Source organism: Salvelinus alpinus, chromosome 7 (genome assembly GCF_045679555.1).
Source record: "Salvelinus alpinus chromosome 7, SLU_Salpinus.1, whole genome shotgun sequence".
NCBI lineage: Eukaryota > Metazoa > Chordata > Actinopteri > Salmoniformes > Salmonidae > Salvelinus > Salvelinus alpinus.
Genome location: NC_092092.1, coordinates 19,883,532 through 19,944,479, shown reverse-complemented (window position 1 = coordinate 19,944,479; position 60,948 = coordinate 19,883,532). Strand labels below are relative to the sequence as shown.

At 42.6% G+C, this 60,948-nt stretch overlaps 1 protein-coding gene across 1 annotated transcript; it reads right to left on the bottom strand.

The window, feature by feature from the left end:
- Positions 1 to 4,783: 4,783 nt before the first annotated feature.
- LOC139580542 (lutropin-choriogonadotropic hormone receptor-like) lies at positions 4,784 to 48,940 on the bottom strand. The gene is made up of 14 exons (XM_071409349.1): positions 48,213 to 48,940; positions 47,144 to 47,215; positions 33,614 to 33,688; positions 33,101 to 33,175; positions 32,839 to 32,919; positions 26,833 to 26,910; positions 26,391 to 26,459; positions 24,594 to 24,668; positions 16,701 to 16,889; positions 14,501 to 14,566; positions 14,120 to 14,344; positions 13,680 to 13,791; positions 10,822 to 11,079; positions 4,784 to 9,318 (listed from the first exon to the last, which is right to left on the bottom strand). The coding sequence occupies exons 1-14, from the start codon at positions 48,416 to 48,418 to the stop codon at positions 8,755 to 8,757; spliced, it is 2,145 nt and encodes a 714-aa protein (XP_071265450.1). The 5' UTR covers positions 48,419 to 48,940; the 3' UTR covers positions 4,784 to 8,754.
- Between the last annotated feature and the right edge of the window lie 12,008 nt (positions 48,941 to 60,948).

Genomic DNA, 60,948 nt, shown 5'->3' with positions numbered 1-60,948 from the left:
GATGGTGGATAAATGAAGATGTCCCTCTCAGGCCATTTACCATTGAAAATGGCCAATTCTGGTCTGAACAGGGTGGCTCTCACTTAGGCAACAATGCATTAGCAGCTGGTTCTGGTCTGCTTAGATCATCGACTCTATATGAACCAGAAAAGATGAGGGGGTGGGATGTCTCACTTCCTCTTCCGTCTGTGTTTACAGGTGCAATGGAAGAGAATGAGTTTCTAGGTATGATCACTGCGGAGGTTCTGCAGGCCCTACAGGAGGCGAAGGGCAGCAGTGATGATGGCAACTCCAGCTCCAGTGGTGACGGTGTCTGGATGGATGAAATCCCAGTGGAAGAGGTAAGAAATGGGTATTGAGGAAAAGAAGGGCGTCCTGTCCTCTTTGTTTTTCAAAATAAGTATTTGGGTCTGGTTTGCCGGACACAGATCAAGCCTAGTCCGGGACAAACAGGCACTTTAAATGGGGAATCTCCTTTGACAAGTCCCCATGCTGATGAACCTGTACAAAAATCAGTAGATGTTGCTATTTCATTGTTTGACAGTAATCACCTAACACAGTATTTGGGGCCTAGTATGCCTTGTTGGCATGAACAAAACCAGAGTGATTAACGCAAAACCAGAGCGTTTAACCCTAACACAAATTATAGTATTTTTCTTGTCTATATTGAATAGATCATTTAAACATTCAAAGTGTAGGTTGGAAAAAGTTTGTGAACCCCTAGGCTAATGACTTCTCCAAAAGCTAATTGGTGTCAGGAGTCAGTTAACCTGGAGTCCAATCAATGAGACGAGATTGGAGATGTTGGTTAGAGCTGCCTTGCCCTATAAAAAACACTCACAAGAAGCATTGCCTGATGTGAACCATGCCTCGAACAAAAGAGATCTCCGAAGACCTAAGAATTGTTGACTTGCATAAAACTGGAAAGGGTTACAAAAGTATCTCTGAAAGCCTTGATGTTGATCAGTCCACGGTAAGACAAATTGTCTATAAATTGAGAAAGTTCAGCATTGTTGCTACTCTCCCTAGGAGTGGCCATCCTGCAAAGATGACTGCAAGAGCACAGCGCAGAATGCTCAATGAGGTTAAGAAGAATCCTAGAGTGTCAGTCTACGATACGTAAAACACTAAACAAGAATGGTGTTCATGAGATGACACCACGGAAGAAGCCATTGCTATCCAAAAAAAAACATTGCTGCAAGTATGAAGTGCACCTGGATGTTCCACAGCGCTACTGGCAAAATAGTCTGTGGACAGATGAAACTACAGTTGAGTTGTTTGGAAGGAACACACAATACTATGTGTGGAGAAAAAAAGGTACAGCACACCAACATCAAAACCTCATCCCAACTGTAACGTATGATGGAGGGAGCATCATGGTTTGGGGCTACTTTTCTGCCTCAGGGCCTGGACAGCTTGCTATCATCGATTGGAAAAAATGAATTCCCAAGTTTATCAAGACATTTTGCAGGAGAATGTTAGCCTATCTGTCCGCCAATTGAAGCTCAACAGAAGTTGGGTGACGCAACAAGACAACGACCCAAAACACCGGAGTAAATCAACAACAGAATGGCTTCAACAGAAGAAAATACGCTTCTGGAGTGGCCCAGTCATAGTCCTGACCTCAACCCGATTGAGATGCTGTGGCATGACCTCGAGAGCAGTTCACACCAGACATCCCAAGAATATTGCTGACCTGAAACAGTTTTGTAAAGAAGAATGGTCCAAAATTCTTCCTGACCGTTGTGCAGGTCTGATCCGCGACTACAGAAAACGTTTGGTTGAGGTTATTGCTGCAAAAGGAGGGTCAACCTGTTATTAAATCCAAGGGTTCACATACTTTTCCCACCCTGCACTGTGAATGTTTACACGGTGTGTTCAATAAAGACATGAAAACGTATAATTGTTTGAGTTATTAGTTTAAGCGGACTGTTTGTCTATTGTTGTGACTTAGATGAAGATCAGATCAAATTGTATGACCAATTTATGTAGAAATCCAAGTATTTCCAAGGGTTCACTTACTTTTTCTTGCCACTGTGTGTGTTATATCGATAAGTCACTTATTAATCATTACCTCATCAGTCTCATTCTGAACTTTGCAGACTTCTTGAATCCGCAAGAACCCCAGCCTTTTCTGATTATTCAGTACTACACACATTTATTTACTAACTAGCTAAATAATAACACAGAATACACACACACTTACATGAGACAAAAGTCCCTAGTGGACTGACAAGATATGACGGCTTGTTACACATGGAGAAGGGGGTGGGGAAAAGAGAGGGAGAAAGGGACATTTATCGTACATTTGGAAACTATGCTCACTGTAACCATATACCTTACCGCCCGTTTGGGTAAGAAACTTTTGAACGGTAGTGTGTGTATATATACCTTTTTAGAGTTGAATTTGGGAGATGGTAACTCTATAAACAACTTATTCCGTGGTGCCCCAAATTCCTAATAAGTTAATTGTTACATGATTAATTTAATCGGGTAACAATTAAACATGATTTGATAAATAAGTCATCACATGAATGAAAGTCACATCACGACAGCTGGGAATTGCCAGGGACCTCACGATACGATATTATCATGATACTTACATGCTGACCACACCGCTCGCGTTGCATATACATTTACACATACATGTTATTCAATCATTGCACCCACACTGCTCACGCGCCCCAACGAGTGTCTGCGTTGCCAAGCGCTAAAATAGAAGTCAGTTCTATTTGTGTCGCTAAACGCGGTGCAACTCTTGCCTCTCCCATCTCCTCATTGGTTTATAGAAGCAGATACCCACGTGCCATCTCCTCATTGGTTATACCCACGTGGGTGATTGAAAGATGAACTGAGGTTGGTCGGTCGTGGTAATACACCTATGAAATATAAAGTTCAAAGAAGAAAAAGCCTGTAAGGAGAAGAGATGACTAGAAACGATTCGGTTGACCGTTTTTGTGTGGATTAATTATCGGAGTAGAGGACATTGTGTATTTCAGGTAAAATACCAACTCAACATTTATATCCCAGGACAAATTAGCTAGCAACTGCAAGCTAGCTAGCTAAATTGCCATACATGTTTAATGCTTTTTGACCTGCCTCCAAATTAATATAATTGGTTCAGAGTTTGTTTTGATATTACAACCTGCTTGTCGTGATTGCGTTTGGTGTGGGAGGACAAAATCTATTTGCACACGATGGCGCACGCAGTCGTCCGGTTTGGGTATGGTGTTAGGTGCCAATACGATATGTATTGCGATTCAATACTGTGATTTTTATTGTGATTGGATGTTCCGAACATATTACTTCACCGCATTAAGAACCGGTGGAAGTTCTATCTGAAGGATGGGGTGATGTGTTACGGAGGGGAGGACTGTCTTCTCGAAGGCTGTTGAGGAGGCAAGAGTGGTAACTGGATTCATGTTATGTTCCACTGCAATGGCAATACAGATCCTAAGTAGCATGCTAGTGTGAATATCAGAACAGAACCTTGGTCTGTATTTCAATCATGTGGATACAGCCTTGACTTAGTCTTAAATGTGTCCAACGAGGTGTATAATACAAGTGTGTAAAACAATAATATTATAATTTTGAAGTTATTGGGGAAAACCAGTTCAGTGAGCTAGAAAAAACAATTTGGAATCTATACAGACTTCTGTGAAGGAAATGTCTGGATGAGAAGTAATGAGTCTGGCCCAAATCACACCCTATATAGTGCACTACTTTTGATCAGGCTCCATAGGGCTCTGGTCAAAAGTAGTGCACTATATGGTGCATAGGGTACCATTTGGGATGCTCGCAATATCTAATTCAGCCACCACAGTGCAGTAAGGGTTTTCTGAATTGTTGATTTCATCCTTTATTTAACTATTTAAAATTATTCTCTTATTTATGTTATGTAATGCCATTAATGAGCACATTTGCCAAGTAGGTCCAAACGGAGCTTAGTAATTTTTAATGATGCTCTGTTTGTTTATATGTATCAAATTCATTCATGTTAAGAGATACATCATGTGATTTTCTGTTCTGAGCAATGTTACAAAACAATGTATACAGTATGCCACAATGTTTTTTTTTTGCCATGGTGGTCTTTTCTGATTCTTTGGTAGTGACTGAAATGTGAATTCAAATACCTCTTCTGTTTTCAGTGCCAATCAAATGTAAGCATTAATATGAACCCTGCTGATATTTTGTCATAAATTATGAATGTACATACTGAACACAGAATCTAAATGGAAAAGGACATGTTATGTAGTTAGGGCAAATGGATGCTTTACACCAGGGTTTCCCAACCCACATTTTAGTTTTATCCCTGAACTGGCACACCAGATTCAATTAGTCGACTAATCATCCACCCTTTGACTAATTGAATCCGGTTAGCAAGGAGAGGGTTGGGAAACCCTGGTGTATACGACCATGGGTGTCTCCCAAATGGCACTATATAGTGCACTACTTTTACCAGAGCCTTATATGGAATAGGTTGCCATTTGGGATGTAGCCCATGTCTTTGCAAACAGGTTCATGTGATCAAAAATGCATTAGCTTGATTGTGTTCTCAAACAGTCAGAAAATGTAGCTAATGGCAGAAAGTCAATTTCCATTATGTACAGTATTGTATGACTCCCAATAAAGTAAATAATTGAAATTGAGTTAATTCTGGTTAAATACTGTATGTAACAGACTCTTGGGATACTGGAGACGGAGACTTCAACTGGGTACAAAGTCAAGGAAACATCACAAAATTACAAATATTTAGCTTATTACTAGTTTCAATGAAACAAAGGGAATAATAAAGGTTTTATTGGTTAATGTAACAGTTCAGTTACACACAAGTTAACTTATCACAATGTTTTCTAAATAGAATATCACACCAAATGTTCAAATTGGAGATATAAATCACAGCACTCAGGTTAGGTGATAGTGAAGCACAGCACACTTGAGGAAGCCACACAAGCTACTAGCTACCAATGAATCAGGCTAAAGACAAATACAAAATGGCGTTCCCCTTTTAAAATGTACACAAGCAAAAATACAATACAAACAATGCACTTTAATCAACTCACCAATACACTCAACAATACTTTAAAACACTTTGGCAGCAGCTAACTCACTCTGATCTGGCTTGTATGCCAAGATAACGCCATGTGCTTATCTTGTATTTAACTAGGCAAGTCAGTTAGGAACAAATTCTTATTTACAATGACAGCCTACTGGGGAACAGTGGATTAACTGCCTTGTTCAGAGGCAGAACAATTATTATTATTTTTCTTTCTTGTCAGCTCAGGGATTTGATCCAGCAATCTTTCGGGTTACTGGCCCAACACTACCTGTGGCGCCAGGTAGCCTAGTGGTTAAAGGGATGGGCACAGGCGCTCAATCACCTTCTTACAGCTGAGATTAAAGGTACGGCCTCAGAGGCGCATAAAGCCTGTCGCATGCTTCCTAGTCAAAACAGTTTGCGCATATGTTATGACAATTTTGGGACGTTTTTGTTCGTTTTGGTGTTCGGGAGTTTTTTTCCCGGCTGTTCATACACACATTTTTCTTCAGGCAAGTTGATTTTTTTAAATGTTAAAATGTTAATTTAACTAGGCAAGTCTGTTAACAAATTCTTATTTACTATGGATGGGATCCTTCAATAAAGTAATTGTCGTCATCGAGAGATGACTAGTTTTCATGCAAATGTTTTCACTTGAGAAATATTACACCAAACATCTTATTTAGAAGTAAAGTTGCACAACTAAGACCTAAGCAATTAAAAAAAAATCTTAAATCAAGAAATCTAATACATTTTTATCCTAATTCAGACTATTTTGGGGAAGTGTATAATGGCTGTTGCTACGGCGTCCCAAGAGGGACAAACCGTAATATTGCTGCTTTTTTCAAATGCTTCAAGTCTTTTAAGGGAGCAGCTATGTGAAGCACAGACATTCACTTTGCCTAGCCGAGTTCTGCTAGGAGCAAACCGAACCTAGTAGGGATGTTTCGATTCACCGATAGGGGTCCCTGGTTCAACTATTCTTGATAGTTCTGCTTTAAAAGGTCAGTGCAGTCAGTCATTTTTTTGCGTAAATAGTGTAAATGTGTAATTTCATAAGGACAAGTTTTACGAGCCGCACTGGTCTGAACAGGAGAAGATCAGCTCTCCTCAGTAAAGTTCAAAACAGTCAAAACTATTCGCTTTTAGAGAGTGAAATTCAATCTACAGTATCTTATATTAATTGGCTATGTATGTCATAGCTAATTTCTAAAGAGACATATTACTAGCTCAATTTTTCATCTGCTATATGACAAGTGACAAAAGTGGGGACAAAAATATAAAATGCCCCTAATCTGATAGTGGTAGATGCTCAGTCTGCCCTCAGTCTGCCCTATGGCTATATAGTCAGAAGTCAGAAGTTTACATACACCTTAGCCAAATACATTTAAACTCAGTTTTTCACAATTCCTGACAAAATTCCCTGTCTTAGGTCAGTTAGGATCACCACTTTATTTTAAGAATGTGAAATGTCAGAATAATAGTAGAAAGAATGATTTATTTCGTCACATTCCCAGTGGGTCAGAAGTTTACATACACTCAATTAATATTTGGTAGCATTGCCTTTTAAATTGTTTAACTTGGGTAAAACGCTTTGGGTAGCCTTCCACAAGCTTCCCACAATAAGTTGCGTGAATTTTGGCCCATTCCTCCTGACAGAGCTGGTGTAACTGAGTCAGGTTTGTAGGCCTCCTTGCTCGCACACGCTTTTTCAGTTCTGCCCACAAATGTTCTACAGGATTGAAGTCAGGGCTTTGTGATGGCCACTCCAATACCTTGACTTTGTTGTCCTTAAGCCATTTTGCTACAACTTTGGAAGTTTGCTTGCTCATATCCAATCAATAGAATTTACCACAGGTAGATTACAATCAACTTGTAGAAACATCTCAAGGATGATCAATGGAAACAGAATGCACCTGAGCTCAATTTTGAGTCTCATAACAAAGGGTCTGAATACTTATGTAAATAAGGTATTTCTGTTTTATAAATTTGCAAAAATGTCTTAACATGTTATCACTTTGTAATTATGGGGTATTGTGTATAGATTGCTGAGGATTTATATTTTATAAAAATTTTACAAAATTTGGAAAAAGTCAAGGGGTCTGAATACTTTCCAGTACCAGTCAAAAGTAGGGGTTTTCTTTATTTTTACTATTTTCTACATTGTATAATAATAGTGACTACCTCAACTATGAAATAACATATGGATGTAGTAACCAAAAAAGTGTTAAACAAATCAAAATATATTTGAGATTCTTCAAAGTAGCCACCCTTTGCCTTTGACAGCTTTGCACACGCTTGGCATTCTCTCAACCAGCTTCATGAGGTAGTCACTTGGAATGCATTTCAATTAACAGGTGTTAGGTTCATTTGTGGAATTTCTTTCCTTAATTGCGTTTGAGCCAATCAGTTGTGTTGTGACAATGTAAGATTGGTACACAGAATATAACCCTATTTGGTAATAGACTAGAGTCTATATTATGTCAAGAACAGCTCAAATAAGCAAAGAGAAATGACAGTCCATTACATGAAGACATAAAGGTCAGTCAATACGGAAAATTTCAAGAACTTTGAAAGTTTCTTCAAGTGCAGTCGTAAAAACCATCAAGCGCCATGATGACATTTGCTCTCATGAGGACCGCCACAGGAAAGGAAGACCCAGAGTTATCTCTGCTGCAGAGGATAAGTTCATTAGAGTTTACCAGCCTCAGAAATTACAGCCCAGTTAAATGCTTCAGAGTTCAAGTAACAGACACATCTCAACATCAACTGTTCAGAGGAGACTGTGTGAATCAGGCCTTCATGGTCGAATTGCTGAAAAGAAACCACTACTAAAGGACACCAATAAGAAGAAGAGACATGCTTGGGCCAAGAAACACGAGCAATGGACATTAGACCGGTGGAAATCTGTCCTTTGGTCTGATCAGTCCAAATTTGAGATTTTTAGTTCCAACCGCCGTGTCTTTGTGAGACGCAGAATAGGTGAAAGGATTATCTCTGTATGTGTGGTTCCCACCATGAAGCAGTGCGGAGGGGGTGTGATGGTGTGGAGGTGCTTTGCTGCTGACACTGTCAGTGATTTATTTAGAATTCAAGGCACACTTAACCAGCATAGTTACCACAGCATTCTGCAGCGATACGCCATCCTATCTGGTTTGCGCTTAGTGGGACTATCATTTGTTTTTCAACAGGACAATGACCCAAAACACACCTCCAGGCTGTGTAAGGACTATTTGACCAAGACGGAGAGTGGTGGAGTGCTGAATCAGATGACTTGACCTCAACCCAATTGAGATGGTTGGGGATAAGTTGGACCGCAAAAGGAAAAGTAGCCAACAAGTGCTCAGCATATATGGGAACTCCTTCAAGACTGTTGGAAAAGCATTCCAGGTGACTACCTCATGAAGCTGGTTGAGAGAATGCCAAGAGTGTTCAAAGCTGTCATCAAGGCAAAGGGTGGCTACTTTGAAGAATCAAAAATATGTTTTGGGTTACTACGTGATTCCATAAGTGTTATTTCATTGTTTTGATGTCTTCAATATTATTCTACAATGTGGAAAATAGAAAAAATAAAGAAAAACCCTTGAATGAGTAGGTTTGTCCAAACTTTTGACTGGTTCTGTATATATTTTTTTTTACAGACAATTGTTTTCGTTGTCATTCAACCATTGGCTTAAAATGTGATTTTACCCACAGTTCTGATTTACTGAGACTAGTCATGTTGCTCCTCCTCCCTTGCAGAGAGAGCATCCTTGCATCTTGATGTGGTAGGTGTAGAACCTGAAAGAGTGATGTTTTCTGGGGGACGTAGTACTACCCTTAGGCGGTATAGTGTGTGCTTCCAGGTTCTGTGCCCTGTAGAACTCCGCTCTGGCATGGCAAAAACTACAGCGACTCAACAACAAACGTATATCCTTCCGAAACGATCGAGTAAATATGGTGTAGAGGAAGGGGTTACAGAGGGAGTTGATTGGGTAGAAGAGGACGAGCAGGATCTTGGAGTGGGAGACGGTGATGAGGGGCATGCGGAGAGCCGCCGAGATGCCGAAGAAGGAGATGGGTGCCATGCAGATAAAGTCGGTGAAGATTAGGACGGCCATGCGCTTGGCGATCTTGGAGTCACCGTGACGGATTGCTAGGTCGGGGTTGTGGATGGACAGGTAGATGCGTACGTAGCAGTAGCAGATGATGAAAAAGGCAGTGACGTTGAGGAGGAGGAGTGCTACAACATACACCTGGGAGGCTAGGGACTCGATGTCCATGGGCAGGCAGATTGACACCTGGAGGATAAAATATCAAAGAAAGTCAATCAAGTAAATGTATAAAGCCCGTTTTACATCAGCAATTGTCATGAAGTTATTTTACAGCAGAAATAAAAAGGCTGTGAATGTTCATCTACTACAGTATATGTTCTGTGTAAAGTGAATGTTTGAATACGGGCCTAGGTTTACAAAAAGCATCACAGATTAAGCCTTGTCCTGGTCTAAAAAGCATGTTCAATGGAGACTGAAAGTGCTGTATAGTCTAGGACTAGGCTTAATCTGTTTCTGGTAAACCGGCCCTTTGTTAATACAGGCCCTAAATTTATATATATATATATATATATATATATATATATATTGAACATAAACGCAACATAATATAAAAATATAAACGCAGCATGCAACAATTTCAAAGATTTTACTGAGTTGCAGTTCATATAAGGAAATCAGTTAGTTGAAATGAATTCATTACTCCCTAATCTATGGATTCCACATGACTGGGAATACAAATATGCATCTGTTGGTCACAGATACCTTAAAAAAAAGTTAGGGGTGTGGATCAGAAAACCAGTCAGTATCTGGTGTGAACACCATTTGCCTCATGCAGCGCGACACATGTCCTTTGCATAGAGTTGATCAGGCTGTTGATTGTGGCCTGTGCAATGTTGTCCCACTCCTCTTCAATGGCTGTGCAAAGTTGCTGGATATTGGCGGAACTGGAAGACGCTGTCGTAGACGTTGAACTAGAGCATCCCAAACATGCTCAATGGGTGACGGGTCTGGTGAGTATGCAAGCCATGGAAAAACTAGGCCATTTTCAGATTCCATGTTATATGTACAGATCCATGCGACATTGGGCCAGGCATTATCATGCTGAAACATGAGGTAATGGCAGGACAATGGGCCTCAGGATCTCGTCACAGTATCTCTGTGCATTCAAATTGCCATTGATAAAACACAATTGTGTTTGTTGTCCGTAGCTTATGCCTTCCCATACCATAACCCCACCGCCAACAGCAAACTTCTTGCCCACACGATGCAATACGCGTGGTCTGCGGTTGTGAGCCCGGTTGGAAGTGGTAGAGAAAATGGAGGCGGCTTATGGTAGAGAAATGAACATAAAATTCTCTGGAAACAGCTCTGGTGGACATTCCTGCAGTCAGCATGCCAATTGCATGCTCCCTCAAAACTTGACACATCTGTGGCATTGTGTTGTATGACAAAACTGCACAGTTTAGAGTGGCCTTTTATTGTCCCCAGCACAAAGTGTGTAATGATCGTGCTATTTAATCAGCTTCTTGATATGCCACACATGTCAGGTGGATGGATTATCTTGGCAAAGGAGAAATGCGAAGTAACAGTGATGTAAACAGATTTGTGCACACATTTTGAGAGAAATAAGCTTCTTGTGCATATGGAAAATGTATGGGATCTTTTATTTCAGCTCATGAAACATGGGACCAACACTTTACATGTTGAGTTTATATTTTTGTTCAACGTATATTTACAAATTTTGCTGACCTTAGTGTAGCTGCTGACCCCGAGGACAGGAAGCAGAGCGGCCAATAGGGAGAAGCCCCACCCCCCAGCCATCATGGCTACCACATGCCTCAGCCGCAGCCTCTTGTTCTTGTGCATGGCGTTGGTGATGGTGTGCCACCGCTCTAACGTTATCATGGTCAGTGTGTAGACGGACAGCTCGCTGGCGAACACCGTCAGGAACCCCGCCACGCCACAGCCCGCACCCGTCTGCCAGAACGTGGCGTGGTTGTAGTATTCCTACAATATAATAGAACTTTATTATTAGATATGGACTAGAATTCCTACAATATAATAGAACTTTATTATTAGATATGGACTAGAACTCCTACAATACAACTTTATTATTGGATATGGACTAGAATTCCTACAATACAACTTTATTATTAGATATGGACTAGAACTCCTACAATACAACTTTATTATTGGATATGGATTAGAACTCCTACAATACAACTTTATTATTGGATATGGACTAGAACTCTTACAATACAACTTTATTATTGGATATGGACTAGAACTCCTACAAAACAACTTTATTGGATATGGACTAGAACTCCTACAATACAACTTTATTATTGGATATGGATTAGAACTCTTACAATACAACTTTATTATTGGATATGGACTAGAACTCCTACAATACAACTTTATTATTGGATATGGACTAGAACTCCTACAATAAAATACAACTTTATTATTAGATATGGACTAGAACTCCTACAATACAACTTTATTATTGGATATGGACTACAACTCAAACAATACAACTTTATTATTGGATATGGACTAGAACTCCTACAATACAACTTTATTATTGGATATGGACTAGAACTCCAACAATACAACTTTATTATTGGATATGGACTAGAACTCCTACAATACAACTTTATTATTGGATATGGACTAGAACTCTTACAATACAACTTTATTATTGGATATGGACTAGAACTCCTACAAAACAACTTTATTATTGGATATGGACTAGAACTCCTACAATACAACTTTATTATTGGATATGGACTAGAACTCTTACAATACAACTTTATTATTGGATATGGACTAGAACTCCTACAATACAACTTTATTATTGGATATGGATTAGAACTCCTACAATACAACTTTATGATTATAGATATGGACAAGAAGTCTTACAATACAATAACTTTATTATTGGATATGGACTAGAACTCCTACAATACAACTTTATTATTGGATATGGACTAGAACTCCTACAATACAACTTTATTATTGGATATGGACTAGAACTCCTACAATACAACTTTATTTTTGGATATGGACTAGAACTCCTACAACACAACTTTATTATTGGATATGGATTAGAACTCCTACAATAAAAATAAAACTTTACTATTGGATATGGACTAGAACTCCTACAATACAACTTTATTATTGGATATGGACTAGAACTCCTACAATATAACTTTATTATTGGAAATGGACTAGAACTCTTACAATACAACTTTATTATTGGATATGGACTAGAACTCCTACAATACAACTTTATTATTGGATATGGACTAGAACTCTTACAATACAACTTTATTATTGGATATGGACTAGAACTCCTACAATACAACTTTATTATTGGATATGGATTAGAACTCTAACAATACAACTTTATTATTGGATATGGACTAGAACTCTTACAATACAACTTTATTATTGGATATGGACTAGAACTCCTACAATACAACTTTATTATTGGATATGGATTAGAACTCCAACAATACAACTTTATTATTGGATATGGACTAGAACTCCTACAATAAAAATAAAACTTTACTATTGGATATGGACTAGAACTCCTACAATACAACTTTATTATTGGATATGGACTAGAACTCCTACAATATAACTTTATTATTGGAAATGGACTAGAACTCCTACAATAAAATACAACTTATTGGATATGGACTAGAACTCCTACAATACAACTTTATTATTGGATATGGACTAGAACTCCTACAATACAACTTTATTATTGGATATGGACTAGAACTCTTACAATACAACTTTATTATTGGATATGGACTAGAACTCCTACAATACAACTTTATTATTGGATATGGATTAGAACTCTAACAATACAACTTTATTATTGGATATGGACTAGAACTCTTACAATACAACTTTATTATTGGATATGGACTAGAACTCCTACAATACAACTTTATTATTGGATATGGATTAGAACTCCAACAATACAACTTTATTATTGGATATGGACTAGAACTCCTACAATAAAATACAACTTTATTATTGGATATGGACTAGAACTCCAACAATACAACTTTATTATTGGATATGGATTAGAACTCCTACAATACAACTTTATTATTGGATATGGATTAGAACTCCTACAATACAACTTTATTATTGGATATGGACTAGAACTTCTACAACACAACTTTATTATTGGATATGGATTAGAACTCCTACAAACAATACAACTTTATTATTGGATATGGACTAGAACTTCTACAATAAAATGCAACTTTATTATTGGATATAGACTAGAACTCCTACAATAAAATACAATACAACTTTAGTGTCCAAATAGGAAAGGGTCATTACAGAAATAAAAACATTGGAAAGCAAGCATTACAGGGTCAGTCGCAGTGCAGCCCCCCTGGAGAAGTTTAGGGGTTAAGTCGTGCCTTGCTCAAGGGTTCATTGGTAGGTCGTTTGCAGTAATGTACTGAACTGAAAAGAGCAGCCCTACAGAAGCCAGTTCAGTCCCCACCTTTTCATAGCCCAACTTGAGACTTGAACCAGTGACCTTCTGATATACCTCTCTAAGCCTTTGGGCTACGTACCTTGCGTGAGTGGTAGTCCATGGCTGCAATGAGGAGGAGGTAGATCCCCATGCAGAGGTCTGCGAAGGCCAGGTTACAGATCAGGAACCGAGAGACATTGAGCTTCTGGTGGCTGGTGAGCAGAATGATCAAAAATGTAAAAAAGATATTCAATTACTTGAATATAAGTTGCAATTAAAGCATTGTTTTAATTATATTTTTCTTATTCAAGCAACATTTCTTAGTAGACCACACACTGTCAGTTTAAGCAAGACGATAAGAGTTGAGCACATTCTTTCCTATAGAATTAAATCGATTACTATCCATTCATTCCAATTCAATTGTTTTGGAATCTATCCCTGACAAAGATGGTTGGCATTATCAGCACACTTGTCCAGAGACATGCAAGTCTATGACATTGACCACTCTAGTTAATCCTAAATCTCTTTCTCTCCCTTCACCTGATGATCAGTACGACCAGCACGGCCATGTTCCCGGCCACAGCAAATACAGTGATGAGCCAGGTGACTGAGCGGAGGAAGGAGTACCCCAGCAGGTCCTCACAGGGGTTGAAAGCGTCGGACTCCGGGGTGCACTGGAAGGGTCCAGGACACAGGCTCAGCTGCAGGTCTGGGTATTGGAGGTTGATGTCGTACAGGTCTGTCACAATGTCTGCTGAGTGGTCCCTGTAGAAAAGGGGAAGACAACATGGATTTGCTCAACGTTAGGTGTAGAGGTAGAGACCGCCCCCCCCAAAAAGAAAATGGGCAATCAAGGGAAAAACATTTCGAAAGCCTGATGACAGAACTTTCCCCTGATACATAGTGGAAATATTGTCTTACATGATTTCATCATCGTCATCGCACAGCCTTCTGAGGTTCGGAGAGAGTGCATGGACAACTTTTTCCCTTTGGATGGATAAAGAGAAAAGGTTAGAGTAGACCCTTGAGTGTCAACCTTTGTGTGTACCTGTGATGAGCACCTATGTGTATTTGTATTTATTAAGGATCAGCATTAGCTACTGCCACGGCAGCAGCTACTCTTCCTGGGGTCCAGCAACATTAAGGCAGCTATATACAATTTAAAATATTACATGACATTACATTTCCTAACACTTTACCCAATACATTTAGTGTGTTCCCTCAGGCCACTACTCCACTATCACATACAGTTGAAATCGGAAGTTTACATACACTTACGTTGGAGTCATTAAAACTCGTTTTTCAACCACTCCACACATTTCTTGTTAACAAACTATAGTTTTGGCAAGTCGGTTAGGATATCTACTTTGTGCATGACACAGGTACTTTTTCCAACAATTGTTAACAGACAGATTATTTCAGTTATCATTCACTGTATCACAATTCCAGTGGGTCAGAAGTTTACATACACTAAGTTGACTGTGCCTTTAAACATCTTGGAAAATTCCAGAAAATTATGTCATGGCTTTAGAAGCTTCTGATAGGCTAATTGACATAATTTGGGTCAATTGGAGGTGTACCTGTGGATGTATTTCAAGGCCAACCTTCAAACTCAGTGCCTCTTTGCTTGACATCATGGGAAAATCAAAAGAAATCAGCCAAGACCTCAGAAAAAAAATGTAGACCTCCACAAGTCTGGTTCATCCTTGGGAGCAATTTCCAAACGCCTGAAGGTACCACGTTCACCTGTACAAACAATAGTACGCAAGTATAAACACCATGGGACCACGCAGCCGTCATACCGCTCAGGTAGGAGACGCGTTCTGTCTCCTAGAGATTAACCTACTTTGGTGCAAAAAGTGCAAATCAATCCTAGAACAACAGCAAAGGACCTTGTGAAGATGCTGGAGGAAACGGGTACAAAAGTATCTATATCCACAGTAAAACGAGTCCTATATTGACATAACCTGAAAGGCCGCTCAGAAAGGAAGAAGCCACTGCTCCAAAACCGCCATAAAAAAGCCAGACTACGGTTTGCAACTGCACATGGGGACAAAGATTGTACTTTTTGGAGAAATGTCCTCTGGTCTGATGAAACAAAAATAGAACTGTTTAGCCATAATGACCATCGTTATGTTTGGAGGAAAAAGGGGGAGGCTTGCAAGCCGAAGAACACCATCCCAACCGTGAAGCATTCTTTCTACTATTATTATGACATTTCACATTCTTAAAAAAAAAGTGGTAATCCTAACTGACCTAAGACAGGGAATGTTTACTAGGATTAAATGTCAGGAATTGTGAGGTGTACGTAAACTTCCGACTTCACTGTAATTACAATACAACATCCATGTGTACGTGCGTGTCTTATCATGTGTATGTGTGTCTGTGCCTGTGTGTGTCTCTTCAGTCCCCACTGTTCCATAAGGTGTTTTTTTAAATGTTTTTAAAAATCTGATTCTACTGCTTGCATCAGTTAGCTGATGTGGAAAAGAGTTCCATGTAACCATGGCTCTATGTAGTACTGTGCACCTCCCATAGTCTGTTCTTGACTTGGGGATTGTGAAGAGGCCTTTGGTGGCATGTCTTGTGGGGTATGCATGGGTGTCTGAGCTGTGTGCTAGTAGTTTAGACAGACACCTCGGTGCATTCAGCATGTCAACACTTCTTACAATAACTGGTAGTGATTAACTCAATTCATCCTCCACTTTGAGCCATGAGAGATTTACATGTTTATTATTAATGCTAGCTCTCCGTGTACATTTAAGGGCCAGCCGTGCTGCCCAGTTCTGAACCAATTGTAATTTTTCGAGGTCTCTCTTTGTGGCACCTGACCACACGACTGAAGAGTAGTGCAGGTGCGACAAAACTAGGGCCTGTAGGACCTGCCTTGTTGATGGTGTTGTTAAAAAGGCTTTATAAATGGACAGACTTCTCCCCATTTTAGCTACTGGTGTATCAACATGTTTTGACCATGACAGTTTACACTCCAAGCAGTTTGGTCACCCCAACTAAATTTTCACATGATTTATTACAATATTTAGTTGAGGTTTAGGGTTTAGTGAATGATTTGTCCCAAATACAATGCTTTTAGTTTTAGAAATATTTATGCATGTGTACCTACTTGTCTTTGCGTCGCCAGGTGTGGAAGGCACAGCAATGGCTGGGGTAAGTGATCTCTGCCACCTCCAGCTCTAGGAGGCTTTCTAGAGGAGGTAGAGTCTTCAGGTACGGGGTAGAACGGGCAATCAGGACCTTTAAATGTTCCAAGCCTCGACGGGGGAGTGTGTCGAGAGCTGTGGAGGAGACATCACTGGGCAACACACACAACAAGATACAGGAAACACCTAAGTCAAATGTTGAAACGTTTTTTCCTACCTGTTACAATATAACTTTATTGTCCATAGTTACAGCGAACAACGGGAAATTATCTTCTGCTCTCTTCATTTCTCAACCCCTCCCACACATCACACAGACACACAGTTGAGAGTAGCACAGGGTAAAGCTGCAGTGCAGCACCCCTGGATGGAGAGCATGTTGTGTGGTTAAAGGCCTTGCTCAAGAGCCCAATGGTAGGGGATTATTATTAGGATATGAACCCAGCAGCTCTCCAGTTGCCAGATCAATTTCTCCCTTTTTTCCCAAGCGCCTAGCCCGGGAATCCAGAAGGCGACCTTTCGGCTACAGGCCCAACTCCTTAGCCGCTCGGGCTACCTACCCCCGAGACCTAACCCTGAACTTTCACCTTAACAAACTTTTACACTCTTTTGTTTTTAACAATGTCAAGCAGGATGCAAACAAACAATACAACAAGACTAGACAACATACCATTACAATCTAACAAATACAGAAGGAGACCTGGCCGCCAAATTGTGTATATACACTGAACAAAAATATAAACGCAACATGCAACGATTTCAAAGAGTTATAGTTCATATAAGAAAATCTGTCAATTGAAATAAATGTATTAGGCCCCAACCTATGAATTTCACATAACTGGGAATACAGATATGCATCTGTTGGTCACAGTGACCATTTGCCCACTGAAGTCGGTTACGACGCAGAACTGCAGTCAGGTCAAGATCCTGGTGAGGATGATGAGCATGCAGATGAGCTTCCCTGAGACGGTTTGTGCAGAAATTCTTTGGTTCTGCAAACCCATAGTTTCATCAGCTGTCTGGATGGCTGGCCTCAGACGATCCCCACAGGTGAAGAAGCAGGATGTGGAGGTCCTGGGCTGGCGTGGTTACACGTGGTCTGCGGTTGTGAGGCCGGTTGGACGTACTGCAACACGATGTTAGAGGCGGCTTATGGTAGAGAAATGAACATTCAATTCTCTGGCAACAGCTCTGGCGGACATTCCTGCAGTCAGTATGCCAATTGCACACTCCCTCAACTTGAGACATCTGTGGCATTGTGTTGTGTGCCAAAACTGCACATTTTAGTGACCTTTTATTGACCCCAGCACAAGGTGCACCTGTGTAATGATCATGCTGTTGAATCAGCTTCTTGATATGCCACACCTGTCAGGTGGATGGATTATCTTGTCAAAGAAGAAATGCTCACTAACAGGGATGTAAACTAATTTGTGTAGAAAAGTTTTTTGTGGATATGGAAAATATTCGGGGATCATTTATTTCAGCTCATGAAACATGGGACCAACACTTTACATGTTGCATTTATATTTGTGTTCAGTATATCTGCAATATTAAAGCTGATCTGTTCAGGAGTTTGAGTGGTTACATTTCCCCAGCGCCAGCTGTGTTCCCTTTGTTATCATTCAAATCAAAGTTTATTTGTCACGTGCGCCAAATACAACCGGTGTAGACCTTAGTGAAATGCTTACTTACAGGCTCTAACCAATAGTGCAAAAAAGGTATTAGGTGAACAATAGGTAGGTAAAGAAATAAAATAACAGTAAAAAGACAGGCTATAAAAGTAGCGAGGCTACATACAGACATCGGTTAGTCAGGCTGATTGAGGTAGTATGTACATGTAGATATGGTTAAAGTGACTATGCAAATATGATGAACAGAGAGTAGCAGTAGTGTAAAAGAGGGGTTGGCAGTGGTGGGTGGGACACAATGCAGATAGCCCGGTTAGCCAATGTGCGGGAGCACTGGTTGGTTGGCCCAATTGAGGTAGTATGTACATGAATGTATAGTTAAAGTGACTATGCATATATATATTTATTTATTTATTTCACCTTTATTTAACCAGGTAGGCAAATTGAGAACACGTTCTCATTTACAATTGCGACCTGGCCAAGATAAAGCAAAGCAGTTCGACACATACAACAACACATAGTTACACATGGAGTAAAACAAACATACAGTCAATAATACAGTGAAAAATAGGTCTATATACAATATGAGCAAGTGAGGTGAGATAAGGGAGGTGAAGGCAAACAAAATATATATATAAATAAATAAAAATATAAAAAGGCCATGGTGGCGAAGTAAATACAATATAGCAAGTAAAAAAAAAAGTAGAGTAGAGATAGTAGAGATAGAAAAAGTAGAGATAGAAATAATGGGGTGCAAAGGAGCAAAATAAATAAATAAATACAGTAGGTAAAGAGGTAGTTGTTTGGGCTAAATTATAGATGGGCTATGTACAGGTGCAGTAATCTATGAGCTGCTCTGACAGCTGGTGCTTAAAGCTAGTGAGGGAGATAAGTGTTTCCAGTTTCAGAGATTTTTGTAGTTCGTTCCAGTCATTGGCACCAGAGAACTGGAAGGAGAGGCGGCCAAAGGAAGAATTGGTTTTGGGGGTGACCAGAGAGATATACCTGCTGGAGCGCGTGCTACAGGTAGGTGCTGCTATGGTGACCAGCGAGCTGAGATAAGGGGGGACTTTACCTTGCAGGGTCTTGTAGATGACCTGGAGCCAGTGGGTTTGGCGACGAGTATGAAGCGAGGGCCAGCCAACGAGAGTGTACAGGTCGCAGTGGTGGGTAGTATATGGGGCTTTGGTGACAAAACGGATGGCACTGTGATAGACTGCATCCAATTTATTGAGTAGGGTTTTGGAGGCTATTTTGTAAATGACATCACCGAAGTCGAGGATTGGTAGGATGGTCAGTTTTACAAGGGTATGTTTGGCAGCATGAGTGAAGGATGCTTTGTTGCGGAATAGGAAGCCAATTCTAGATTTAACTTTGGATTGGAGATGTTTGATGTGAGTCTGGAAGGAGAGTTTACAGTCTAACCAGACACCTAGGTATTTGTAGTTGTCCACATATTCTAAGTCAGAGCCGTCCAGAGTAGTGATGTTGGACAGGCGGGCAGGTGCAGCGATCGGTTGAAGAGCATGCATTTAGTTTTACTTGTATTTAAGAGCAAATGGAGGCCACGGAAGGAGAGTTGTATGGCATTGAAGCTCGCCTGGAGGGTTGTTAACACAGTGTCAAAAGAAGGGCCAGAAGTATACAGAATAGTGTCGTCTGCGTAGAGATGGATCAGAGAATCACCAGCAGCAAGAGCGACATCATTGATGTATACAGAGAAGAGAGTCGGTCCAAGAATTGAACCCTGTGGCACCCCCATAGAGACTGCCAGAGGACCGGACAACAGACCCTCCGATTTGACACACTGAACTCGATCAGAGAAGTAGTTGGTGAACCAGGCGAGGCAATCATTAGAGAAACCAAGGCTGTCGAGTCTGCCGATGAGGATGTGGTGATTGACAGAGTCAAAAGCCTTGGCCAGGTCAATGAATACGGCTGCACAGTATTGTTTCCTATCGATGGCGGTTAAGATATCGTTTATGACCTTGAGCGTGGCTGAGGTGCACCCATGACCAGCTCTGAAACCAGATTGCATAGCGGAGAAGGTATGGTGGGATTCGAAATGGTCGGTAATCTGTTTGTTGACTTGGCTTTCGAAGACCTTAGAAAGGCAGGGTAGGATAGATATAGGTCTGTAGCTGTTAGGGTCAAGAGTGTCCCCCCCTTTGAAGAGGGGGATAACCGCAGCTGCTTTCCAATCTTTGGGAATCTCAGACGACACGAAAGAGAGGTTGAAAAGGCTAGTAATAGGGGTGGCAACAATTTCAGCAGATAGTTTTAGAAAGAAAGGGTCCAGATTATCTAGCCCGGCTGATTTGTAAGTGTCCAGATTTTGCAGCTCTTTCAGAACATCAGCTGACTGTATTTGGGAGAAAGAGAAATGGGGAAGGCTTGGGCGAGTAGCAGAGGGGAGGGCAGTGCTGTTGACCGGGGTAGGGGTAGCCAGGTGGTAAGCATGGCCAGCCGTAGAAAAATGCTTATTGAAATTCTCAATTATAGTGGATTTGTCGGTGGTGACAGTTTCCTATCTTCAGTGCAGTTGGAAGCTGGGAGGAGGTGTTCTTATTCTCCATGGACTTTACAGTGTCCCAGAACTTTTTTGAATTTGTGTTGCAGGAAGCAAATTTCTGCTTGAAAAAGCTAGCCTTGGCTTTTCTAACTGCCTGTGTATATTGGTTTCTAGCTTCCCTGAAAAGTTGCATATCACGGGGGCTGTTCGATGCTAATGTGATGATATACAGAGAGTAGCAGCAGCGTAAAAAGAGGGTTTGGGGGGGGGGGCACACAATGCAAATAGTCCGGGTAGCCATTTGATTACCTGTTCAGGCGTCTTATGGCTTAGGGGTAAAAACTGTTGAGAAGCCTTTTTGTCCTAGACTTGGCAGTCCGGTACCGCTTGCCATGCGGTAGTAGAGAGAACAGTCTGTGGCTGGGGTCTTTGACAATTTTTAGGGCCTTCCTCTGACACCGCCTGGTGTAGAGGTCCTGGATGGCAAGCAGCTTAGCCCCAGTGATGTACTGGGCCGTACGCACTACCCTCTGTAGTGCCTTGCGGTCAGAGGCCGAGCAATTGCCGTACCAGGCAGTGATGCAACCAGTCAGGATGCTCTCGATGTTGCAGCTGTAGAACCTTTTGAAGATCTCAGGACACATGCCAAATCTTTTTAGTTTCCTGAGGGGGAATAGGCTTTGTCGTGCCCTCTTCACGACTGTCTTGGTGTGTTTGGACCATTCTAGTTTGTTGTTGATGTGGACACCAAGGAACTTTAAGCTCTCAACCTGCTCCACTACAGCCCTGTCGATGAGAATGGGGGTGTGCTGGGTCCTCCTTTTCCTGTAGTCCACAATCATCTCCTTAGTCTTGGTTACGTTGAGGGATAGGTTGTTATTCTGGCACCACCCGGCCAGGTCTCCTCCCTATAGGCTGTCTCGTCATTGTCGGTGATCAGGCCTACCACTGTTGTGTCGTCTGCAAACGTAATGATGGTGTTGGAGTCGTGCCTGGCCATGCAGTTGTGGGTGAACAGGGAGTACAGGAGGGGACTGAGCACGCACCCCTGGGGAGCTCCAGTGTTGAGGATCAGCATGGCATATGTGTTGCTACCTACCCTCACCACCTGGGGACGGCCCGTCAGGAAGTCCAGGGTCCAGTTGCAGAGGGAGGTGTTTAGTCCCAGGATCCTTAGCTTAGTGATGAGCTTTGAGGGTACTATGGTGTTGAACGCCGAGCTGTAGTAAATGAATAGCATTCCCACATAGGTATTCCTTTTGACCAGGTGGGAAAGGGTAGTGTGGAGTGCAATAGAGATTGCATCATCTGCGGATCTGTTTGGGCGGTATGCAATATGGAGTGGGTCTAGGGTTTCTGTGATAATGGTGTTGATGTGAGCAATTACCAACCTTTCAAAGCACTTCATAGCTACGGACATGAGTGCTACATGTCTGTAGTCATTTAGACAGGTTGCCTTTGTGTTCTTGGGCACAGGGACTATGGGGGTCTGCTTGAAACATGTTGGTATTACAGACTCAATCAAGGACATATTGAAAATGTCAGTGAAGACACCTGCCAGTTGGTCAGCACATGCCCGGAGCACACGTCCTGGTAATCCGTCTGGCCCCGCAGCCTTGTGTATGTTGACCTGTTTAAATGTCTTACTCACGTCGGCTATGGAGAGTGTGATCACGCAGTCGTCCGGAACAGCTGATGCTCTCATGCATGCCTCAGTTTTGCTTGCCTCGAAGCGAGCATATAAGTGTTTAGCTCATCTGGTAGGCTCGTGACACTGGGCAGCTCGCGGCTGTGCTTCCCTTTGTAGTCTGTAATAGTTTGCAAGCCCTGCCACGTAAGACGAGCGTCGGAGCCGGTGTAGTATGATTCAATCTTAGCCCTGTATTGATGCTTTGCCTGTTTGATGGTTCGTCGCAGGGCATAGCAGGATTTCTTGTAAGCTCCCGGGTTAGAGTTCCGCACCTTGAGAGGCAGCTCTACCCTTTAGCTCAGTGCGAATGTTTCCTGTAATCCATGGCTTCTGGTTGGGGTATGTACGTACAGTCACTGTGGGGACGACATGTACGTACAGTCACTGTGGGGACGACGTCCTCGATGCACTTATTGATAAAGCCAGTGACTGATGTGGTGTACTCCTCAATGCCATCGGAAGAATCCCGGAACATGTTCCAGTCTGTGATAGAAAAACAGTCCTGTAGTTTAGCATCTGCTTCATCTGACCACTTTTTTATAGACCGAGTCACTGGTGCTTCCTGCTTTCATTTTAGCTTGTAAGCAGGAATCAGGAGGATAGAGTTGTGGTCAGATTTACCAAATGGAGGGCGAGGGAGAGCTTTGTACGTGTGCATCTCTGTGTGTGGAGTACAGGTGATCTATAATTTTTTTCCTCTGGTTGCACATTTAACATGTTGATAGAAATTTGGTAGAACTGATTTAAGTTTCCCTGCATTAAAGTCTCCGGCCACTAGGAGCGCCGCCTCTGGGTGAGTGGTTTCCTGTTTGCTTATTTCCTTATACAGCTGACTGAGTGTGGGCTTAATGCCAGCGTCTGTCTATGGTGGTAAATAAACAGCCACGGAAAGTATAGATGAAAACTCTCTAGACAAGTAGTGTGGCCTGCAATCACAATATACTCTACTTCAGGGGAGCAAAATCTAGAGACTTCCTTAGATTTCGTGCACCAGCTGTTGTTTACAAATATGCACTGACATCAGTGTGGCAGGAAGAATCCCACTGGACACACAAATAAAATACATTTTTATTTGTCACATGCTTCGTAAACAACAGGTGTGCTGTTCTATCTTGCCGGTGCGGTGTATATCCCGCTAGCTGAATATGCATGTCGTCATTCAGCCACGACTCCGTGATACATAGGATATTACAGTTTTTGATGTCCCGTTGGTAGGATATCCGTGATCGTACCTCGTCTAGTTTATTGTCTAATGATTGCACGTTGGCGAGTAGTATTGACGGTAACGGAAGCTTTCCCACTAGTCTTTTCCGGGTCCTGACCAGGCATCCGGCTCTTTGTCTTCTGTACCTGCGTCGCTACCTCTTGCAAATAACGGGGATGTTGGCCCTGTCGGGTATTTGGAGAATGTCTTGTGTGTCTTGCTTGTTGAAGAAAAAAATCTTTGTCTAATCCGAGGTGAGTGATCGCTGTCCTGATATCAGAAGCTCTTTTCTGCCGTAAGATACGGTTGCAGAAACATTATGTAAAAAATAAGTTACAAAAAAACACATAATAGCACAATTGGTTAGGAGACCGTAAAACTGCTGCCATTTCTTCCAGCGCAATTTTGCGACCTGCAGATTGGCCTTTTCTGGGATCTTTTATTTCATGAAACATGAACATTTTACATGTTGCGTTTATATTTTTGTTCAGTATAGATTACAGCATGCCTGTGTCAACAAGCATCAAACTTGTTTTATTGAACTTTTTAATGAATAATAATGAAGAAACCTCCCCAATCAGCAGTCAGGATTAGACCCACCCGTTGTATAACACACCATAAACCACAAGGTCTCTATGATAACATCTCTCAGTAGTCAGATTTAGTGAAATTACGTGGCCACGTAATTTCAATGAAATGATGTGGAACCAACGTGGAATAGATGTTGAATTGACATCTGTGCCCAGTGGGATGATTATATTATAGGAATGGACTGTATTGAAGGTGAATGTTACATAAGAGTTCTCTAAGGAAGTATTCACTTACAGCACAGTTGGCCCTGACGCTCCCTCAAAGGCATCTTCATGAATGTTCCTCAGATACCTGTTGTCTTTCAGAATCCTACATGAGAAAACCATCACAGCATACACATAGTATTAAATCATGTTTGTCACAATGGAAGTTATATACTTGCAATAAATGTGTGGCCGGTCGCCCGGGCTCACCTTCTCAATTCGGTTCAGGGCGGCGGTCGGAGCTCCGCGGCCCAAACCTAACCCCGAGCGCTACCCCGAGAACCACATGCGTAACACGGGCAGCTGGAGAGACAGAGTCCACCGGCAGCCGCAAAATTGCTTTTGTATTCTGATGTTTGACCCTTTTGTTTTCTCTTCTCTAAAACCTAGTAGTTTTTCTATGGATGCCCAACAGATCTTCAGCTCTACTAACTAAGCTTTGTTTGTTTAGACTAATTTATTTGTGAACACGTGTTTTTATTATTTTCAATTAGGTACACAAAACAGGTACACATGGACAAGGAAACAAGTGACAAGACAAACAGTTCCCATCCTACCCCCCACCCCACAGGATTTCCTCAACCCAAAGTTAGATTAGTGGTTTACAATAGCAGTATCTTTACAGAGTCATAAGTTGATGAAAGAGAAAATATGTTTCTTTCACTCACCCCATGCATGCATCCTACAGATATTTCCATGTTTATAATGTCCATGAATGATAACAGCCACTGCTGTCTGCTTAAAGAATGAGGAGCCTGCCAATGTGAGGCTATCATCTGTTTGGCTGCTGTTAACCCAGCCAACCAAATACGTTGCTTTTTGACAGATAGGTCTAAAGTCATGTCATCAATTAACAATAAAATAGATGGTGAACATTTCTTGAGGAAAATGATATGTTGGACAAAACTCTTGTCCAATTAGTCACAGTAGTACACACAGAGAGGTCTTTCTTCCACGATACACGGGTAGGGATTGGTTTATGACTAATTTTCAGATAATGTAACTTAGAGACTAGTCCCTGTGTATTACTATGAATAAATAATTTGTGGATAGGATGGTAAGACCATTCTATGCACGCAAAGGAAGTGCCAGGGCTGGCTCCCAGTGGGTGGACCTGGCTCCCAAGTGGGTGGACCTGGCTCCCAAGTGGGTGGACCTGGCTCCCAAGTGGGTGGACCTGGCTCCCAAGTGGGTGGACCTGGCTCCCAGTGGGTGGACCTGGCTCCCAGTGGGTGGACCTGGCTCCCAGTGGGTGGACCTGGCTCCCAAGTGGGTGGACCTGGCTCCCAGTGGGTGGACCTGGCTCCCAGTGGGTGGACCTGGCTCCCAGTGGGTGGACCTGGCTCCCAAGTGGGTGGGCTGATGACCGAAATCCATAGATTAGGGCCTAATTTGTTTATTTAAATTGACCGTTTTCCTTCTATGAACTGTAACTCAGTAAAATCTTCAAAATTGTTGCATGTTGCGTTTCTATTTGTGTTCAGTAAATGAATGTTTAGACTCATTGAAAGCGATTCTGGCGAGATCAAGATGTTGCATCCCGCCGCCACAGTGTGGCACAGGGTAAAGTAAACAACATGGCACCCACTCAATGTTGTGTCTTCCAAGACGTTATTTTACTGGTACATCGAGTTTCTTTGATTAACCAAGCCTTTGACACATCTCTGAAATAACAGCAACAAAGGCTTAGCAAAAATCACAAGAGCAGCTCCTGTTTAGATGTTGTGTGAGTGCTTGCACGTGTGTGTGTGTGTGTGTTCAGGCACTTCATTGTAAGAACTAAGCAGGAAGCGGAAGAAAAGGGGAATTGTTTGAGGGGAATACGTACAGTTTATCCAGCTTTGTTCCGTTGAAAGCGTGCGACTTGATTTCCTTGAATCCATTTTTTATAATTTTCCTGAAAGAAACACTTTTTCACACATTTCATTTAAATTGGTTGTTATTATCAGTTTGACCGATTTACAATTGCTTACATACAGCAGAAATGGATTGAAAAACGTAATTCACAAGTGCTGTCCTACACCCTGGATTTGATGAAAATTATCATGGATACCGCAATCAATTAGATGAGATTTAATGAAATCAGCAGTGAAACAATTCTTACATTAAACACCCAGATGAGATCATTTTCTTATCACTGATCTAAACATGTGGTGAGACAAAATGAAATCTAAGAAATGTATTCATTTGCTCACGAAAATTGGATATCCTATAGTATGGCTGTTTGGAGTATGGCTCCAAATAAGTAATAGTATTGGACTCATACTCACATGTACACACTCTCCTCTGTGATCCCTTGAAAGGCATTGGCAGGTATACTGTGGAGCTGCATGTTGTCTCCCAGCTCACTGCACACAGAAGAGAGAAGAGGAGAGCAGAGGAGAGAAGAGGATAGGACAGGACAGAAGAGGAGAGAAGCAGAGAGGAAAGAAGAGGATAGGGGAGAAGAGAAGAGAATAGGAGAAAAGAGGAGAGGAGAGAAAATCAGAGAAGAGTATAGGAGAGAAAATAAGCAGATAGAAGAGAAGAGAGAAAAGCAGAGAAGGTTTAGGTTTAAGGTTTAATTTATTTGCACCAAAGAAAATAAGTGATAAACAATACAGATGAAAACAAATAAAGATAAATTGTTCTCTATCATGAACAAAATTGTTCTCATGAACAAATTCTTCTCTATCATGAACTATATAACCAATTATATGTATAATCATGAAAACTGTATTAATGCAGTTTAGAAAGTAATATTTCATGGTCAACCGTGTCAAACGCTCTGGTTAAATCTAAAAAGATGCCAAGAGTGTATTCATTGTTTTTAAGGGCTGTCAATATTTTATCTACAAGTTGCAAAAAGCCATATCTGTGGATTAGTTTTTACGAAAACAATATTGGTGTTCATATAGAATACAGTGCTAATTTAAATTATACACCAATTTTTCCCGGATTTCAGAAAAACATACTACAGATAATTTGTAAATGATCTTGGATCCCCAGATTTATAGTGGGGGATAACTTTGGCAATTTTTAAATCTTTAGAAACAATACCAGCTTCCATAGATTTGGTGAAGATATACGTTAGAGGCTTAGTGATCGAGGAAGACACTGATTTCACCAAAGAGGCACCAATCTCATCATGACCTGCTGCTGATATCTTTAAGTTACCAGTTACCTCCATCACCTCCATTACATCAGGAGGATCAAACTGAAGCAGAGAAGGGAAATATCCCTTAATGTACTTCAAGGGATTTCCATCAGTTTTCAAAATGTTATTTGACAGTGTCACATGAGTTGACGCTGGAGAGACGAAGCAGATATTGGGAGTATAACATTTAATAAATAACGGACATGGACCGAGACAGGAACAGCATCAGCAAACTAATAACACAAACAAAAGACAATCAATGCAGCAGCGGGGAACAGCTGGGGAACTGACAAATATAGGGGAGGTAATAACAGGTGATGAGTGAGTCCAGGTGAGTCCAATATCGCTGATGCGCGTGACGAGGGAAGGCAGGTGTGCGTGATGCAGGGCAGCCTGGCATCCTCAAGCGCCAGGGGGGAGAGCGGGAGCAGACGTGACAGTACCCCCCCCTGTGGCGCCCACCTGGGTGGACCGGCGGAGACATGGTCGCTGGGCAAGCCGTTTGGGGTGTGGGAGCCCAACGAACTGGCAGGAGCGTGAGAGCCTGGCGAGCCGGCTGAGGCATGGAAGCCCGACGATCCGGCTGAGGAAAGACGCCTGGCGATTCTGCTGCAGAGAGGGAGCCAAAAGATCCGGTGGAGTGTGACGTGGGTTGGGAAGTCGCCGAGCCAACCGAGGCAAGGAAACCTCTCGAGCCAGGCAGGGCGTGAAAGCCTGATGGGCTGGCTTAGGCACCCCCGGTTCCATCGGCGGCGGAATCAACCCCGACGTCACCAACAAAACAAAAAACATACAACAAAACTCCTGGAGGGTTGGGCGAACAAGAACTGACGATCCGGCTGAGGCCCGACGTCGGATGGGCGCCATCCGAGCCAACTGGGGCAAGGAAACTTCTCGAGCCAGCTAGGGTGTGGAAGCCCGACGAGCTGGCTAGGCACCCCCGGTTCCATCGGTGGCGACCCAGAGCCGATGCCACCATACCAACCGGAATGCCAGTACTCCCTGATGCTTTGTGTGTTGGCTGCTGCATTCTGTCACATGAGTTGACGCTGGAGAGACGAAGCAGGTATGGGGAGTAACACATTAAATAAATAACGGACATGGACCGAGACAGGAACAGCGTCAGCAAACAAATAACACAAACAAAAGACAATCAATGCAGCAGCGGGGAACAGCTGGGGAACTGACAAATATAGGGGAGGTAATAACAGGTGATTAGTGAGTCCAGGTGAGTCCAATATCGCTGATTCGCGTGACGAGGGAAGGTAGTTGTGCGTAATGGATGATAGGAGTGCGTGATGCAGAGGAACCCACATTCACAAAAAAAGTTATTTGATTCACATGAAATAACACCAGGATCACTCTAGGTCTTATTTCCAACAATAAATTGAGATGGAATAGTTGTAGATAACTTTTTCTTATTCAACAGCTGATTTATGATTTTCCAAGTTGACTTCATATTAATTAATGGTTCTTGGAATTTGTTAGTAAAATATATTTTTGGGGATATCTGAAGTAGGTGAGTACATTTGTTCTTAGAATTTTTGTAATTTGCAGAATTCAGGGGAGGGATTTGAGAGAAACGTTTTATACAACTTAATACAGAGTTGAAAGACACGAGAAAAGTCTGGTAAGCAGACTCCACATCGGCCTGATTATAACATTTTTCCCATTAAATATATTCAATCAACATCTTAAAGCGCTCACTATTATTGCATTGCTGGTTAAGGGCTTGTAAGTAAGCATTTCACTGTAAGGCCTACACCTGTTGTATTCGGTGCATGTGACAAATACAATTTGATTTGATTTGAATGACTTTTGTTACATATTCCACATTGAATGCTACTAATCATTCACATCTGTTAATTTCCAGCTACCAATGAGAAGTGGACATTTTAAAAGTGGTCAGAAATGTCAGTTTAAAGCATACCTGCATTAGCCACATTATTTAAAGAATTTGTTCAAATATTATCAATAATGGTGGCAGATGATCTGGTCAGATAGCTGGAGTATAAAGTATTTAAAATGTCAGATGTTAGTGAGTGGTTCTCACTTTTAAATACATTTATGTTGTAATCGCCCAATAGAAAACACATTTTTTATCTCCATGAATAATCAAATCCAAGGTTGATGCAAAGATATTAATGAAACTACCTGTCACGCCCTGACCTTAGAGATCCTTTTTATTCTCTATTTTGGTTAGGTCAGGGTGTGACTAGGGTGGGTACTCTAGTTTTTGCATTTCTATGTTGGCCTGGTATGGTTCCCAATCAGAGGCAGCTGTCTATCGTTGTCTCTGATTGGGGATCATATTTAGGCAGCCTTTTCCCACCTGTTGTTTGTGGGATCTTGTTTTTTTTGTATAAGTGCCTGTGAACACTGCATTTACTTCACATTTCGTTTGTTCTGTATCGCTTTTGGTGAGTTTCATTTATTAAAACATGTGGAACTCTACGCATTGGTCCATTTATTCCAACAACGATCGTGACACTACCACTGTCAGAATCGTGTGGCCGATAGATGCATCCAGTAACACTTTTTATCAACCAAAAAATGAACAGGAGGGAATTTCTATGAAAAGAGATTCAACATCAATGTCATCAGATGCAAGTGCGAGGTCAACAATACAAATAATTGAAAATGTTCATGAACAAAAATGGACACTCCTCCTCCCACTCTTGAGGTTCTACAGTGGTGAACAGCATTATAAGGAGACATGTCATAAAGAGAAGAGAAAAGGAGAGGAGAGCAGAAGAGGAGAGGAGACGAGTGAAGAGAGAAGAGTGGAAAGAAGAGAAGAGAATAGAAGAGAAGAGATACCAATATCATTCCCTGGCCACAGGATGTCATCACAAAGACCAGGGTCAGTTCCTTTTCAGTGAAAATAATTAGAATAGTAGTCACATACAACTGGGGTTGGGTGTGTATATTATCTTAAAATGGGTATAGCTATATTATCATTGTATATTTAAGCAATAAGGCCCGAGGAGGTGTGGTATATGGCCAATATATCATGGCTAAGGACTTTTCTTAAGCAGGACGCACCACGGAGTGCCTGGACACAGCCCATAGCAATGGTATATTGGACATACTGTATATCACAAACCCCAGAGGTGCCTTATTGATATTATAAACTGGTTACCAGCGTAATTACAGCAGTAAAAATAAATGTTTTGTCAGACAGGTGGTATACGGCCTGATATACCACGGCTGTCAGCCAATCAGCATTCAGGGCTCGAACATTAAGAACAAACAGCTGGCGGGTTATACACTATCGGCAAGACAGAACAGCAGCCTCTGGTAAGACACGGGGCGGGGGCCTATGCATTTATGTAGACAACAGCTGGTGCACGATATCTAAGGAAGTCTCAAAGTTTTTCTCACTCAATGAGCTGTATTCCGCCATAAGCAAACAGGAAAACGCTCATCCAGAGGCGGCGCTATTAGTGGCCGGTGACTTCAATGCAGGGAAACTTAAATCAGTTTTACCGAATATCCATCAGCATGTTAAATGTGCAACCTGAGGGGAAAAAAATTCGAGACCACTTTTACTCCACACACCGAGATGCGTACAAAGCTCTCCCTTGCCCTCCATTTGGCAAATCTGACCATAACGCTATCCTCCTGATTACAAGCTAAAATTATAGCAGGAAGCACCAGTGACTCGGTCTATAAAAAAGTGGTCAGATGAAGCAGATGCTAAACTACAGGACTGTTTTTCAAGCACAGACGTGCCTTTTCCCACCTGGACAAAAGGAACACCTGTGTGAGAATGCTATTCATTGACTACAGCTCAGCGTTCAACACCATAGTGCCCTCAAAGCTCATCACTAAGCTAAGGACCCTGGGACTAAACACCTCCCTCTGCAACTGGATCCTAGACTTCCTGACGGACCACCCCCAGGTGGTGAGGGTAGGTAACAACACATCCGCCACGCTGGTCCTCAACACGGGGGCTCCTCAGGGGTGCGTGCTCAGTCCCCTCCTGTACTCCCTGTTCACTCATGACTGCACGGTCAGGCACAACTCAAACACCATCATTAAATTTGCTGATGACACAACATTGGTCCTGTAGGCCTGATCACTGACAACGATGAGACAGCCTATAGGGAGGAGGTCAGAGACCTGGCCGTGTGGTGCAAGGACAACAACCTCTCCCTCAAAGTGATCAAGACAAAGGATATGATTGTGGACTACAGGAAAAGGAGGGCCGAGCACGCCCCCATTCTCATCGACGGGACTGTAGTGGAGCAGGTTGAGAGCTTCAAGTTCCTTGGCGTCCACATCATGAACAAACTAACATGGTCTAAGCACAGCAAGACAGTTGTGAAGAGTGCACGACAAAACCTATTCCCCTTCAGGAGACTGAAAAGATTTGGCATGGGTCCTCAGATCCTCAAAAGGTTTTACAGCTGCACCATCGAGAGCATCCTGACGGGTTGCATCACTGCCTGGTATGGCAACTGCTCAGCCTCCGACCGCAAGGCTCTACAGAGGGTAGTGCATACGGCCCAGTACAGTACATCACCGGGGCCAAGCTTCCTGCTATCCAGGACCTCTATACCAGGCGGTGTCAAAGGAAGGCCCTATAAATTGTCAAAGACTCCAGCCACCCTAGTCATAGTGTTATTTCTGCTACCGCACGGCAAGCGGTACCGGAGCGTCAAGTCTAGGTCCAAGAGGCTTTTAAACAGCTTCTACCCCCAAGCCATAAGTCTCCTGAACAGCTAATCAAATGGCTACCCAGACTATTTGCACCCCCGATACACTGCTGCTACTCTCTGTTATCATCTATGAATAGCCACTTTAATAACCCTACCTGCATGTACATAATTACCTCGACACCGGCGCCCCCGCATATTGACACATTGACTCTGTACCGGTACCCCCTGTATATTGCACCTGCTATTGTAATTTACTACTGCTCTTTAATTATTTGTTTTTCTTATCTCTTACTTTTTTAAAGGTATTTTCTTAAAACTGCGTTGTTGGTTAAGGGCTTGTAAGTAAGTATTTCCCCGTAAGGTCTACACCTGTTGTATTCGGCGCATGTGACAAATAAAATTTTATTTTATTTGAACCACACAGTTTATAATATTATGTAATCGAGTTTTAGGTTGGTCAAGTTCTGGATACGTACAGGAAGAAGTACTCCAGTATGACCAGGGAGGAGATGGTGGAGAAGTCTGGAAAGTGTATTATTCCTGTGTTACAGATACTCCTGGAAGAGAGAAAAGAGTAGAAGGGGAAAGAGGTTTAAAAAAAAAGGTGTGTGTTACAAAGCTGTGACAGCATTTCATCAAGTAAATAAAATGCCAAAATGGAATATTGACAAACTGAGTTGTTGTAGCTGGAATTACAGTAGTATGGTAACTAACAATAATATTGCCATAAAAGCTTACAGGTATCTCAGCTTGGGCAGATCAGTGAAGGCCCCCTTCTCTATACTGATCAGATTTCTGATGTTCTGTATCTGTCTAAGGAATAAAAGAAAGCATCACAATAAACATTTATTTAGAACATTTTAACATTGATTTCCAATATCCCAATCAAGTAACATATTTTTACTCATGATAAGTGCACTTGTGAATCATACTTGTACATTTTTTTGTTACAGGAATATTCTGTCCAGGAATGAAGAGGATTAAGTAAATAAGTAATATTCTGCATGAATTGTTGTGTTCAATCCAGACAAATGGATTTAGAAAAAAGTTCAAAGACCCACAACAAAATCCTCAAATAAACCACAGTCTATTACAGTAACTTATTAGGGTAGGAGACACATACTATGAAAATGTAAACACAGTCAAATCCATAGCCTCCAATGGAACAAAACGTTATCTCACCAATTAAAACCTTCAGAACTGGGAGAGGAAAATTCTGTAATATGGTGTGTGTGTGTGTGTGACACTTACATCTCAGTCAGGCTGTGGAGAGAGAGGAGTGCATGGTTTCTTATGTACCTGGTGCAGTCACTCTGAGATATCTCACTGTAGCAGAAAAAAAGACAGCATAATGTAAATTCACATTATAAAGGAATATTCTCCTTAATCATAAAATAGAGACAGAATATGCAGAGAGTAAACTGCAAATGGATCGCAAAGTCAAATAAGAAGTATTCTGATAAGGCCAAAGGGAATAGGATCAGAGAGGCTCTAGTGACATGCCCTTGACTGATGATGCCCTTGCTACCCTCCAACCCATCCCCCATCCCAAATCAACCTTCCACACCCTCTCAACCCCTTTCTTCTATTGTTAATTATACTTTTTTTATAGACCTCCGTACGTTTTACCCTTCCAGTCCACCGTACCACCCACTGATATGTAATTAACCAACACTTTTCTTTAGATAGCCTTTAAGATTCCATCTTAAACCAGATAATTAAACCTAGCGACCCACTCTGCTTATATTTTCCCTCAGCCCTGTGTGAGTGTGTGTGTGTGTTTGTACCTCTCTTCTTAAGTTGTTGCATAACATCTTAATTACTGTTACTTTTGTGAAACGATTAAAAATCCATTTCATTTCAGAGCATCCTCCCACATGGAGGAGAGGCTGAGCCATGATTTCCAACCAATGTGAGTCATCCATGACAAGACAATACCATCTGAACTCCACCACAGCAAATTAGCCAGTGTGACCTAGGACTGGATTAAATCAGATTGACATCGGCATATTGGTTGTTCTGGTGATGTCGGAGGTGGAACTGCGTTCGAGCTGTCATATCCACAAGCGGCTCGTTGCAACCTACTATGATCCGACAAATCCCATGCAGCCGTGTTAGAAATTCATGCAGCCGTTCAAACACTCAAATTAGACTGATAGGCTATAAATCCCACATCCAAATTAACATGAAAACATGGAATGGCCTAACATCAATGGTTTGACATTTGAGAGTCATTATTTCTCACATAGATGCAGCCCACACTTTCTAGCATCGTTTTGAACTTTAACGCAGTAGGGATAATAAGGAAGTGAGTGGTTTGTGACACAAGAGCAGCAGCTTACCGATATGTCAGTTTTAATCACGGTAACACCTCCAACACCATCAAAACATCTGCTATGTGGATGTTGCCCAAAGCTGGTTAACACTGGTTAACACTCGATCTGATTGAATCTATGCCCTAGTGTTGATTTTTCAGTGTAACATTTCTAGAGTTGCAAAGTCTTGATTCAGGAGTTGATTTAACACTGCATCAGATAACATTGTCCCACTCAAGTGTAAAATTATCTTTATCGTTACACCCACTATGTGCATAACACTGAAACATGAATGGGGTCAGTCAGGACAGAAACATTTACTGTGTCACCACGAACTTGAAGACATGAGTTACACAGGGGTCATGTAGGCTATTTCTTATGGCTGCAGGGGCAGTATTGAGTAGCTTGGATGAAAAGGTGCCCAGAGTAAACTGCCTGCTCCTCAGTCCCAGTTGCTAACATATGCATATTATTATTAGTATTGGATGGAAAACACTTTGAAGTTTCTAAAACTGTTTGAATGATGTCTGTGCGTATAACAGAAGTCATATGGCAGGCAAAAATCGGAGAAAAAAATCCAACCAGGAAGTGGGAAATCTGAGGTTTGTAGGTTTTCAACTCATCGCCTATCGTGGGATATGGGTCAGTTTGCACTTCCTACGGCTTCCACTAGATGTCAACAGTCTTTAGAACCTTGTCTGATGCTTCTACTGTGAAGTGGGGCCGAAGGAGAGGGGAATGAGTAAGGTCTGCCATGAGCTGACCATGCTCTGACCATGCGCGTTCACATGAGAGGGAGCTCTGTTCCATCGCACTTCTGAAGACGATGGAATTCTCCGGTTGGAACATTATTGAAGATTTATGTTAAAATCATCCTAAAGATTGATTCAATACATCGTTTGACATGTTTCTACTGACTGTTACGGAACTTTTTGACATTTCGTCTGCTTTTAGTGAACGCGCTTCGTAACTTTGGATTTGTTTACCAAACGCGCTAACAAAAGTAGCTATTTGGACCTAAATGATGGACATTACCGAACAAAACCAACATTTCTTGTGGAAGTGGGAGTCCTGGGAGTGCATTCCGACGAAGATCAGCAAAGGTAAGTGAAGATTTATAATGCTATTTATGACTTTTGTTGACTCCACAATTTGGCGGGTAACTGTATGGCTTCCTTTTGTGGCTGAACGCTGTTCTCAGATTATTGAATATTGTGCTTTTGCCGTAAAGCTTTTTTGAAATCTGACACAGCGGTTGCATTAAGAACAAGTTTATCTTTAATTCTATGTAAAACATGTATCTTTCATCAAAGTTTATGATGAGTATTTCTGTTATTTGATGTGGCTCTCTGCAATTTCTCCGGATATTTTGGAGGCATTTCTGAACATGGCGCCAATGTAAACTGAGGTTTTTGGATATAAATATGAACTTTATCGAACAAAACATATATGTATTGTGTAACATGATGTCCTATGAGTGTCATCTCATGAAGATCATCAAAGGTTAGTGATTCATTTTATCTCTATTTCTGCTTTTTGTGACTCCTGTCTTTGGCTGGAAAAATGGCTGTGTTTTTCTGTGATTTTGCGGTGACCTAACATAATAATTTGTGTTGCTTTCGCTGTAAAGCCTTTTTGAAATCGGACACTGTGGTGGGATTAACAAGAAGTGTATCTTTAAAATGGTGTGAAATACTTGTATGCTTGAGGAATTTTAATTATGAGATTTCTGCTGTTTGAATTTGGCGCCCTGCACTTTCACTGGCTGTTGTCATATCGATCCCGTTAACGGGATTTCAGCCCTAAGAAGTTTTAACAGTGTCACTGCCACTTGGGCATAGGAAATTGAAGTGACAGAGACATCGCATCATAATGGAAACAAAAAACAAAGCCTCCATCGATGCACTACTGCTTGGATTAAAAAAATTATCAGAACATGATGAGAGCCAGACCTGGCCCACTTCTGGACCGCAATTCCAAGTGGTAACTGGGCTACATAGTAAATGGTAACCTTGCAGATGTGGTGGATACATTTGGTGTCTGGACTGTTCTTAACTTTGTGACCTCATAAGCATGGGGTGAACCTCTCTTGGAGAGTGTTTAATAAATCAATACAGGTAGTCCTGCCCTGTTCCTCAACGATCAGTGTATTATGATACTGTTAGCAAGCTATAACACACACAATATTTGGTTAAATGTTACTCAATGTTTAACTGATTAATGGTGTTAAGAATTAACAAAAATTCAGGAGAGAGGACCACACTTGAATGTAACACTTAGCTAGTTGCCAATTTAACAATCACTAGCTGCTAACCATTGACAATCAGCCTCCACTACTGTTGGCAACACTTAACTAGTTGCCTTGAACGTAGCTCCTCAAACAAGCTCCAGCTGCTACTAACTGATAACCAGTCTCCAACTGTTCTCACTCTCCTTAATCACCAATACCACCCTGTTTAAACCTGACCAAACAGTCATTCATCCTCTTTGTTTTGTGTTGCATGCTCTCTGTGCTGCATTTTAAGACACTGTGAGTTACCAGCCTCAAAATCATTGTCACCTTCTATCTCGTATTACTTACATTCCTTCAAGGATCTCCTTAGGGGATTGCCATCCTTACAGCAGCCCAACTACCACGGCCTGACGGTGATGTCTACCTGAAACTCCAAGCCAAAACCTACAGAGTAAACCCCTAAGGATCCTTCATCTGCAGTCCTTGGCTTCATCCGGTCTATTCTCATTCCCCTCCTGAATCCTTATTCTTACATCCATTCCATTTCTGCAATAAATATTCTAAACCCATTTCAATTGCTGGTCCTTAAACTCATATAAAGAGATAATGATAGCTTAGGGGGCTGCAATAAACCTCAACCAAAATTTAAAATCGGACACTAATTGAGTTATCAGTAAGTAGACAGCTGCATCCTGATCAGATCAGGGGAAGCTTGTTCCCCTGGCCATAGGAGTTAGCAAGTCAGCACAAACAGATCTGGAACCAGGCTACAGTAAGCCATCCCCCCCTGATGGAATACCATAATATGGGTCTTGCCAATTGGCTTGTAAGTGGTGTGGGGTCCTTGACTCAAAAGCCAAGCTGGGGTAAAGCTGTCAGCCCAGATGAGGGATTCACCCAGCTATACCTGCAATGCATTTGTTAGATGGGATCTGGATGTACAGTCGTGGGAAAAAGTGTTGAGAATGACACAAATATTAATTTCCACAAAGTTTGCTGCTTCAGTGTCTTTAGGTATTTTTGTCAGATGTTACTATGGAATACTGAAGTATAATTACAAATATTTCATAAGTGTCAAAGGCTTTTATTGACAATTACATGAAGTTGATGCAAAGAGTCAATATTTGCAGTGTTGACCCTTCTTTTTCAAGACCTCTGCAATCCGCCCTGGCATGCTGTCAATTAACTTCTGGGCCACATCCTGACTGATGGCAGCCCATTCTTGCATAATCCATGCTTGGAGTTTGTCAGAATTTGTGGGTTTTTGTTTGTCCACCCGCCTCTTGAGGATTGACCACACGTTCTCAATGGGATTAAGGTCTGGGGAGTTTCCTGGCCATGGACCCAAAATATCGATGTTTTGTTCCCCGAGCCACTTAGTTGTCACTTTTGCCTTATGGCAAGGTGCTCCATCATGCTGGAAAAGGCATTGCTCGTCACCAAACTGTTCCTGGATGGTTGGGAGAAGTTGCTCTCGGAGGATGTGTTGGTACCATTCTTTATTCATGGCTGTGTTCTTAGGCAAAATTGTGAGTGAGCCCACTCCCTTGGCTGAGAAGCAACCCCACACATGAATGGTCTCAGGATGCTTTACTGTTGGCATGACACAGGACTGATGGTAGCGCTCACCTTGTCTTCTTCGGACAAGCTTTTTTCCGGATTCTCCAGACAATCGGAAAGGGGATTCATCAGAGAAAATGACTTTACCCCAGTCCTCAGCAGTCCAATCCCTGTACCATTTGCAGAATATCAGTCTGTCCCTCATGTTTTTCCTGGAGAGAAGTGGCTTCTTTGCTGCCCTTCTTGACACCAGGCCATCCTCCAAAAGTCTTTGCCTCACTGTGCATGCAGATGCACTCACACCTGCCTGCTGACATCCCTGAGCAAGCTCTGTACTGGTGGTGCCCCGATCCCGCAGCTGAATCAACTTTAGGAGACGTCCTGGCGCTTGCTGGACTTTCTTGGACACCCTGAAGCCTTCGTAACAACAATTGAGCCGCTCTCCTTGAAGTTCTTGATGATCCGATAAATGGTAGATTTAGGTGAAATCTTACTGGCAGCAATATCCTTGCCTGTGAAGCCCTTTTTGTGCAAAGCAATGATGACGGCACGTGTTTCCTTGCAGGTAACCATGGTTGACAGAGGAAGAACAATGATTCCAAGCACCACCCTCCTTTTGAAGCTTCCCGTCTGTTATTCAAACTCAATCAGCATGACAGAGTGATCTCCAGCCTTGTCCTCGTCAACACTCACACCTGTATTAACGAGAGAATCACTGACATGTTGTCAGCTGGTCCTATTGTGGCAGGGCTGAAATGCAGTGTAAATGTTTTTTGGGGATTCAGTTCATTTGCATAGCAAAGAGGGACTTTGCAATTAATTGCAATTCATCTGATCACTCTTCATAACATTCTGGAGTATATGCAAATTACCATCATACAAACTGAGGCAGCAGACTTTGTGAAAATTAATATTTGTGTCATTCTCAAAACTGTTGGCAATGACTGTACATTCATCATATATATGATGATATAAAGTTGAAGTCCTACATTTACATACACTTAGATTGGAGTCATTAAAACTCATTTTTCAACCATTCCACAAATTTCTTGTTAACAGACTATAGTTTTGGCAAGTCGGTTAGGACATCTACTTTGTGCATGACAAGTATTTTTTCGAACAATTGTTTACAGACAGATTATTTCACTTGTCATTCACTGTATCTGTCACGACTTCCTCCGAAGTCGGTCCCTCTCCTTGTTCGGGCGACGTTCGGCGCTCGACGTCGCCGGTCTTCTAACCATCGCCGATCCACCTTTCATTTTCCATTTGTTTTGTCTTGTCTTACATCACACCTGGTTTCAATCCATTACATGTTGTGTATTTAATCCTCTGTTCCCCTCATGTCCTTGTCCGGTATTGTTGATTGTAAGAGTTTGTGCACGTTATGTCTGGCGTGCGTAGGGTTTTGTCCCATTGTATTTATTTATTTGTGTTGTTCACTGTGATTTTATTATTAAACTGCACCGTTGTAGCAGTCTTTGCTCTCCTGCGCCTGACTTCTCTGCCGCCAGTACGCACACATTACAGAATACCGGACCAAACTACGCACACATTACAGTATCACAATTCCAGTTGGTCAGAAGTTTACATACACTAAGTTGACTGTGCCTTTAAACAGCTTGGAAAATTCCAGAAAATGATGTCATGGCTTTAGAAGCTTCTGATAGGCTAATTGACATAATTTGAGTCAATTGGAGGTGTACCTGTGGATGTCTTTCAAGGCCTACCTTCAAACTCAGTGCCTCTTTGCTTGACATCATGGGAAAATCAAAAGAAATCCGCCAAGACCTCAGAAATTTTTTTGTAGACCTCCACAATTCTGGTTCATCCTTAGCAGCAATTTCCAAACGCCTGAAGATACCACGTTCATCTGTACAAACAATAGTACGCAAGTATAAACACCATGGGACCACGCAGCCGTCATACCGCTCAGGAAGGAGACGCGTTCTGTCTCCTAGAGATGAACCTACTAAAAGTGCAAATCAATCCCAGAACAACAGCAAAGGACCTTGTGAAGATGCTGGAGGAAACAGGTACAAAAGTATCTATATCCACAGTAAAACAAGTCCTATATCGACATAACCTGAAAGGCCGCTCAGCAAGGAAGAAAGAAGCCACTGCTCCAAAACCGCCATAAAAAAGCCAGACTACGGTTTACAACTGCACATGGGAACAAAGATTGTACTTTTTGGAGAAATGTCCTCTGGTCTGATGAAACAAAAATAGAACTGTTTGGCCATAACGACCATTGTTATGTTTGGAAGAAAAAGTGAGAGGTGTAACGCTCATCGTTATAAGAATGATGGTCGGACCAAGATGCAGCGTGGGGTAGGTTAATCATATTTTATTTATGATAACCAGCAAAAAACAAGAAAGAGTAACAAACGAAACGTTCAGCTTTGTAGGGCTAAAAAGCAACATTACAAAAACAAGATCCCACAACAAACATGTGGGAAAAGGATGCCTAAATATGATCCCCAATCAGAGACAACGATAGACAGCTGCCTCTGACTGGGAACCATAACAGGCCAACATAGAAATAACAAAACTAGAATGCCCACCCTAGTCACACCCTGACCTAACCAAAATAGAGAGTAAAAAGGCTCTCTAAGGTCAGGGCGTGACAGGAGGCTTGCAAGCCGAAGAACACCATCCCAACCATGAAGCACGGGGGTGTCAGCATCATGTTGTGGGGGTGCTTTGCTGCAGGAGGGACTGGTGCACTTCACAAAATAAATGGCATGATGAGAAGGAAAATTATGTGGATATATTGAAATAACATCTCAAGACATCAGTCAGGAAGTTAAAGCTTGTCGCAAATGGGTCTTCCAAATGGACAATGACCCCAAGCAAACTTCCAAAGTTGTGGCAAAATGGCTTAAGGACAGCAAAGTCAAGGTATTGGAGTGGCCATCACAAAGCCCTGTCCTCAATCCCATAGAAAATTTGTTGGCATAACTGAAAAAGCATGTGCGAGCAAGGAGGCCTACACTCAGTTACACCATCTCTGTCAGGAGGAATGGGCCAAAATTCACCCAACTTTTTGTGGGAAGCTTGTGGAAGGCTACCCAAAACGTTTGACCCAAGTTAAACAATTTAAAGGCAATGCTACCAAATACTAATTGAGTGTATGTAAACTTCAGACCCACTGGGAATGTGATGAAAGAAATAAAAGCTGAAATAAACCATTCTCTCTACTATTATTCTTACATTTCACATTCTTAAAATAAAGTGGTGATCCGAACTGACCTAAAACTGGGAATTTTTACTAGGATTAAATGTCAGGAATTGTGTAAACTGAGTTTAAATGTATTTGGCTAACGTGTATGTAGACTTCCGACTTCAACTGTAGCTTAACATGAGTTGACAAGTACTAAGTATTCTTTGTGGTGAGGATACTTGGGATTCAGCCTCACCTGGCCTCAACCTCTTGGTTGACAGCAAACTGACCTTCCTGCCACACCATCAGGTCAGTAAGAGTGACAGAGATCAGCCAAAGTAAGTTACTGTGTATTTTACAATAACTACTTGCAGCAAGCTGACCATAAATTATAATAAAATAAGCATGAACTAGGCTGGGCGATATGGCCAAAATATCATATCACAATATTTTTCAAGTTTTTGATGGTATTTGATGTTTTGGAATAATTAAAGTTCTAAATATGCTTTATGAGTAGTTCATGACCCTAGGGTGGTAACACATAAATTATAAGTGATTTCAATGGGGCATTCTACATTCTGATTGTTTTATACTGTTCAAACCAACTTCAACCCCAAAAATGTTTCAGCATTTTCAAAATTATTCTGCATTTCCTGCACTCATGTTATAATTTCCCCACTTTGTCACGTAGGGCTGCATGATATGAGCCAACAATCTAGGCCTAATTAATTGGTGAACTGTTGGAATCATAGAAATATAATGATTATTCAAATTCTATATTTGGATAGCAGGCAGCACTTTAAATACATAGTTTTTTGGGGGAACTCAGTCTGGGTCTCAACTTTTACAAGGTAGAATTGTAGAATACACAAGGTGCAATATCGAAATGTGGTTGTGCACCAACAGTTTTTCTCTTGTTATGTCAGTCACTAATAGTCACTCAATTATCCCACGTCAGCTAAAATGTTGTAGATTGGTAAATTAGTCTAGCATCCAGCTATCTAAACTTACAGTAATCAAGGTCAAATTATTTCCCTACAAAACCATCAACTCCCTACTACATCATCAACTCCCTACTACACCATCGACTCCCTACTACACCATCGACTCCCTACTACACCATCGACTCCCTACTACACCATCGACTCCCTACTACACCATCGACTCCCTACTACACCATCGACTCCCTACTACACCATCGACTCCCTACTACACCATCGACTCCCTATTACACCATCGACTACCTACTACACCATCGACTACCTACTACACCATAGACTCCCTATTACACCATCGACTCCCTACTACCCCATCGACTCCCTACTACACCATCGACTACCTATTACACCATCGACTCCCTACTACACCATCGACTCCCTACTACACCATCGACTCCCTACTACACCATCGACTCCCTACTACACCATCGACTCCCTACTACACCATCGACTCCCTACTACACCATCGACTCCCTACTACACCATCGACTCCCTATTACACCATCGACTACCTACTACACCATCGACTACCTACTACACCATAGACTCCCTATTACACCATCGACTCCCTACTACCCCATCGACTCCCTACTACACCATCGACTACCTATTACACCATCGACTCCCTACTACACCATCGACTCCCTACTACACCATCGACTCCCTACTACACCATCGACTCCCTACTACACCATCGACTCCCTACTACACCATCGACTCCCTACTACACCATCGACTCCCTACTACACCATCGACTCCCTACTACACCATCGACTCCCTATTACACCATCGACTACCTACTACACCATCGACTACCTACTACACCATAGACTCCCTATTACACCATCGACTCCCTACTACCCCATCGACTCCCTACTACACCATCGACTACCTATTACACCATCGACTCCCTACTACACCATCGACTCCCTACTACACCATCGACTCCCTACTACACCATCGACTCCCTACTACACCATCGACTCCCTACTACACCATCGACTCCCTACTACACCATCGACTCCCTACTACACCATCGACTCCCTACTACACCATCGACTCCCTACTACACCATCGACTCCCTATTACACCATCGACTACCTACTACACCATCGACTACCTACTACACCATCGACTCCCTATTACACCATCGACTCCCTACTACACCATCGACTCCCTACTACACCATCGACTCCCTACTACACCATCGACTACCTACTACACCATCGACTCCCTACTACACCATCGACTCCCTACTACACCCTCGACTCCCTACTACACCATCGACTCCCTACTACACCATCGACTCCCTACTACACCATCGACTCCCTACTACACCATCAACTTATTGACTTATCTTTGTAAACTTATGCAGTATCAGATTATTTTAAACAGCACACTACCTTACACTATCTACAGTTTTTTTGTCTTCAGAAATAGACAGTGGGAGAACATCAGCCATGAGTAGGCCTAAGTATAGCCTAGCACGAGCCTTGGCTCATAGTTTAAAGTTTTATTAGTCGTATGTGGGGATAGACATGGTATACACGCCCAATGAAATGCTTACTTGCAGGTTCCTTCTCGACAATACAACAACAATAATAAATAATACAAGATAAGAATACTCATAGGAGCAGGAGACTATTTCCTGTTTCTGTAGCATGAGGCAGCTTGATGTACAAGTAATCCCTCAGAACAGGATGCTAGTCTATCACAGGGCCTTACCCCCACTCCATCTCCTAAATGCTGAGTGTCAAGCAGAGACGCATTGGGTCCCATTTTCAGTCTTTGATATGACTCGGCCAGGGAATAAACTCCCAACCTTCCGGCAGTCATAACTCTCCTGTGACGATCTGAAGGATCAGGTTACAGGGGGGTCCGCTCTACAGAGTGCTCTCTCTCTTGGGGGGGAGAGCGGGAAGTCGACTGTTTTATGGTCGGTCATAAAATGCCCCTATGCTCTGTAGTGTTCGAGATTGGAATGTAAACTGTGGAACACAGAGAAACCCTTGGACATCAAACGTTTGAATAATTAAACAATGTTTCTATTTTGAATGACAATGATCCATGGACACTTAAAGGACAGTCATGTCGAGTGTGTTTCATTTGTTGATCTCATGAAGAACAGGAAACATACATAACTGTATCTCAGTCAGGTTTACATCTAAATATTGTGAAACGTATGTGATTAAACATTAAACTATTTGTGAAAAGATGTAATGTGATGTTAACCTTCTAAATGAAAGTATGGATTTTCATATAAAGTTGTAACTAGTCAGTGGCCACACCCCCGTGAGCCCAGACATCACATTAGGTGTCATAGAACCACCCCTTCTTCCACAGAGTATAAAACCTAGTTCCTATGAAATGTACATTAGACCAGAAAATATGGAGCAACGCTACATGTTGAAATGGTTAAGAACTACAACGCTATAGACCACGCAAACCACGGTGTAAGCTAAGGTCGCAAATGGTTGAATTTATAAGACCAAAACGTGCTGGGTGACGCTGGACGCTGGTGTGTGAAGCGGTTTAAACTACAACTCTACCAAAGGACAAGACCAGAGGACGTGGAGATCATTCCCACGTTGAAATGGTGAAGACATCTCGAAACAAAATAATAATTATTCAGACTGCAGCTGTTTAAGTACTTTAGTCTGGTAAACGCATCCTATTCTAATAAGATTTCCGAATGGTTCTCTGAAGTAATCATTATAACAACTACGACAGACTGTGACTTCCGGGAAAGCAACCAGAGACTTTTCTGTCGACTCTCTCCAGCAGATGGACCGGCAACCACAGAGAGAGACAGCAAGACATACACTCGTAAATATGTAAATTGCAATTTCTTTTCAAATGAGCGGTTGTTCATGTAAAGTATTAGCACTTTCTATTAGTGTAGTTATCAGCTCTGAGTTTCCTGCTATTGAGCGGTCCCCACCCCATTTCCTTTGTCTACCATCATATCTGTTTCGTCCGCTAGGGACTTTCTTTGTATCATGTATGAACTAATTGTGTGTGTTTTCATGTGTTTCTGTGATTTGATTAGTTAGTTAGTAAATAAATAATTAAGCCAATTTGTATATCACTGATTCATAATTTATGCTAGGGTTCGTGCAGATATCCAAGGGTTTGCGATGTTCAGTAATGAGAACTGATGAGGTACAATTCATTAATAAGCGACTGTTTTGATAACATATGAAAATATCTGAAGTGTTGATTCGGGAAATAGAGACTATATAAACTTTTTCCTGTGGTGCCCCGACTTCCTAGTTAATTAGAGTTTACATGATTAGTTTAATCACGTAATAATAATTGTACATAGAGAATTGATTTGATAAAATAAGTCTTCACATTTAATGGTAGTCACAGACACAACACAGCAGACACTCTAACCATAAGGCCAGTGAGTTGGTTCATCAACCACGCTTATCATTATTTCACAAATAGTAACCAACAATTTGTTCATATGAATTGACATGCTTTTGATCTCCTAAATAGTGGGTGAAAGGTAATACATCATAAATAAATGTAGGTCAAACTACTTCCTCTAAAAGGATGTGTGTATGTAGGCAACTCTGTACTGTCTTAGTTCTTATTACTTATTTATATAATAAGAAAGACTCCGAATACAAGGAAATGAACTGGAGCTTCACATTTACTAAAATGAGTTAGTACCAGAATAACATAGAACAACACTGCGCATGATCAAGGGTGCTCCATTCTTAAAGGGGACATCAGTAATTAACAGAACATCATCCAAAGATACCCATCCAAAGTGGACATCTCCTTTCCTCTTCTTAAAGCCCCCATACAGTCTTTCACTGTATGTCTATTGAATCACAGTGTGTGTTTATTTAATGAAAATAACTCCAAACATATTTTTTATATTTCCCTGAGCCTCCTTTTGCCATTGAAATGCTCAGTCTGACAGTGTGGGCATGTTGATAAAATGTAAATATTTAAATACACAGCCCTGGTTGGTGGATAAAAATCGTCTCTAGACTCTAGAGCCTACCCGCTTCCAAAAGTCATTGGTCAGAATAATTAGGTCTGATTGCGATGTCATGCTTTGGGCCAAAAGTACCATCCCACCTGAACAGGCTGAAATTCCAGGGCGCCTCCTCACACACAAAAAAACACCTCTTACACTAAAAGGCCATTATCTGAGTGTTACTTTGACCTCATAGTGTGGAAATATTTTTAAAATGTTGACTGTACTGCCACTTTAACATGCATGTAGATAAATGTTTCATAAAATATAACGATAGATTATCACACCTTTCATAAAAGCTACCAGCAGTATGTCTTCCACAAAATAAATACGTTTATAACTGAGCACTAGTCAAGTTTTAAACAGCCTCATGAAGCTTTGCAGATCTATAACATTGAAAAGGCAAACCCAGAGTTAAACTGAAAATGTGTAATAGGGCTAAAGGAATACTGACAGTGCTGTATGTCACAGGTGAAAAGGGCTTAATAAATACATTTAATTGATTGATTGAAACTTACATTCTGGAAACGTTGATTAGTCCTCTGAAGGCATTGCTTGGAACTTCATTCAACGGCAGATGAGTTAGTCTTCTAAAGATTATACACAAGGAAAAAACTTGTTTTAAAAACATGTAGTCTAAGGTATTGCTGGCTGCTGGCAACCAGATCACAGAACATTTCTTATTATTCTGTATGTAAATCTGTGACAGTCCATTTAGTATGATATTTTATGTTTCATATGGTATGGTATGTATTCATTTGTATATGTCCATCACCCATTTTGTATGATATGTTTTACATTATAAAGCGGAAAATTAATTTGCAAAGCGGACAATATGTTACAAATCTGTAAAACATGTGATATGTTATGAATTCTAGGTGGCTAGGTGGCTAACATTAGCTAGCTGGCTAACATTAGCTAGACTAAGGGTTAGGGTTAAGTTTAGGAGTTACGTTAAAGGTTTAAGGTTATAGTTAGGGTTAGGGGAAGGGTTAGCTAAAAGGGTTAAGGTTAGGGTTCGGGAAAGTTTAGCTAACATGCTAAGTAGTTGCAAAGCAGCTAAAAAGTAGTAAGTTGTTCAAAAGTAGCTAATTAGCTAAAATACAAAAGTTGTCCGTAATGAGATTTGAACTCGCAACCTATGGGTTGCTAGACATTCGCGTTAGACATACATTTTTGCCTTAAGTAAACATCTGTACTATGTAACCATACCAAAGTTAACATATCATGCCAATTTGATTGGATTTGCATTTACTATGTTATGTCTAGTCTATGAGACCAGGCTGAGTATTAGGCTACTATGGTGGCCTGAAACTGAAATGAAGAGGGCAAAGCACAATCAGTAGCTAGGTACTGTACTACAGACAGTACTGTCCTGATAAAAGGCCATCATTGTATCTACTGTAAATTGGAATGTGTTTCCTAATTGACTGGTTGAATTCAAAGGTTAAATAAATAATCAAATAATAAATAATCAGCTCGACAAAAGTGTCGGGCAAATTAAAAACAATGGGTAGATATTGACGCTATAATGTAATATATGCACAATCCCTCCACCAAAACGGAATGACATTTTAGGGTACTTACAAGTTTCGAATAAACGATGGAGCGGCTTGGGACCTCAGTTGCGTTTCCCTCGTGCAACTGAGTTTCTCTCCCGTGTCTTTGTAACATGTATCGCTCTTCAATGAACATTTGCAAATCGACGGACAAGTGAAAGTCCAGCAGGAGCGCAAATTCAGAACACCAGACAGCGCGAGAAGAACCCACACCGTCCGCCTTGCTGGTGCCATCCTGTAGGCTACCTGGGCATTGATTAACCGCTTCCCCTTTCTCCCCAATTGTCACTTTCTAAAGAGAACTCAAATAAAACCGACCTCAGACCTCATGATACACTGGGTCAGAGCAGCCTCCCAGTGTTGAACTACAGACACGCTGACATTCTTTCCCAGCCTCCCAGTGTTGAACTACAGACAAGCTGAACCTAGGTAGCCAACCTAACAAAGCAAATTGAAGCGGAGGAGAAGAGAGGACCATTATAATTTCCACCTGCCCTGCGCTAATGCAAAGTCCTGTATTTTCCTGGGGTGCGTCACCCAGTAAGTCAGCATTCAACAAGTTTACAGTTAGAGCCCAGCCCTGACAGGATCACAACATAACCGCTCTACTCTCTCCACATTAAAAAGCCAAATTATACAAGAAAAAAAATGCTGGGTTAAAAACAACTCAATTTGGGTAAATGTTTGGTTATTTGGGTTATTTTGACCCAGCTAGTTCACAAACAACATATTGTTTTCCTTAAATTGGGTTGTTGATGCTGGGTTATTGAGCTATGATACACTGGGTCAGAGCAGAAGACTGGAGGCGTGGCTTAGTAGAACTAGTAGGGGCGTGGCTTTTAGATAGTATTTTTTTGGGCCACTTGAGAGTAAATGTAATTCCGGTTAATCTGTTCTGTTGCATTGTCAATGCATGTTATGGTTGAGCACTGACACTTTTGTAGCTTTAATAGGGCTTACACAATAGTATGAGTTCCTTAAGACCCTATGCACATCCAAATGTAGGGATAGTTACTACTTTCTTATAATATTTAAATATACATTTTATATTAAAATGTCATTTCAAAAATATTGAATGAAAATTGAAATATGCAGAGTACACACTTAAAATGATGAACATTAATGAAATTTACTCTCACGGGTGGCCAAAAATGAGCTGAAAGTCAGGCCGCTACTAAGCCACGCATCCAGTCTTCTGATCTGACCCAGTGGATCATGGCTCAATAACCCAAGTAAGTGACCCAACTGGCTCGGTCCAAAATAACCAAACGTGTGTTCTGTCCAATATTTACCCAGCACTGGGTTGTTTTTAAAGCAGTATCTTTTGTGTAGGCAGCACTGTAGGTTAGGCTGCACGTCACTCAGTTTATGTTGTAATAGCCTGGTTAAATACCATTTAGTGGTTCCTATAGGCCGCTGCTTTGTGCAGTTTTGAGTTGTTTCCTTAGCTACTACTTTGTAATACACATTAAATTAATTTATTATTCAAAAGTATGCATTTTAAGCCTATTCGACATGGTGTAGCCCCCCAATCCCAATTCACGGCACTGGCCTACAATAAATAAAATAATGTGAACATGAATGTCATTTTACGAGGGGTGCAGGAAACCTTGGAGAGGCAGCTGTGCGGTTATATAACCCTCACTGGTGAATGGATTTAGCCTACAGTCCTGTCAAGCAGTGGACTTCTTCCTTAATTGGTCATCTCTGGTCACCTCCTCTGCTTCTCTGCAATAGGGAGTGGATTGTTGAGCGTTGACTATTCAGACCTAGCATGTTTTAGGCATTTCATTGTACTTTGTACACCATGTGTTTCCTGTGCATATGGCAAATACACTTCACTTGATATGGAGTGGCGGGAAGAGACACAGGCGATCATACACTTACTAAAAAAAATATGATTCCTAATTTACACTGTTAAGAGAGCAGTTTTATTGTGCAATACAACAGTTTAATGGTTTGGAACAGATGTGCAGGCCAGATATATAAATGACAAAACAAAGATTTAATAAGGCAAACATTCCAGGTTAAGCCAAGCCTAAGGGCACTTGTTATATAAATAATAGTATATATAAATAACATTTATATTATCTTATTTATCTTCATACACATTACCATATTGCACTTAACTTAAACAATCAATTTTTTTACAGAAGGAAAAATAAGGAAGTAATGAGAAATAGAAATGAGAGAATAAACAGAATGAGCTGCAGGAAAGAGGGATGGTGCCATCGTGAGCATCTTTAGTGGCTTGTGAAAGTCCTTTGGCATTTTTCCTATTTTGTTGCCTTACAACCTGGAATTAAAATAGATTTTTGGGGGGTTTGTATCATTTGATTTACACAACATGCCTACCACTTTGAAGATGCAAAATATATATTTTTTGTGAAACAAACAAGAAATAAGACAAAAAACTGATACTGTTAGCGTGCATAACTATTCACTCACCCAAAGTCAATACACCCCCAAAGTCAATACTTTAAAGCCACCCTTTGCAGCAATTACAGCTGCAAGTCTCTTGGGGTATGTCTCTATAAGCTTGGCACATCTAGCCACTGGGATTTTGCCAATTCTTCAAGGCAAAACTGCTCCAGCTCCTTCAAGTTGGATGAGTTCTGCTGGTGTACAGCAATCTTTAAGTCATACCACAGATTCTCAATTGGATTGAGGTCTGGGCTTTGACTAGGCCATTCCAAGACATTTAAATGTTTCCCCTTAAACCACTCAAGTGTTGCTTTAGCAGTATGCTTCGGGTCATTGTCCTGCTGGAATGTGAACCTCCATCCCAGTCTCAAATCTCTGGAAGACTGAAAAAGGTTTACCTAAAGAATTTCCCAGTATTTAGCACCATCCATTATTCCTTCAATTTTGACCAGTTTCCCAGTCCCTGCAGATGAAAAACATCCCCACAGCATGATGCTGCCACCACCATGCTTCACTGTGAGGATGGTGTTCTCGGGGTGATGAGAGGTGTTGGGTTTGCGCCAGACATAGCGTTTTCCTTGATGGCCAAAAAGCTCAAATGTAGTCTCATCTGACCAGAGTACCTTCTTCCATATGTTTGGGGAGTCTCCCACATGCCTTTTGGCGAACACCAAACGTGTTTGCTTATTTTCTTCTTTAAGCAATGGCTTTTTTCTGGCCACTATTCCATAAAGCCCAGCTCTATGGAGTGTATGGGTTAAAGTGGTCCTATGGACAGATACTCCAATCTCTGCTGTGGAGCTTTGCAGCTGCTTCAGGGTTATCTTTGGTCTCTTTGTTGTCTCTCTGATTAATGCCCTCCTTAACTGAGTTTTGGTGGGCGGCCCTCTCTTGGCAGGTTTGTTGTGGTGCCATTCCATTTTTTAATAATGAATTTAATTGTGCTCTGTAGCTCGTCTGGTAGGCCCAGTGACACGAGCCTACCAGACGAGCTAAATCACTTCTATGCTTGTTTCGAGGCAAGTAACACTGAGGCATGCGTGAGAGCATCAGCTGTTCTGGATGACTGTGTGATCATGCTCTCCGTAGCCGACGTGAGTAAGACCTTTAAACAGGTCAACATACACAAGTCGCAGGGCCAGACGGATTACCACGACGTGTGCTCCGGGCATGTGCTGACCAACTGGCAGGTGTCTTCACTGACATTTTCAATATGTCCCTGATTGAGTCTGTAATACCAACATGTTTCAAGCAGACCCCCATAGTCCCTGTGCCCAAGAACACAAAGGCAACCTGCCTAAATGACTACAGACCCGTAGCACTCACGTCCGTAGCCATGAAGTGCTTTGAAAGGCTGGTAATGGCTCACATCAACACCATTATCCCAGAAACCCTAGACCCACTCCAATTTGCATAACGCCAAAACAGATCCGCAGATGATGCAATCTCTATTGCTCTCCACACTGCCCTTTCCCACCTGGACAAAAGGAACACTTATGTGAGAACGCTATTCATTGACTACAGCTCAGCATTCAACACCATAGTACCCTCAAAGCTCATCACTAAGCTAAGGATCCTGGGACTAAACACCTCCCTCTGCAACTGGATCCTGGACTTCCTGACGGGCGCCCCCAGGTGGTGAGGGTAGGTAGCAACACATCTGCCACGCTGATCCTCAACGCTGTAGCCCCCCAGGGGTGCGTGCTCAGTCCCCTCTTGTACTCCCTGTTCACCCACAACTGCATGGCCAGGCACGACTCCAACACCATCATTAAGTTTGCAGATGACACAACAGTGGTAGGCCTGATCACTGATAACGACGAGACAGCCTATAGGGAGGAGGTCAGAGACCTGGGCGGGTGGTGCCAGAGTAACAACCTCTCCCTCAACGTAACCAAGACTAAGGAGATGATTGTGGACTACATGAAAAGGAGGACCAAGTACGCCGCCCCCATCCTCATCGACAGGGCTGTAGTGGAGCAGGTTGAGAGCTTAAAGTTCCTTGGTGTCCACATCAACAACAAATTAGAATGGTCCAAACACACCAAGACAGTCGTGAAGAGGGCACGACAAAGTATATTCCTCCTCAGGAAACTAAAAAGATTTGGCATGGGTCCTGAGATCCTCAAAAGGTTCTACAGCTGCAACATCGAGAGCATCCTGACTGGTTGCATCACGACAATTGCTCCGCCTCCGACAGCAAGGCACTACAGAGGGTAGTGCGTACGGCCCAGTACATCACTGGGGCTAAGCTGCTTGCCATCCAGGACCTCTACACCAGGCGGTGTCAGAGGAAGGTCCTAAAAATTGTCAAAGACCCCTGCCACCCCGGTCATAGACTGTTCTCTCTACTACCGCATGGCAAGCGGTAGCGGAGTGCCAAGTCTAGGACAAAAAGGCTTCTCAACAGTTTTTACCCCCAAGCCATAAGACTCCTGAACAGGTAATCAAATGGCTACCCAGACTATTTGCATTGTGTGCACCCCCCAACCCCTCTTTTACACTGCTGCTACACCTCTGTTTATCATATATGTACAGTCACTTTAACTATACATTTATGTACATATGTACATACTACCTCAATTGGCCCGACCAACCAGTGCTCCCGAACATTGGCTAACTGGGCTATCTGCATTGTGTCCCGCCACCCACCACCCGCCAACCCCTCTTTACGCTACTGCTACTCTCTGTTCATCATATATGCATAGTCACTTTAACCATATCTACATGTACATACTACCTCAATCAGCCTGACTAACCGCTGTCCGTATGTAGCCTCGCTACTTTTATAGCCTTGCTACTGTATATAGCCTCGCTACTGTTATTTTTCACTGTCTTTTTACTGTTTTTATTTTATTTATTTCCTTACCTATTGTTCACCTAATACCTTTTTTTACACTATTGGTTAGAGCCTGTAAGTAAGCATTTCACTGTAAGGTCTACACCTGTTGTATTCGGCGCACCTGACAAATAAACTTTGATTTGGTTTGATTTGATCTGTACTTATCCACAACTTTGTCCCTGACCTGTAAGGAGAGCTCCTTGGTCTTCATGGTGCGGCTTCCTTGGTGGTGCACCTTGCTTAGTGGTGTTGCAGACTCTGGGGCCTTTCAGAACAGGTGTATTTCTACTGAGATCATGTGACAGATCATGTGACACTTAGATTGCATACCAGGTGGACGTTATTTAACAAATTATGTGACTTTTGAAGGTAATTGGTTGCACCAGATCTTATTTAGAGGCTTCTTAGTAAAGGGGTGAATACATATGCACGCACCACTTTTCTGTTTTTTATTTTTTTGAATTTTATGAAAATATATATATTTTTCATTTCACTTCACTAATTTGGACTATTTTGTGTATGTCCATTACATGAAATCCAAATAGAAATCTATTTAAATTACAAAAAACGCCAAGGGGGTGAATACTTTTGCAAGGCACTGTAGGCAGTGAGCATCAGATGGCTGAGACCCATTTGGAAAAAGCAAGATAGGTGAAGGGGAGGATAGATGGCAGAGGAGAGGTTGAAGAGAGGAGAGATGGAAGGGAGGATTGATGGCGGGAAGGAGAAAGCAGGAAGTTCTTACTTCTCATCCTGTCAGAAGGCATCGGTCATGCTAAGAGCCTGTCAGTATGTAGAGAGAGAGAGAGAGAGAGAGAGGTGAAGAGTGGATGAGAGAGAGAGGGAGAGAGAAAGAGATGGAAGGACAGAGAGAGAGGCAGTCGCAGCCTTCACCTGAGCAGGTTCACCTAGTTCTTCTGATAGGTTCATCTAAAATGACTGACCAATAATGCCAGTTCTCATTATCCAGTCATAATGCCTTGAGTCGCTACACACCAAGGTTGTTATAGTAAACTAAAACTAATCATAAGAAAACAATTTAGTCAACTTAAATAAAATAATTAACAAAACTGTTTGAAAAACTAAAACTATACTGAAACTATTATCTTTCACTCCAAAACGAACTAAAATAAAAACCATCAAAATGAAATGGGGTTTTCAATGGGGTGTTCATGATTTTTTTTCTAATGGGGCTCAGCAAGATGACGTTGCCACGAGCATCACTGCAGATATTGGTCACATTTGAGTGGTAAGGCTAATGCAACCGACTGTAGATGAAAGTCAAGGAGTAAAGTAGAGGTAGGTGCATCTGTGACAGCCAGAAGTAGGACACTAATGTGGTTTCCAACAGCAAGCCTCAGATCAACATGGCAGTGTTGCCATTGTTTATAAAAGGTTTTCTTTCTAAAGTCGAAATAAACATGTTCTAACCCCATATCACACACTCACAAACTGAAATCATAATATAATATTGTGTGTATACGTTGTACAATCAATTAGTGTGAGAGAACCTCAAATATCACATTTACATGTCTACAGTACACATAAATCAAGGAAAATGGGTTCCTGTTTCATTTAGGTCTTTGAAAAAATTGTAGACCTCCACAAGTCTGGTTCATCCTTGGGAGCAATTTCCAAATGCCTGAAGGTACCACGTTCATCTGTACAAACAATAGTACGCAAGTATAAACACCATGGGACAACGCAGCCATCATACCGCTCAGGAAGGAAACGAGTTCTGTCTCCTAGAGATGAACATACTTTGGTGCGAAAAGTGCAAATCAATCCCAGAACAGCAAAGGACCTTGTGAAGATGCTGGAAGAAACAGGTACAAAAGTATCTATATCCACAGTAAAATGAGTCCTATATCGACATAACCTGAAAGGCCGCTCAGCAAGGAAGAAGCCACTGCTCCAAAACAGCCATAAAAAAGCCAGACTACAGTTTGCAACTGCACATGGGGACAAAGATCTTACTTTTTGGAGAAATGTCCTCTGGTCTGATGAAACAAAAATGGGGGTGGCAGCATCATGTTGTGGGGGTGCTTTGCTGCTGGAGGGAGTGATGCACTTCACAAAATAGATGGCATCATGAGGCAAGAAAATATGTGGATATATTGAAGCAACATCTCAAGACATCAGTCAGGAAGTTAAAGCTTGGTCGCAAATGAGTCTTCCAAATGGACAATGACCCCAAGCATACTTCCAAAGTTGTGGCAAAATGGCTTAAGGACAGCAAAGTCAAGGTATTGGAGTGGCCATCACAAAGACCTGACCTCAATCCTATTGAAAATTTGTTGGCAGAACTGAAAAAGTGTGTGCAAGCAAGGAGGCCTACAAACCTGTTTCAGTTACACCAGCTCTGTCAGAAGGAATGGGCCAAAATTCACCCAACTTTTTGTGGGAAGCTTGTGGAAGGCTACCCGAAAAGTTTGACCCAAGTTAAACAATTTAAATGCTACCAAATACTAATTGAGTGTATGTAAACTTCTGACCCACTGGGAATGTGATGAAAGAAATAAAGGCTGAAATAAATAATTCTTTCTACTCATATTCTGACATTTCACATTCTTAAAATAGTGGTGATCCTAACTGACCTGAGACAGGGAATTTTTACTTGGATTAAATGTCAGGAATTGTGAAAAACTGAGTTTAAATGTATTTGGCTAAGGTGTATGTAAACTTCCGACTTCAACTGTACATTTTGAATCTGCGCTAAATCAGCTTGCCAGTACTTTTTAAGGTCATGTTCATTTTGCACTGTAGATTGAATCTGTATCTCATACAAAGAGAGCTAGAGAGAAAACATGACTTTAGGAGGAGCTCTCCTGTTGCTGTTCTGCTTGTCCTGTCTAGATTGTTGATTGTGCATTTCCTCCCTCCTCTCTTGCTTACCCAGCTGCTCGCTCTCTCTCTCTTGTTAGTGTCATTCAGTGTGTGATTGTGATTCTGTTGTTTCACTGCCTCAGTAGACATCCTGACATCCCCAGGCAGACCCTGATGGTTAGCAGCCGTCTTCATTATGTTCCACAGGCCGGGTCTCTGACTGGGGCTCTCTCCCATAAAGACCTGGGTTCAAATACTATTCAAAATCCTCCTCAACACGGGGGCTCCACAAGGGTGCATGCTCAGCCCCCTCCTGTACACCCTGTTCACCCATGACTGCATGGCCACGCACGTCTCCAACTAAATCATCAAGTTTGCTTACAACACAACAGTGTTAGTCCTGATTACCAACAAGGATGAGACAACCCCCAGGGAGGAGGTGGTGCCAGGAAAATAACTTCTCCCTCAATGTCAACAAAGTGAAGGAGCTGATCATGGACTTCAGGAGACATCAGAGAGAACACTCCCCCATCCACATCAACGGACCGCAGTGGAGAGGGTGAAAAGCTTCAAGTTCCTCGGCGTGCACATCACTGACAACCTAAAATAGTCCACCCACACAGACAGTGTGGTGAAGAAGGTGCAACAGAAACCTCAGGAGGCTGAAGAAATTAGGCTTGGCCCCTAAGACCCTTACGAACTTCTACAGATGTACCATTGAGAGTATCCTGTTGGGCTGTATCACCGCCTGGTACGGCAATTGCACCGTCCGCAACAGCAGGGGTCTCCAGAGGGTAGTGCAGTCAGCAAATAACCAGGGGCACACTGCCTGCCCTCCAGGACATCTACAGCACCCGGTGTCACAGGAAGGACAAAAAAAGATAATCAAGGACCTCAGCCACCCGAGCCATGGCCTGTTCACCCTGTTACCATCTACAAGGTGGAGACAGTACAGGTGCATCAAGCTGGGACCGAGAGACTGAAAAACATCTTCTATCTCCAGGCCATCAGACTGTTAAATAGTCACCACTAAATAGTCATCACTGTTACTAACCGGCCCAGTACCCTGCTCTGAACCTTAGTCACTGTTACTAGCCGGCCCAGTACCTTGCCCTGAACCTTAGTCACTGTTACTAGCCGGCCCAGTACCCTGCCCTGAACCTTAGTCACTGTTACTAGCCGGCCCAGTACCCTGCCCTGAACCTTAGTCACTGTTACTAACCGGCCCAGTACCCTGCCCTGAACCTTAGTCACTGTTACTAACCGGCCCAGTACCCTGCCCTGAACCTTAGTCACTGTTACTAACCGGCCCAGTACCCTGCCCTGAACCTTAGTCACTGTTACTAGCCGGCCCAGTACCCTGCCCTGAACCTTAGTCACTGTTACTAGCCGGCCCAGTACCCTGCCCTGAACCTTAGTCATTGTTACTAGCCGGCCCAGTACCCTGCCCTGAACCTTAGTCACTGTTTCTAGCCGGCCCAGTACCCTGCCCTGAACCTTAGTCACTGTTACTAACCGGCCCAGTACCCTGCCCTGAACCTTAGTCACTGTTACTAGCCGGCCCAGTACCCTGCCCTGAACCTTAGTCACTGTTACTAGCCGGCCCAGTACCCTGCCCTGAACCTTAGTCACTGTTTCTAGCCGGCCCAGTACCCTGCCCTGAACCTTAGTCACTGTTACTAGCCGGCCCAGTACCCTGCCCTGAACCTTAGTCACTGTTTCTAGCCGGCCCAGTACCCTGCTCTGAACCTTAGTCACTGTTACTAGCCGGCCCAGTACCCTGCCCTAAACCTTAGTCACCGTTACTAGCCGGCCCAGTACCCTGCCCTAAACCTTAGTCACTGTTACTAGCCGGCCCAGTACCCTGCCCTGAACCTTAGTCACCGTTACTAGCCGGCCCAGTACCCTGCCCTAAACCTTAGTCACTGTTACTAGCCGGCCCAGTACCCTGCCCTGAACCTTAGTCACTGTTACTAGCCGGCCCAGTACCCTGCCCTAAACCTTAGTCACTGTTACTAGCCGGCCCAGTACCCTGCCCTAAACCTTAGTCACTGTTACTAGCCGGCCCAGTACCCTGCCCCAAACCTTAGTCACTGTTACTAGCCGGCCCAGTACCCTGCCCTGAACCTTAGTCACTGTTACTAGCCGGCCCAGTACCCTACCCTGAACCTTAGTCACTGTTACTAGCCGACCCAGTACCTTGCTCTGAACCTTAGTCACTGTTACTAACCGGCCCAGTACCCTGCCCTGAACCTTAGTCACTGTTACTAGCCAACCCAGTACCCTGCCCTGAACCTTAGTCACTGTTACTAGCCGACCCAGTACCCTGCTCTGAACCTTAGTCACTGTTACTAGCCGACCCAGTACCCTGCCCTGAACCTTAGTCACTGTTACTAGCCGACCCAGTACCCTGCCCTGAACCTTAGTCACTGTTACTAGCCGGCCCAGTACCCTACCCTGAACCTTAGTCACTGTTACTAACCGGCCCAGTACCCTGCCCTAAACCTTAGTCACTGTTACTAGCCGGCCCAGTACCCTGCCCTGAACCTTAGTCACTGTTACTAGCCGACCCAGTACCCTGCTCTGAACCTTAGTCACTGTTACTAGCCGGCCCAGTACCCTGCCCTGAACCTTAGTCACTGTTACTAGCCGGCCCAGTACCCTGCCCTGAACCTTAGTCACTGTTACTAGCCGACCCAGTACCCTGCTCTGAACCTTAGTCACTGTTACTAGCCGGCCCAGTACCCTGCCCTGAACCTTAGTCACTGTTACTAGCCGGCCCAGTACCCTGCCCTGAACCTTAGTCACTGTTACTAGCCGACCCAGTACCCTGCCCTGAACCTTAGTCACTGTTACTAGCCGGCCCAGTACCCTGCCCTGAACCTTAGTCACTGTTACTAGCCGACCCAGTACCCTGCCCTGAACCTTAGTCACTGTTACTAGCCGGCCCAGTACCCTGCTCTGAACCTTAGTCACTGTTACTAGCCGGCCCAGTACCCTGCCCTGAACCTTAGTCACTGTTACTAGCCGACCCAGTACCCTGCCCTGAACCTTAGTCACTGTTACTAGCCGGCCCAGTACCCTGCCCTGAACCTTAGTCACTGTTACTAGCCGGCCCAGTACCCTGCCCTGAACCTTAGTCACTGTTACTAGCCGACCCAGTACCCTGCTCTGAACCTTAGTCACTGTTACTAACCGGCCCAGTACCCTGCCCTGAACCTTAGTCACTGTTACTAGCCGGCCCAGTACCCTGCCCTGAACCTTAGTCACTGTTACTAGCCGACCCAGTACCCTGCTCTGAACCTTAGTCACTGTTACTAACCGGCCCAGTACCCTGCTCTGAACCTTAGTCACTGTTACTAGCCGACCCAGTACCCTGCCCTGAACCTTAGTCACTGTTACTAACCGGCCCAGTACCCTGCCCCGAACCTTAGTCACTGTTTCTAGCCGGCCCAGTACCCTGCCCTGAACCTTAGTCACTGTTACTAGCCGACCCAGTACCCTACTCTGAACCTTAGTCACTGTTACTAACCGGCCCAGTACCCTGCCCTGAACCTTAGTCACTGTTACTAGCCGACCCAGTACCCTGCTCTGAACCTTAGTCACTGTTACTAACCGGCCCAGTACCCTGCCCTGAACCTTAGTCACTGTTACTAGCCGACCCAGTACCCTGCTCTGAACCTTAGTCACTGTTACTAGCCGGCCCAGTACCCTGCCCTGAACCTTAGTCACTGTTACTAGCCGGCCCAGTACCCTGCCCTGAACCTTAGTCACTGTTACTAGCCGGCCCAGTACCCTACCCTGAACCTTAGTCACTGTTACTAACCGGCCCAGTACCCTGCCCTGAACCTTAGTCACTGTTACTAGCCGGCCCAGTACCCTGCCCTGAACCTTAGTCACTGTTACTAGCCGACCCAGTACCCTGCCCTGAACTTTAGTCACTGTTACTAGCCGGCCCAGTACCCTGCTCTCAACCTTAGTCACTGTTACTAGCCGGCCCAGTACCCTGCTCTGAACCTTAGTCACTGTTACTAGCCGGCCCAGTACCCTGCCCTGAACCTTAGTCACTGTTACTAGCCGGCCCAGTACCCTGCCCTGAACTTTAGTCACTGTTACTAACCGGCCCAGTACCCTGCCCTGAACCTTAGTCACTGTTACTAGCCGGCCCAGTACCCTGCCCTGAACCTTAGTCACTGTTACTAGCAGACCCAGTACCCTGCCCTGAACTTTAGTCACTGTTACTAGCCGGCCCAGTACCCTGCTCTGAACCTTAGTCACTGTTACTAGCCGGCCCAGTACCCTGCTCTGAACCTTAGTCACTGTTACTAGCCGGCCCAGTACCCTGCCCTGAACCTTAGTCACTGTTACTAGCCGACCCAGTACCCTGCTCTGAACCTTAGTCACTGTTACTAACCGGCCCAGTACCCTGCTCTGAACCTTAGTCACTGTTACTAGCCGACCCAGTACCCTGCCCTGAACCTTAGTCACTGTTACTAACCGGCCCAGTACCCTGCCCCGAACCTTAGTCACTGTTACTAGCCGGCCCAGTACCCTGCCCTGAACCTTAGTCACTGTTTCTAGCCGGCCCAGTACCCTGCCCTGAACCTTAGTCACTGTTACTAGCCGACCCAGTACCCTACTCTGAACCTTAGTCACTGTTACTAACCGGCCC

Bases quoted from the DNA above. Each gene is read 5' to 3' on its own strand.
- LOC139580542 (XM_071409349.1), bottom strand. From the start codon at position 48,418: ATGGCACCAGCAAGGCGGACGGTGTGGGTTCTTCTCGCGCTGTCTGGT. The intron at 14,345-14,500 runs GTAAGACAATAT...CCTTTTCTACAG, and splicing joins GATGACGATGATGAAATCAT to GGACCACTCAGCAGACATTG. The intron at 11,080-13,679 runs GTACGTAGCCCA...ATTATATTGTAG, and splicing joins TGGACTACCACTCACGCAAG to GAATACTACAACCACGCCAC.